Genomic DNA, 72,089 nt, shown 5'->3' with positions numbered 1-72,089 from the left:
CACAACAATGCTTCCACATCCTCATCCTTTCTTGAGAATGCATCTATCACCACATTTTTCTTCACTTTTTTGTAGATGATTTCAAAGTCATAACCCAACATCTTTGTGACCCATTTTTGCTGCTCTTCAGAGGATAATCTTTGTTCTAAAAAGTATTTAAGGCTATCATGATCCGTTTTTACCTTGAAGTGTCTTCCCATTAGGTAGGGTCGCCATTTCTTAAGTGCATGGAGTATTGCCAACATTTCCTTCTCATAAATAGCTTTGTTTAAAAACTTTCCCTTGATTAGACGACTTTCAAAAGAAATGGGTCTTTCATCTTGCATTAAAACAGCACCAATTCCATTTCCTGAAGCATCGCATTCCACAATAAAGGTTTTTGTGAAGTCCGGTGTAGCTAAGACCGGTGCTTGGCACATTTCCTCTTTAAGATGTTCGAAGGCCTTTGTTCCTTCTAGAGTCCATGAAAATGCATCTTTCTTCAATAATGTTGTTAGAGGTGTTGCTATTCTCCCATCATTCTTAACAAACTTGCGATAATACCCTGTCAACCTAAGAAATCCTCATAGATGCTTTATGGATGTGGGAATTTTCCATTCCTTAATGGCTTTAATTTTTCTAGGGTCTACCTTAACTCCTTCATGAGATACAATATGACCCAGATATTCCACCTCTTGTACTCCAAAGAAACATTTGGATCATTTTTCATATAATTGTTTCTCCTCCAATAGTTGTAGCACCCTGTCAACATGTTCAACATGATCCTTCCAATACTTGCTGTAGATTAGTATATCATCAAAAAATACTAACACAAATTTTCTAAGGAATGGTTTGAAAATGGAATTCATCAAACCTTGAAATGTTGAAGGTGCATTGGTAAGGCCAAAAGGCATGACCAAAAATTCATAATGACCCTCATGAGTTCTAAATATTGTTTTCGGAATGTCTTCAGTCTTCATTTTGATTTGATGATATCCTAAACGAAGATCCAACTTGGTGAAGTAAATTGAGCCATGCAATTCATCCAGTAATTCATCAATGACATGAATGGGAAACTTATCTTTAATAGTGAGCTAGTTGAGCTCCCTATAATCCGGACACATGCGCCATTATCCATCCTTCTTGTACACTAATACTACTGGAGCAAAGAAAGAACTTTGACTCGGTTGAATTATACCAGCCTCTAGCATTTATGCAACCATACGTTAAATTTCACTCTTTTGGGCATAGGGATATTTGTACGGCCTGATGTTTGGAGGAACACTTCTTGGAATCAAATGAATAGCATGATCATGATCACGAATAGGTAGGAGACCTTTGGGAGTCTCAAATACCTTGGAATGATTGTCCAAGACTTTTTGGAGATCTAGAGAAATAGATGATTGCAATGTGGAAACATCTAGCAAACATAATTGTGCAATTACACCCCTTTGTTCCTTTTTTAGAAGCTTTGTCATACCATTAGAGCTAATTATCTTTCCTGGTTTCCCTGCAATAACCCTTAATTCAACTTCCTTTCCTTCCATGGAAAATTTCATGAAAAGTTCTTGAAAATTGAAAGCTATTGTACCCAAGGATTGTAGCCATTGTACTCCTAATACAACATCAGCACCTCCCATTGGAATGGAAAGCATTGGGCTAGTCAATACATATTCTCCCATCGATAGCTTGATATTATGGCACTTTCCAGAGAAATTTATTATTCCTCCATTTGCAACCATCACTTGACACTCTGGTGCTGGGTATAAGAAGCGATTCAATTCTTTTGCTACCTTACAATGAATAAAACTGTGGGTACTTCCTGAATCAATCAACACTAGTACCTTTTTATTCTTGATTTGTCCTTCTATATTGATGGTTTGAGGAGTGGTAATTCCCGCCAATGCATTACAAGATATGGTCAGATTCATTTCTTCTTTATCTAGGATTTGTTCCTGGAGTATATCCTCTTCTTTTGACCTTTCTTGCTCCTTTTCTTCTTCCTCTTCACAATCTATGTAGAATAATTTCTTCTCAGCACAATTATGACCTTTAGTGTATTTTCTATCACAACTATAACAAAGCCCTTTTGCTCTTTTTTCTTCCAATTGTTGTGGTGTCAACCTTATAGGTTGTGGAAGACTAGGAGCAACCTCACTTGTATCTTTATAGTTGTGAGTGGTATGCTTCCTGGTTGCCATAATTTTTCTTTCCATTTTTCTTGCTAACCTGAATGCCTTCTCTAATGAATCATGTTCCCAAAGGCGAACATCATGTTGGATATTATCCATTAAAATCCCAATGAACACATCAATCCTATGCTCCTCTGGAATATCTTTTACCCTTATGTTCAATTTTTGAAACTCCTCAATGTGCTCCATTATTGAACCCTTTTGCTTGAGACTTATCGATTGGCTAAAAAAAGTGTTGCTTTTTGTATCCTCATAATGTGCTATCAATTCTTCCATAAAAATTTCCCAAGTGATAATTTATTTACGAGAGCAAAGCCATTGATACCATACAAACTGATTTGGTTCCAAATATAAAGTTGTAATACATACCTTTTGTGTGTTTTGCACATTATTGAGATCGAAAAATTGCTCCATTTGTAATATCCATGTTGCGGGATCCTTGCCATCAAACTTCCTCATATCGATTTTTAGAATATGGTGGATTAACATTTCTTTTGTTCGCATCATGAGTTTCCTTTACTACCTTTTCACCATTGGTAAGTATTTCTTGTAGAAAATTTGTCAAATCTATCTTCAAATCTGCCATTCCTGTCTTCAAATTTGTGTTCAAATCTATCTTCAAGTTGTCCATCTTAGCTTCCATGCCATTCATCTTAGCTTCCACGCCATTTATCTTAGCTTCTGTTAGCTTTTGTGATAGTGACATTTGTTGCACTTGTTCTTGTAATTTTGATATATCATGTAGCATTTCTTCCTCTTCTTCATGAGTCATGCTAGAGCTTTCAGGCTCCTTACTAGGTGTTTGCATTTTCTTTCCTCGGGGCATCAGTTACTGATACTAATTCTCTACTATGCCCTTTGAATTCCTTCAAAATAAATTTTCAAACCAAGCTTAAGCAAAAATTTAAGAAAATCTACACACCTTTTTTTAGTTTGTAGGAGCTTGATATTGCCTCTAATTTATCTCTTTACTTTCCAATCATCTAGTTCTAAATTTGTGACCTGAAGTAGCCCTCTATGTCCTCTTTCCAATGCCACAAGTCTGACCCAAATTGGATTCTCCAAGGAAGAATTATGCGAAATCTCCCACAGTGACTTGATTATAGACTAGTTCAGTAGAGCGAACTTGTATGACGTGCCACGAGTCACTGTTTTGACCTTTGGATCTGAAAAAATGCATACAAGAAACTACAGTCCGTCCTCTTTCTGTACCTTCTTATGAAATTTCAATCTGATCCCCCGAGAGAAAGTTATGATGATTTTCCCTAGGTCACTTGTTTGGAATGTAATTCAGGCATCTGCAAAAAGACCAACTTCCTCAGATCATATCTCCGCTAATATAGCGCGAAAAGCTCTGAAATTTGGACTCGAGGTTCAGCACGATTTCTTCTCAAATGAATTTTTTTTAAACTTCTGAAATGTCACCGAAAAAAAGTTATAGCGAAAATTCCACGATGACCTGTTTGGAGCAACGAAACCCTAGAATCCAAAGCTCTGATACCAAATGTTATGAAACCAGTTTAAGAAAAGATAGAAAAGATAGATCAACGCCTTATAATTTAGCCTCTTCGAGGGGGGAACCTCCTTTACATTACATAAATGAACAATTCTTGGATGATTCAAATGACAAAACCTCCTTTCTATATATAGGAGTCTAAGGAGTCACAATATAACCCAACCGACCTAACAATAATAATATAAAGCCACAAAAATAACAATAGAGGGATTCTATGGGGCACAGTAATAACAATATGGGAATAATAGGGGTACAAAAATATTAATAAGGGATGCAACTACAATAGTAATGGGGTAATTACTGGTATTATAGGGACCCAACATTGTATGGCTTAAAACAGGCTCCAAGGCAATGGTATCTAAAATTTGGCAGGTTTATGTCTGAACAAGGTTATACAAGATGTCACTTTGATCATTATGTTTATCTCAGAAGGAAAAATGATGGCATCTATATTATGTTTTTATTGTATGTAGATGACATGCTTGTTGCAGGTTCTAACATGCAGGAGATAAATGTTCTCAAAAGGAAATTGGCAAACTCATTTGCAATGAAGGATTTGGGTGCTGCAAAATAAATCCTTGGTATGAGAATAACTAGAGATAGGAAGAATCGAAAATTAACATTTTCTCAAAGTGAGTACATAGAAAAGGTGTTGAAAAGGTTTAATATGCAGAATTCAAAACCAGTTAGTATACCTTTGGCCAACCATTTGAAATTAAGTAAGGAGGCGTGTCCCAGGACTCAGGAAGAAATGTCTCATATGTCTAAAGTTCCATATGCATCAACAATTGGAAGCTTAATGTATGCAATGGTCTACACAAGGCCTGACATTTCACATGCATTGGGAGTTGTAAGTAGGTACATGAACAATCCAAGAAAAGAACATTGGATGGCAGTGAAGTGGATTCTCAAGTATTTGAGAGGTACCACAAATCAAGCATTATGCTTTGGTGGTTCAAACATTGATCTACAGGGATATGTTGATGCGGATATGGTAGGTGACAGAGATAACAGGAGGAGCACTATAGGATATGTGTTTGTTGTAGGTGGAATAGTTGTCAGTTGGGTTTCAAAACCAGAAAGTGTTGTTGCACTGTCAAGAACAGAAGCAAAGTATGTTGCTCCTACAGAGGCTATTAAAGAAATGATTTGGTTACAAATGTTTCTGGATGAATTGGGTAATAAGAAGGAGTTGGGCATGTTATACAGTGACAACCAAAGTGCAATACATCTTGCAAAGAACTCTGCATTTCATTCCAAGACTAAGTATATACAGCTCAAGTACCATTTCATACAGTCAGCGTTGGAAGATGGATAATTGAAGCTGGAAAAGATACACACTAGCCAGAATCCTGCAGATATGTTAACAAAAGTTGTAACCAGGGAGAAACAGGGAATCTGCTCAGTTTCAATTGGTCTTCAAGTATGATGAAGAAGATGAGAAACAACCAGGCCCAAAGTGGAGTCATTGTCTAGCAAATGATGCGGTGGTGGAGTTGCTATAATCAGTCTCCAAGTGGGAGATTATTGGGTGTGGAGCCTGACTATCTTCTGTATTCAAAGGTTTCAGTCGAATGTATACCCCAGGAATACTGTACACACCTCCATGTGGGGGGTGCAGGGGGACTTGTCCCCCCCACGGGGGTTCAGCGACAGCGCCCCCAAAGCTAAAATTAGATGTAAAATTTCCTTGTAACAGTATAGTAATTTCTAGTCAATCTGGGCCGTTCATTAGGCGAATGATATGATGGTAGAAGTTATGTTTAATTTAGGGTTTTTTCCCTAGAAAGCAACCCCTTGCTATACATGAGGGAATTGTATTGTGTCTATGTAGATCTATATTCTGAGTGAGGAAGAGAGAAGAGATTGAGAGTGAAGAGGGAGTTACAACAGATCTGTTGTAGGTTGTATCTCTTCAGTTTGCTGGATAATATAATAAAATAAGGACTGGCTGTTTCTCCGTGGACATAGCCCAAACTGAGTGAACCACATATATCTGTGTCTCTCTTGTTTTATGCATTTTCTGTGTTTATATTTCTGCAATATTTTATGAGTTCCATTGCTCTGTAATATATAATTTTCTAACAACTAGTATTAGAGCCGAAGGTCTATTTGGTTGATAAACTCACAGGAGAGAAGGGTTCCTGGTTCGAGTGGGAGCAATGGCAGAAGATGGTAGGCTTAGGGTCGAAAAATTCAACGACCAAAACTACAAGCTGTGGAAGATGCAGATGGAAGATTATCTATATCATAGAGATTTGTACCTACCATTGAGCAGAAAGAAAAAGAAGCTGATGAGTATGATAGACATCGAATGGAATATTCTTGACAGAAAGGCACTTGGAACAATACGGCTTTGCCTAGTGGCATCAGTAGCATTTAATATTTGAAAGGAAACAACAACACAGGGTTTAATGTCGGTGTTACTGGGAATAGTGTCTATGCAGAACTGTTAATCCCACTAAGGCTGGTAGCTACCTTAGAAACAAACAAACTAAAACTACTTTCATTTTCCTTTATGAAATATAGATGAGAGAAGAATAAAGGAGACCAACCTCTGTCTTGCGCTTGGTTCCTTGCTCGATTCCTCTCTCTTCTAATAGTCCTTTGCTACTTTCTTTCGTACCCAGCTTCACAGAGTACCTATAGAATAAAAGCAGCATAACACTATACGAGAACATGGATCTATTATCATAAGCAATATAGGATCAAATGTATATTAACCACACAAATGCATAAAACATCAATCACACAAGTGTATGGAGGAAAACTTGAATAGTTTTTTTGATAATCAAGAAAGAGCCAAGAGAATTACAACCGATTGTTCTGACCCAGCATCATCCTCTCAGCAAGTAAACCCTTCTTCACCTCATGAAAAGCTTAGATCACCCAACACTATGATGTTGTCTCAAGAAACCAACAACACTTCCTTACAAGATGCAAAATTCCAGCCTCTGGATCTCTGGGATGAGGGATCCATATATAGATGTATACAAGGGAGGTGAGTCAACTTGAGATTTTATTAGTGTCTTCCCTCTGATATTTCTTGATTCCACTTGGAGATTGATGATTTCTTACTCATCCCCGGTCGAATTCAGAGAGGCAAGTGTCAGAGGAGAAGTTTCTTGGAAGATTCCATGCTTCTCCACCTTGCGGATTGACCCTGCCATTTGTCCCTTCTTGCCCATCGCACCCCATAGAAGGGCTTTTTGAAATGCAACTCACCTACTGTGTGTATTTAGGTGGGATGCAATGCACTTTGCCTATGGAGCAAGTGAAATGGTCCAGCTTTGACCAGTTCTGAGTAGTTTTTCATGGAGAACTTCTGGGAGATGTTGTAATCTGTTGACCTTGTTATTATAGGGGTTGGAACAACACCTTTAGGGACTTAGGAGCCCTTGGTTTATGGACATTTATGCTTGGGGTTGCAGTGCCCAAAAATTTCTATAACAGTTGCCCCCTAAAGCATGAGGTTGTTAATCTTTTGATGTCGGGTGAAATGCTTTATCATGAGGATCCAAAGTTCTTTCAAGTTGGAAGGAGACCTGTAATAAGATACAATACAATACATTATCTTCTTAATATTTTCATGATCTAGCTGAGGCGAGCATTCCCATGCTTAGCTTTATAAATTCATTTTCATGTACATAGGACAGACAATCGTCTGAGTGTAGACTGATGATTCTGGTAGAGCCATCATCCCTTAGATTGGATGATTATCTGTGCAGCAATGATGTACATTTGATGTCTTTATTTTCCTGAATATATATCACATCCCGGATGGATGAAACTAGATCCGAGGTCTTCATTCTCGTTCGATCTTCACTCAAAGTACAAGTCGATCCATGTGAGAGAAGTTTCTGGAGTCGAACATGGAAAGACATCGCCTGATTACCAACCAATGATGTAAGTTGTTAACAGGCATGAGAGGAATCACCGATAATGATAATGATCCTCAAGGTACTGCAGTACAATTCACATGGTGTGAATAAGGGACTTGGCGTCAAACACCACGTAAAATCTTTCGGTCAAAGGCCATTGATGTAAACCTATTGCTGGAAGTGAGAAACTTGCCATTGAGGCATGCAAGCTTCAAAGTACTGAAAGGGTTGTTCCTAGATCGACTTCTTGGATAATGAGCTGATGTCGAAAAGAAGCGATCCATCATAGGAGGGCCTTAATGAATCCCACATCAATGACACGGAATGGAGCAAATGATTTAATGGAGGTGAAAACGATCTGGTGATATATGGTTCAGGGTGGCCGTCATGAAAGAATGGAGCGAAAATGTATTATAGTGGGTGAGACACAGGTGAATTCTCTGAGCGACTTCTCTTGAACATATTGACAACACTGACTTGATGGATTGGTAGCATTAACCCCAAATGTGGATGGTGTGATGGAACCATGGTGATGTGACCAGTGAATGGAACAACCCAACCGGACTTGGATGCGGAGTGAAAGTGTCATGTTCAAGAGCGACTTGCAACCAACAAAGTTTCTTCAAGTTTTCTTCCCAATTTTCCCCAGTCATTGTTGACCAGTACCTCTTTATTTTTTTCAAGCTTGAGGAGGATAACATATGCTTGTTCTATAAATTTCCCTTTGGGAAAACCCATCACTATGTTTTAACGAGCCTAGCAATAGTGAAACTCGCTCTTGTCTGTTATGGACAAGTTTGTCGCTATTAGGTTTCAACGCGTTTAATGAAAAAGATAACTTGGTCCTTTTCAATTTTAGAGAGACTGAAAAGGAATGTAAAGGAAACTCCAATATCCTTTTTCGTCATCTAATCCCTTAAGTCTGAAAAAGTATAAAATAATACGAAAGGGATGAATTTTTAGTAATTTTAATGAGCCGAACAAGACAATCACTCGATCGTTTTGTGTAATAATCCCTCAGGTCCAAAAAGATTAAAATCTAAAGGAGGGATAGCACTTCCGGTCGCTTTAACGAGCTAGAGAGGCCAATAGCTCGGCAATCTTTTCATATTTTACGAGTCAGTTGAAAAGAGCTTAAAGGAGACTCGTTTTTTGAGGAACGAGTGATAGGTTCGGGTAGCAGCTGATTCCAGGTAAGGTTTGGAATTTTCCAATCACGACAGTGTCACAAGGATGGCTAACAAGATCACTCTTCGCAGCAATTCCTCAAAAGGGGTAAACAATCAAGTGGAGGTGAATGATTAGCCAATACAGAGTGGAGGTGACGATGAGAACATGACCAACGCTTCAAAGGCTGAAGTACTACATTCACGATGGTTATTTACCGGAAATTGGTTCATTTTTTAATGAGCTTAAACGCTGGGGGAAACACTTGCTCATGGCTTATGTTTATTTTTTAATGAGCTTAAATTCTATAATAAAACTGATCGATTAATCTAGTCGCATAATAAGGATGTCTCATATATAAAAACACCATTATTTCAAAGCTTTGCCCCACATCCTTTCTTTTTGCAAGTTAGGAAACGACCAATTCAATAAAAAAAGGTAAATGGTTGCTCTTTGCTTGCATGCCAAAAGGTTTGCATGCCCCAAGGTATAGTGAAATAGAGTTTCAAGGTTACCCCTCAATTTGCAGACAAAACATTTTTTTATCGGGAAAGGCCTACCTTTTTAGGTTACCCCTCAATTTGCAGACAAAACATTTGTTTTATCGGGAAAGGCCTACCTTTTTCAGGTTACCAAAGATTATTCTATTTGTGTTACAAACAAAACATTTCTTCGGCGATGTCTACCGAAATAGACAAATGTGAGTGGCGCAGACGCCTCCACTCACATAACTTTGACGAGGGAATCTTATTCTAGTCGAGTCCCCTTTTCCTAAACGGACGAGAGTGTCAGACTAGTCAGATATCCTTCACAGAAACCTACCCTATACCTGAAGTTTTCCTGTCGAAACAGGCCAGGGTGCATGCCCGTTGGGTTTCAGTCATTCCCTTCGAATCACTCGCACTCATCAGGAGGATAGACTGGGGATTGATGAGACATTCCTTGCATCAAAAGACCATTCAGGGATCGTATATGACTATTTTCTATGCGTGAACCGGGGAATGAAAGCTGGTCTACGAGCTTGACCACTGTTCCTTCGTGCGGAAAACACATTACTCTAAAGAGTGAGGAGACAATGGATCCCATGCAATAAATATAGTCTCATCCAAGGAGTAGATTATAATCCAAGGGTACTTGGACTACCATTACGTTCATGTGAACGGTTTTCCCTCTCAATGTTATGGGCACATTGGGAAGGATCCCTAACGGTCGACTGGTTCCTTTGTCAAAGCCTGTTAGATTTCTCATTTCAGGAAAAAGCGATGGAGAACCAAGCGCTTTCTAAGAAGTTGAGGAAAGGATTCAGAATGGTACACTAGCCGGGAAACGGGGTCTGCTAGTAGATTCTAATCAAAGGAAACAACTAGGTTGCTTGGAGATGGGACCAAATAGACGACCGGGTATGAATCTGACAAACTTCCTTCCTACGGTAAAAGAATGGGTAGACTGCCCCCATGTTCATCGGAGTCTATGTTTACGAAGAGAATTTGAACGGTTTCGTTCTTGTTCTCTTCGGTGACTGTATCATCTAAAGATCGATCCTATGAAGGCACGACTGGGTCAACTGCCACCTCGACCTTTTGACTTTCGTCTGGTATGGATTCAGATGGTTTTTCTTCAATTATAGATACTTCGGCTGACCACAAGGGCGTGTCAGCCAGATTTTCAACTAGTGATAGACTTGGCAAGAGTTTCTTATATCCAGGAGGAAGTCGTAACAGTGAAACCGGACGGTCGTCCAAAACTATTTTAGCCTCATCTAAGAAGGGACAACGGTGGACAGTGTGATCGCCTTCACATAGTTTACAAGGAAATTTACATTTTCCTTTTTGTCCAGGGGCATCACTCTCACTAGTTGACAGTGTACTTTCAACATGATCACCAGAGGTTGACGACACCGGGTTGTGCAAACGAGGAGACCATTCCCTTAAGATTCGAGGGATGTAAGGACAATCTCGATGATAGTGGTATCCTTTGCAAATGACACATGGCGATTTAGGCCTGGTCGGTGCAGTGTGTGGATTTTCGCTAAACGATGTTTTGTTGCCCCTCTTTGCCTTTAGCTCCTTATTCTTCTTCTCTTTCTTCTTCTTTTCCTTCTTCTTCTTAGGTACTTGATTTTTGGCTTTACCAGCTTCATCGAGTGAAGAGGAAGGAGGAGAGGAAGAATTGGACGAAGTAGAGGGTTGGGGGGTAACTCTAGTATCGTTTAGTTTCTGACTCAATTGTTCAGGAATCGTGGTGTTCTGAACAACGAAGGTTGAGAAGAGCCATACGGGCAAGCCAATTGTCAATCCTGGAAGTGACAATGTGGCCATATGGGGTGCACCAACATCTCCCCAAGAGGAGAAGGGACTAGGATTTCCTCCAAGGGGAACTCCTTGGTTGGTGGACTCCATTTTCCTCAACCTAAGACCAACGTAGGAAAGGTGATAATTATTCCATTTAAAATAAATTTTAGACGCTTTGACACAACTTTCTTTTTCAATTTTTAAGAGTCGAGAAAAAACAAAAGATGACTCTAGTCGCCTTTGATTTTTAATGAGCCTGAAGTGACAAGTGCTCAGATGAACCTTTTTCGTTAAGGAGTCTGAAAAGGAACGAAAGGGACTGCTCTGGAAATCTAGACAGAGGGATTACCAAACTAATCGCAAAACTGCAGAATAATTTTTACGGTACGGCAGTGAATCTTCCCAAATGCTGTGTTCAGTGCATTGCGATCGATAGGGCGGCAGACATGGCTTCCTATGGATAAAGGATAAAGCCTATTGTGGTCTCCCAAAATATACTCGACGGTACGTGGGAGCACAAGTCCGTACTGGCACTTATCATCTCAAAGTGGAGGAATCACCCAACCAACAGTGAAAACAACAGTTACCAGGCTTTACGACGCCGGAATACGTCTCTAGCCTAGACTTCTAGATGTTGTGCCTTAGGTTCCAAAGCATTTTTAGATTCATTAAATTTATTTTATAGTTGATCTTGTTTAAAAAATTTGCCTTTCAGGTTCACCGCATGATGTAGATGTACAATTCATAAAATGCAATCTAAGATGATAAACAGTTGTTTAGTCTTCTTTTTGCAAATGAAAATCCTAGCTACGAAGGAAAGAGAGATGGCGTTCTTTCAACAAAGAGCAAAGAGCACACACTATATGCATTGTCCTAAATCAAACCAACAAACAGTCTAAATGCAAATGCACATGCATGTATTTGTTTTCAGCCTTCTTAATGTGTAAATGATAAAAAGAAAGCTAATGCACAAATCTAAATTATTTTTCAAAGTGACAATTACTAACAAGCTTCTTTGCAAAACAAAATGAGGACAATGACAACACTTTGCGATTTGGAATTGAAAACTTGCTTTCGACACTAGAAAAACTACTAATTCAGATCAAATACAATAGTAACAGGGTAATCAACTATCAGGAGCAATCAAATTCTCTTCTATGACTGAAAACGACACTTGTGACACTTTCAAATCAAGAAACGACAGTACAATTACGCTACTTCTTTGTAAAGGAGAACTGAAAATGACTCAAAAAATACATGAAAACATTTACAACTCTTTGCACAATGGAGGTGGAATAACATCAAGGAAAGGGGTTTCAAACAGAGGTGTACTGACTACAGGCAGCAAAACTCCTCAATAGAGCTGAAAAGAGTGAACACAGAAACCAAAATTCAGGAACAAGGCCTTGTCTGATTAGCGCACTTGTAACACAGTGAAATCGAAATGCAACGCACCTACTACACTCGGGAAGTGCGCTGCATTTGAAGTTCACAGAACAGACAGTGCACTGGACCAGGGACGAGATTGGATTCCGAGTCACAGTTTGCAATTCAGTACAGGGATTTAGGCCAAGCAAGTGGTAATCAGTAAATCAATCACAGGGGTAGATCTAAGGAGGTTACTAGAGCCACCACGAGGGCAATTAGAAAGCTTGTAAATCAATTTTTTAATTCATAAACAAAACCTGGAGATTGACTGAAGCAGCGTTGATCTACTTTGCACTTGCATAGCAAATGCAGTTCGAAGGCTAGCTGGCTTGACTTCAGGATCCGTCTGTAAGTTTATAAAGTAAACAAATGTAGATGAACAAACAATCTACTCGCTCCCCAGTGGAGTCGCCATTTTGTTACCAGGAATAGTGTCTATGTAGAACTGTTAATCCGCCTAAGGTTGGTAGCTACCTTAGAAACAAACAAACTAAAAAACTACTTTCGTTTTCCTTTATGAAAGATAGATGAGAGAAGAATAAAGGAGACCAACCTCTGTCTTGCGCTTGGTTCCTTGCTCGATTCCTCTCTCTTCTGATAGTCCTTTGCTACTTGCTTTCGTACCCAGCTTCACAGAGTACCTGTAGAATCAAAGCAGCATAACACTATACGAGAACATGGATCTATTATCATAAGCAATATAGAATCAAATGTATATTAACCACACAAATGCATAAAACATCAATCACACAAGTGTATGGAGGAAAACTTGAATAGTTTTATTGATAATCAAGAAAGAGCCAAGAGAATTACAACCGATTGTTCTGACCCAGCATCATCCTCTCAGCAAGTAACCCCTTCTTCACGTCATGAAAAGCTTAGATCACCCAACACTATGATGTTGTCTCAAGAAACCAACAACACTTCCTTACAAGATGCAAAATTCCAGCCTCTGGATCTCTGGGATGAGGGATCCATATATAGATGTCTACAAGGGAGGTGAGTCAACTTGAGATTTGATTTGTGTCTTCCCTCTGACAGTTCTTGATTCCACTTGGAGATTGATGATATCTTACTCATCCCTAGTTGAATTCAGAGAGGCAAGTGTCACAGGAGAAGTTTCTGGAAGATTCCATGCTTCTCCACCTTACGGATTGACCCTGCCATTTGTCCCTTCTCACCCATCGCACCCCATAGAAGGGCTTTTTGAAATGCAACGCACCTACTGTGTGTATTTAGGTGGGATGCAATGCACTTTGCCTATGGGGCAGGTGAAATGGTCCAGCTTTGACCAGTTCTGAGTAGTTTTTCATGGAGAACTTCTGGGAGATGATATAATTAGTTGACCTTGTTCTTTTAGGGGTTGGAACAACACCTTTAGGGACTTAGGAGCCCTTGGTTTATGGACATTTATGCTTGGGATTGCAGTGCCCAAAAATGTCTATAACAGTCGGCTTTGGCCAAGCTATATGAAAAACCCTCGGCCTCAAATAAGGTATTTCTTATTAAGTGTTTATTTAATATGAAGATGTCAAAAGGTGGATCTGTTGCAAACCATTTAAATGATTTTAATACAGTTACAAGTCAGTTAAGTTCTATAGGGGTAAATTTTGATGATGAAGTTAGGAATTTGTTATTTTTGTGCTCATTGCCAGAAAGTTGGAATGGCTTAGTTATGACCATTAGTAACTCTGTCTCTGGATCTATTACTTTAAATTTTGATGATGTTGTCGGTGCAATCCTTAGTGAGGAAATGTGGCGGAAAAGCTCCGGTGAGACATCAGGTAATGCTTTGACTGCAGAGACTAGGGGAAGAAAAATGGAAAGAGGAAAGAGCCTAGGATATCGTAGTAAGTCAAGAAAAGGTAGATCCATGTCTAGACCAGGAATAGTGTGCTAGAAATGCGGGAAGAAAGGACACCTGAAGAAAGACTGCAAGTCTCAGAAGGGAAAAGAAGGAGACACGCAACAAAAAAACAATCATGAAGCGAATGTAATAGGTGATGTGTTGCAAGATTCTTTGATTCTTTCTTTTGAAAATATTACTGATTCTTGTGTGGTAGATTCAGGGGCCTCATTCCATGCCACACCTGATAACAAATACTTTCATGACTATGTTAAAGGAGATTTTGGACAAGTCTGTTTGGGTGATGATAAACCCTGTAAAATTGTTGGAATGGGTAAGGTTCTTCTAAAATAGAAAAATGGAAACCAATGGCTACTAAAGGAGGTAAGGCATGTTCCAGATTTGAAGAAAAATATGATTTCAACAGGGCAGTTAGGTGGTGAAGGCTGTGTGACAACTTTCATAGATAAATCTTGGAAGGTCACCAAAGGAGCCTTGCTAATAGCAAAAGGAGAAAAGGTTGGTACATTGTATTTATGCAATGGTATTTCTAACACTGTTAATGCTTTAACTTCCAAAGGAGCAGATGCAGCATTATGGCATCATAGGCTTGGACACATGAGTGAGAAGGGGATGAAGATTCTTCACTTAAGGAATTTGTTTCTGGGTTTGAAGAATGTTGATTTGGACTTCTGTGAGAATTTCATTTATGGAAAACAGAAGAGAGTCAGATTTCTTAGAGTTGTGAAAGAAAATAAGAGCGAAAAATTAGAGCTTGTGCATACAGATGTATGGGGACATGCTCAGGTATCATCTCTCGGCGGCTTTTGTTATTATGTTACTTTTATTGATGATTCAACTAGAAAAACCTAGATTTATTGTATTCAAAATAAATCTGATGTATTTGATACTTTCAAGAAATGGAAAGATCTGGTTGAAAATGAGACAGGGAAAAGGTTGAAGTGTCATAGATCAGATAATGGAGGTGAATATTGCAAAAAAGAGTTTGATGGGTGTTGTTCAAAGAATGGAATTCGTGGAGAGAAGACAGTTCCAGGAACACCACAAGAAAATGGTGTGTCAGAAAGGATGAACAGGACAATCATGGAGCGTGCAAGGTGCATGAGATTGCATGCAGGATTGCCTTTACAATTTTGGGCAGATGTTGTAGACACTGTTGTTTATCTAATAAACAAAGGGCCTTCAAGTTCCTTGGATGGTGGTATTCCAGTTGAGGCATGGATAGGTAAAAAGGTAAACTACTCATTTTTAAAGACTTTTGGTTGTGAAGCCTTTGTCCACATTAATAAAGAAAATAGAACAAAGCTTGAGGCAAAATCAAAGAAATGTACCTTTATTGGATATGGTGCTAATGATTTTGGTTATCGCTTATATGATTATGAAAATCACAAAATCATTAGGAGCAGAGATGTAATATTCAATGAAAAGGTCTTGTATAAGATTTAGTTGTAGGAAAAGAAACAGGAAAAAGAAAATAGATAATACACAGTGCTTAACGATATCACAGGAAAAGTGACGGTGCCTAAAAATCATAATGATCAACAACTAGAACAACAACCATAATAGCAACAAGCACCTCAAACACCTGAAAGTGGTGTTAGAATATCTACCAGGATAAGTAGACCCAATGAACGATACTCTCCTTCATTATATTATGTATTGTTGACTGATTCTGGTGAACCAGAATGTTATGAAGAAGCAGTGCAGCTAGAAACCAAGAAGAAGTGGGAGCAAGGCATGAAAGAAGAGATGGAATCCTTAGCACATAACCAGACTTGGGACTTAGTCAGGTTGCCTGCAGGTAAAACAACATTGCAGAATAAATGGGTTTACAAGCTGAAGGAAGAAGATGGAGGAAAACAGAGGTACAAAGCTAGAGTTGTGGTGAAGGGGTTTGCATAGAAGAAAGGTATTTTTTTTGATGAAATATTTTATCCTGTTGATAAAATGACTTCAATTAGAACTATTTTAAGTCTAGTAGCAGTTGAAGATTTGCATCTTGAGCAGTTAGATGTAAAGACAACCTTTCTCCATGGGGATTTGGAGGAAGAGATATATATGCAGCAGCCACAAGGATATGAGGTAAAAGGGAAGGAGAAACTAGTGTGCTAGCTGAAGAAGAGCTTGTATGGCTTAAAACAGGCTCCAAGGTAGTGGTATCTAAAATTTGACAGGTTTATGTTTGAACAAGGTTATACTAGATGTCACTTTGATCATTGTTTTTATCTCAAAAGGCAAAATGATGGCAGCTATATTATATTGTTATTTTATGTAGATGACATGATTGTTGCAGGTTTTAACATGCAGGAAATAAATGTGCTCAAAAGGAAATTGGCAAACTCATTTGCAATGAAGGATTTGGGTCTGCAAAACAAATCCTTGGTATGGGAATAACTAGAGACAGGAAGAATCAAAAATTAATGTTGTCTCAAAGTGAGTACATAGAAAAGGTGTTGAAAAGGTTTAATATGCAGAATGCAAAACCAGTTAGTATACCTTTGGCCAACCATTTCAAATTAAGTAAGGAGGCGTGTCCCAAGACTCAGGAAGAAATGGCTCATATGTCTAAAGTTCCATATGCATTAGCAGTTGGAAGCTTAATGTATGCAATGGTCTGCACAAGGCCTGATATTGCACATGCAGTGGGATTTGTAATCAGGTACATGAACAATCCAGGAAAAGAATATTGGATGGCGGTGAGGTGGATTCTCAAGTATTTGAGAGGTACCACAAATCAAGCATTATGCTTTGGTGGTTCAAAAATTGCTCTATAGGGATATGTTGATGCAGATATGGAAAGTGATAGAGATAAAAGGAGGAGCACTACAGGATATGTGTTTACTGTAGGTGGAACAACAATCAGTTGGGTATCAAAACTACAAAGTGTTATTGCACTCTCAACAACAGAAGCAGAGTATGTTGCTACTATAGAGGCTAGTAAAGAAATGATTTGGTTACAAAGGTTTTTGGATGAATTGGGTAAGAAGTGTAGAAATTTTATTCATAGAGATTATCCCGATTATACACTATTGCGGAATACATGCATAATACATAACCTCCTCTACGTTGATCATCAATTTAGCAGCATCAAAAACAATGAAACATCAATCGCATGCACACATTAACACAGTATGTAACCCGGGGAAAGCATACAGCTGAAAACCCCACACTATCTGTATATTATAATGATTGAGAACCTGTAACAATACATAGTACAATACTCCTCACAATTACTCAGTACTATCTCCACCTGTTACACACAAAACTAGCTCAGATCCAAACAAGTTACAGGTTCAAATCTCCTCCGCTGCTTTGCCTGCCTCTATTGCACAATACCTGCTGAGAATCACTCACCTTGGAAATCATGTGAGCACAGGCAATAATACTGGGCATATAGTGGGCAATCATCATGGGCATACTCAATAATTGATTGTGCAAGATCTCATGCACAACTATAGTCACAACTGATAGAAATTTCAACCTCTAACACCTGTCTCCACTGAACTGTACATGCACTGAGTTAACTGATGTATTCTTCAATTGCATTATGAGTTAATAATTAGTGAATTAATTTAATCAACTAATTCACATCACTCATAACTAATCTATTTGCAGTTAGACTAATTACAACTAGTTTAACCAAGTCAAACTGAACACAACTCCATCAACTCCACATCCAACTCCACAGAACTCACATGCATGAGTTATAACTGATGTCATGCATGCAATAGCTCAACTGACTCACAAGAAAAGTGTATTTCCTTCTGATAGCTGCATGTGCCACATCTGTAGCTCAAGCTAAAGTGCTCCAAGAGAATAAGATAAAGTTTATAGTCTAAATATTATTATGAGACAATAATATTTGACTTTTCTATTTTTGACTAGCAGTCTAAAAATAGACTCTGATCACTCCTACTGTGATCCAAAAATAGAAGTCCATGTATTTTTCCCAACATGACCAATCATCCATAAACAGCATCCTGCAACTCATAGACCATGATCCATATGTCTAAAAATAGACATAGTCTAAAATAGACTTTGCGCCATAATTTTCTTGCGGGCCCACTTAGTGAAGGCAACTCCTTTCCACTAAGCTCCATCATCTCGTTGCATTCTCAACACTCCCTCTCAACAAGATATGTATTATCAACAACCCCTATCCTGCCTCGGTCGTATTCGAATTTTCTCCTGGTGAGCGCCTTTGTCAAGATATCAGCATCTTGATCCTCCGTTGGAATGTATGAAACTAACATGATTCTCCGCTACACACAATCTCTGATATGATGGTACCTGATGTCAATGTGCTTAGATCTATCATGAAATATAGGATTAGTTGAGAGTTTAATGCAACTATGGTTATCACAGTAAATCATAGTAGGCTCTAAGTAAGAATCGAACAAACCGACCAGGATCTTCCTCATCTATATAGCCTCGCATGCAGCCAAACTTGCTGCCATATACTCTGCCTCTGTTTAACTGAGTGCCATGGATCTCGGCTTCCTGCTGTACCAAGAAATTGTTGTCGATCCGATACTGAAGACCCCTCCTGATGTTCTCTTTCTGTCTGTTGGGCTCCCTGCCCAATCTGCATCCGTGAAGCCACATAACTTCACCTCATCCTCTTTTCTGTACCACAATCCATATCCCGATGTGCCTCTCAAATAATGCAATACATGCTTGCTTGCCTTCCAGAAGAGCTTGGTAGGCTTAACCATAGCTTGTGAAAGCTGGTTAACAACATAGCATATATTGGGTCGTGTATTGACCAGATACATAAGCGACCCCACCAACTATCGATAAACAGTGGCATCCACTTCTTCTGTTGAAGTGACATCCTCCTTCCTCCAACCTCCAGGAAGAGGAGTATCAATAGGCTTGCATCCATGCATGTTGAACTTCTCTAGTATCTCCCAAGCATACTTACCCTGAGAAACAAATAGTCCATCACTGCGCTGCCAAATTTCCAATTTCAGGAGATAATGAAGGAGGCCCAAGTCCTTCATCTCAAACTCCTTAGCAAGATCATCCTTGCATGAAAGTATCAACACCTCATCACCCGTTAGAATCAAATCATCTACATAAAGTACAATGATAAGCAACTTACCCTCCACCACAATCTGGTATAGGTCAGAATCTGCCTCACTCTTGGAGAATCCAAGTCTGGTGAAATAATTGTCTATCCTTGTGTACCAAGCACGTGGTGCTTGTTTCAACCCACTCAACGCTCTCTTGAGCCTGCACACATGCGACTTGCTGCTGAAGATCTCAAAACCTTCGGGCTGCTCAATGTATACCTCCTCCTCAATGACTTCATTGAGGAATGCAGTCTTCACATCCATCTGATGAATGTGCCATTCCATCTGTGCTAAGAGAGCAAGAATCGTCTGTATGGAAGAATACCTTGCGACAGGTGCAAAGGTCTCCTCATAATCAATCCCCTCTATCTGTGAAAAGCCTCGAGAAAAAAATCTTGCCTTGTACTTCTCCACACTCCCATCAGCTGCTTGCTTAACTTTGTAGATCCATCTCGAACCCACCACTGATTTCCCTTCCGGTCTAGGAACAATCTCCCATGCACTGTTTTGACAATCAAATCATACTCTTCCACTATGGCATCTACCCATGCGGGATCCTTCATATCTTCCTCGAGAGAGGATGGCTCAGTCACAACACATTTTCTCATAAGAGCCATGTATCCAGTGTACCGATCAGGTGACTGTCTCTGCCTGCGTTGGGCTGTAGGTGGTCGTACAACTTTCTCTGCATCTTGAGCCAGTCGCTCAGCTTCTGTCAAGCGCTTTCACCCTCTGATGGTTGGTGTTGCATGAGTGGTCTCTTCCACTCCATGAACTTCATCCTGTGGCTGATCCACATCCTGAAGCTCATATTTAGGAACTAATAGCTCCTCATCTGCATGCAAGTGTGGCTCCCTCTCAAGCAAACACTTCATGGCTTTCTCTTCCTGAAATTTTATATCCCGTTGCACAATAGTCTTACCACTGTCTAGAAAATACGCACGATAGTTGTGGGGTGTATCAGTGTACCCGTACCCCACAACTATCCCAACCTCTATGGTCAGCTCCAACTTCCTGCTGGCATCCTTCATCACATGCATGTAAACATTTGCACCAAAAATCCTCAAATGAGAAAGATCAGGCTTCTTACCAGAATAAGCCTCCTCGGGTGTACTCATGCCAAGTATCCTGTGAGGACAATGGTTTTGCACATATACTTCAGTATAACATGCTTCCGCCCACAAGTGAAGGGGTAGGCTCTGATCATGCAACATTGCCTGTGCAACACCCACGATCATTCTATTCTTCCACTCAGCAACCCTGTTCTGCTGTGGGTTATGGGGAGCTATGAGCTCTCTTCGAATCCCTTCTACACTGCAGAAATCCTTGAACTCGCCAAAGATGTATTCACCACCATTATCGCTCCTAAGAACCTTCACCTTCTTCCCTCACTCCTTCTCGACCAGTGCTTTGAACTCACAGAACTTTGAGTATGTCTCGCTCTTCTTATGTATGAAGAAGATCCAGCACTTACGAGAGAAATCATCAACAAAGATCACATAATACCTGTGTTTTTTTGTCGAAGCTACTGAGAAAGGTCCACACACGTCTGTGTGAATTCTCTCAAGGATCGTCGTGGCACCACTGTCCTTCTCGTGAAACATGTCTTTCACAAACTTTCCCAAAGTACACCCCTTGCACTGATCTGACTGCGCAAGAGTGCCTTTAGGAAGCCCTGTAGTGATCTGCTACAGTATCTTCAAGGCTCCATGGTGAAGGTGACCCAATCTCCTATGCCACAGCTCGCCGTCATCCCGGCTCACCAATCCTTCTGCCTTGCATGCCATTGTTGTGCATCCATCTACATGCAACTAATAAAGGTTCCTCACTTGAGCCCCTATCTTCCAGGTTTCTCCACTTGTCTTGCTGCGCAGGAAAGCCTTTTACCTCACTGAAAAAAACATCATATCCCTTGTCTTCTAACATCGCCATAGAGATAATATTCTTCTTCAATCCTGGAAAATGCATCACTTCCTTCAATATGAAGGGTTTACCAAACTCCCTCTCAAATTAAATTGTACCGATATCGGTCGCACTGTATCTACCATCATCGCCCATCTCGATGTGCACTCCAAGATCTTTGTCCTCCAGATCAGAAAAAGAAATCTCGATCTCCTGTCATGTGAAAAGACGCACCACTATCCAAGAACCACACCGATCCCATCACACTTGAAACCAAGCATGTGATCAATGAAAAATCAAGCTCAAACTATGAGGCTAGAGCCTCTCCTGCTGCAGATCCAGCAGCTTGCTTGTTCTTCTTCTTCTGCGGACAATTAGTGGCATAGTGTCCGTGCTGGTGACAGTGAAAACACTTCACCTTGGACATGTCCTGCTTCTTGCCTTTCGCACTAGACTGAGAAGCTTTATTGTTCTTCCCATTCTTTGCTTTAGCAGCCAAAGTGCAATTTTCTTCATTAGGTCCCTTTGATGAAGATTCGTCCCTGGTATTCTGCTTGATCTCCTCCTGCACAAGATCCAACCAAAGTCTCTCCCATCCTGGCAATTTCTCCCAACCATTGACAAAGTCCTGATAGGAATACCAACTCTTCGAAAGACCAAGGAGAGCCAAGCTCACCAAGTCCTCATCATCGATAGTCACCCCCACACTTCCCATCTCATCTCTGCACTGAGTGAACTTCGTGAGATACTTGGGCATACTGTCTCCCTTCTCACATTTGATGTTTCTGAGTTTATCTTTGAGCGCCAGCTTCCTCTGATCGCTCTTGCTTTGGAATAGATCTGTCAATGCTTTCCACATCAAGTATGGAGAAACCTTTCCATGCAGGCTGAACACAATGTGATCCTTCACGCCCTCCAACAGAATCCTTTGACACTTTGTTGTCTTCTTTTGCCAAGCATCAACCTGCGCAGCATCAGTAGGCTTTTGGACATCAGCCTCTATGAAATCCTTCAGCTCGTTATCATCCAACACTACCTCCATCATGTCCTTCCATGCAATATAGTTCAAGCTGCCCTCAAGATCATACTCCAATCGCAATCCATTGAAAGACATTGCCACGTTGATACCAAGAAAACGCTGCAGCAAATTTGAATTCCACTAGCTCCAAACTCAACCGCCTCTGATCTATAATTCGTGAGAACAAAGTATTTCTCATACAGAGATTGACTGTATGGGATTTTACCAGATATCTCACCTTCCAAAGGAAGGATAAATCCAGAGGCTACCTGGCCCGATTACAGACTCTGCCTAAAGAAATAAGATGTAAACACTTTCTGAATAGTAGATCTGATGATCAACAGCTTTGATACCATGTAGAAATTTTGAATAATAAACACTTATTCATAGAGATTATCTCGATTATACACTATTGTGGAATACATGCATAATACATAACCTCCTCTACGTTGATCATCAATTTAGCAGCATCAAAAACAATGAAACATCAATCACATGCACACATTAACACAGTATGTAACCCAGGGAAAGCATACAGTTGAAAACCCCACACTATCTGTATATTATAATGATTGAGAACATGTAACAATACATTAGTACAATACTCCTCACAAGTACTCAGTACTATCTCCACCTGTTACACACAAAACTAGCTCAGATCCGAACAAGTCACAAGCTCAAATCTCCTCCGCTGTTTTGCCTGCCTCTATTGCACAATACCTGCTGAGAATCACTCACCCTGGAAATCACGTGAGAACAAGCTATAATACTGGGCATATACTAGGAAATCATCATGGGCATACTCAATACATTGATTGTGCAAGATCTTATGCACAACTATAGTCACAACTGATAGCAATCTCAACCTCTAACACCTGTCTCCACTGAACTGTACATGCACTCAGTTAACTGATGTATTCCTCAGTTGCATTATGAGTTAATAATTAGTGAATTAATTTAATCAATTAATTCACATCACTCATCACTAGTCTATTTGCAGTTATACAAATTACAACTAGTTTAACCAAGTCAAACTGAACACAACTCCATCAACTCCACATCCAACTCCACAGAGCTCACATGCATGAGTTGTAACTGATGTCATGCATGCAATAGCTCAACTGACTCACAAGAAAAGCATATTTCCTTTTGACAACTGCATGTGCCACATCTGTAGCTCAAACTGAAGTGCTCCAAGAGAATAAGATAAAGTTTATAGTCTAAATATTATTACGAGACAATAATATTTGACTTTTCTATTTTTTACTAGCAGTCTAAAAATAGACTCTGATCACTCCTGCTATGATCCAAATATAGAAGTCCATGTATTTTTCCCAACATGACCAATCATCCATAAACATCATCCTGCAACTCATAGACCATAATCCATATGTCTAAAAATAGACATAGTCTAAAAATAGACTTTGCGCCATAATTTGCCTGCGGGCCCACTTAGTGAAGGCGACTCCTTTCCACTAAGCTCCATCATCTTGTTGCATTCTCAACAAGAAGTAGGAGTTGGGCAGGTTATACAGTGACAACCAGAGTGCCATACATCTTGCAAAGAACTCTGCATTTCATTCCAAGACTAAGCATATACAACTCAAGTACCATTTCATATGGTGAGCATTGGAAGATGGACTATTGAAGCTGGAAAAGATACACACTAGCCAGAATCCTGTAGATATGTTAACAAAAGTTGTAACCAAGGAGAAACTAAGAATCTGATCAGTTTCAATTGTTCTTCAAGTGTGATGAAGAAGATGAGAAACAACCAAGTCCAAAGTGGAGTCATTGTCTAGCAAATGAAGTAGCGGTGGAGTTTCTATAATTAGTCTCCAAGTGGGAGATTGTTGGGTGTGGAGCCTCATTATCTTCTGTATTCAAAGGTTTCAGCCGAATGTAAACCCCAAGAAGACTGTACACCCCTCCACGCGGGGGGGAGGGGGGGGGGTGTGGGGGGGACTGGCTGTTTCTCTGTGGGCATAGCCCAAACTGGGTGAACCACGTATATCTATGTCTCTCTTGTTTTATGTGTTTTCTGTGTTTATATTTCTGCAATATTTTATGTGTTCCATTGCTCTGTAATATATAATTTTCTTACAGGAGATATTGTCTCTCCTTGAATCCTAAGAAATCCCAATTCGCCCTAAGTGAAGAGAAGTTGTTAGTACATGTAGTATCATAGGAGGGTGTGAATATTGATCCTAAACAAGTTGAAGCCATCAGCCACATTCCTCTACCCAGGAATAAGAAAGAACTCCAAGCCTTCTTGGGAAGAATAAATTTCTCGAGGTGATTTATACCCAACTATGTAGATATTATCAAAGGTATTATGTTAGGTCCCTATACGACTAGTGTAACCCCTTATTGTTATTAGTACAACCCCCTTATTATATTGTTGTGCCCATATAGTCCCCATATTGTTATTATTTTGCCCCATAGAAGCCCACTATTGTTATTATTGTGCCCTCACATTATTATTGTTATGTCGGCTCTAATTATATTATGACCCCTTAGACTCCTATATATAGAAAGGAGGTCTTGTCATTTGTATCATCTAAGAATTGTTCATTTGTGTAATGTGAAGGAGATTGCCCCCTCAAAGAGGCTTATTTCTAAGGCATTGATCTATCTTTTCTATCTTTTTGTGAGCTGGTTTCATAACATTTGGTATCAAAGCTTTCGATTCTAGGGTTTCACTGCTCCAAACAGGCCATTGTGGAAGTTTCGCTATAACTTTTTTTTCTGCAATGTTTCAGAAGCGAAAAAGAAAATCCATTTGAGACACAATCTTTCTAAACATCGAGTATGAATTTTATATCTTGTCTCGCTATATTTTTGGAGATATGATCTGAGGAAGTTAGGGTTTTTCCAAGCTCCATAATTTCAATTAAAACAGGTCATCGTGGAATGTTCGCTATAACACTTCCTCTACAAAGTTTCAAAAGCTAAAGAAAAAACCCATTTGATAAGAAATCGGTCTAAACCTCGGCTCTGAATTTCAGATCCTGTATCATTATATTTTCAGAGATATAATATGAGGAAGTTAGGGTTTTTGCAGACCCCTGAATTACATTCCAAACAGGTCACCTTGGGAAAATCTTCATAACTTTCTCTCTGAGCATCAGATTGAATTTTTATAAGAATTTTCAGAAAGAGGACGGATTATAGTTTTTTGGGTACTCGTTTTAGAGCCTAAGGTTGAAATAATGACCCACGGAATATCATACAAGTTCACTCCACTGAACAAGTCTATACTCAGGTAATCGTGGGAGATTGAGCATAACTCTTTCTTGGAGAATCCAATTTCGATAAGACTGGTGGCATTGGAAAGAGGACGTAGAGGGATACTGTAGGTCATGATTTAAAAACTGTAAAATCCAAAGTTACAACATTACAGTCATTTCAAGATCGAGCTCCTAAAGCCAAGAAAAATCGATATGAGGAAGTTTGATGGCAAGGATCTCAGAACATGGATATTATAGATGGAGCAATTTTCGATCTCCATAATGTGCAAAACACACAAAAGGTACGTATTGCAACTTTATATTTGGAACCAAATCATTTTGTATGGTATCGATGGCTTTGCTCTCTTAAACAAATTGTCACTTGGACAATTTTATGGAAGAAATGATAACACATTATGAGGATACAAAAAGAAACACTTTTTTTAGCCAATTGATAAATCTCAAACAAAAGGGTTCAATGATGGAGCACATTGAGGACTTCCAAAAATTGAACAAAATGGTAAAAGATATTCCAGAGGAGAATAAGATTGATGTGTTCATAGGGACTTTAAAGGATAATATTCAACATGATGTTCGCCTTTAGGAACCTAATTCATTGGAGAAGGCATTCAGTTAGCAAGAAAAATGGAAAGAAAAATTATGGCAACCAGGAAGCCTACCACTCACAACTATAAAGATGGAAGTGTTGCTTCCCCTAGCCTTCCACAACCTACAAGGTTGACACCACAACAATTGGAAGAAAAAAGAGCAAAAGATCTTTGTTACAGTTGTGATAGCAAATACACTAAAGGTCATAAGTGTACTGAGAAGAAATTATTCTACATAGATTGTGAAGAGGAGGAAGAAAAGGTACAAGAAATGTCAAAAGAAGAGGATATACTCCAGGAACAAACCCTAGATAAAGAATAAATGAATCCGACCATATCTTGTAATGCATTGGATGGAATTACCATCCTCAAACTATCAAGATAGAAGGACATATCAAGAAGAAAAATGTAAGAGTGTTTATTGATTCAAGAAGTACCCATAATTTTATTCATTGTAAGATAGCAAAGGAATTGAATTGCTTCCTATATCCAACACCAGAGTGTCAAGTGATGGTTGCAAGTGGAGGAACCATAAATTGCTCTAGAAAGTGCCATAATATCAAGTTATCCATGGGAGAATATGTATTGAATAGCCCAATGCTTTCCATTCCAATGGGTGGTGCTGATGTTGTACTAGGAGTCCAATGGCTACAATCCTTGGGTACAATAGCTTTTAATTTTCAAGAACGTTTCATGAAATTTTCTGTGGAAGGAAAGGAAGTTGAATTAAGGGGTATTGCATGGAAAGCGGGAAAGATAATCAGCTCTAACAGTATCACAAAGCTTCTAAAGAAGGAACAATGAGGTGTAATTGCACAAATATGTTTGCTAGAGGTTCCCACATCGGAGAATTGTTCATTTGTGTAATGTAAAGGAGGTTTCCCCCTCGAAGAGGCTTATTTCTAAGGCGTTGATCTATCTTTTCTATCTTTTTGTGAGTTGGTTTCATAACATTTGGTATTAGAGCAAATACACTAAAGGTCATACTTATCATGGTGGCAGTGGACAGACTTACCAAGTATGCACACTTTTGTGCATTATCTCATCCATCTAAAGCGAGTACAGTTTCTACTGCATTTATGGAAAAAATTCAAATGCTACATGGAAACCCAAAGATTATTGTAAGTGAGAGAGATCCCATTTTCACTAGAAATTTTTGGACAGAATTATTTTCCTGTCTTGGTACTCAGTTAGCTCATAGCTAATCTTCTCATCCTCAATCTGATGGGCAAACTGAGATAGTAAACAAATGTTTGGAAGGATATCTTTGTTGCTTTGTATCTGATATACAGACACAATGGGTCAAATGGTTGCCTATGGCTGAATGGTGGTATAACACTTCCTTCCATACTGCAACAAAAATGACCCCATTTATGGCACTTTATGGATATCATCCACCATCCATCACATCATATTTAAAAGAGGAAAAAGGTTCAAGAAGTGAAATATCACATCGAGAAAGAAGAAATGAATCTGACCATATCTTGTAATGCATTGGCCGGAATTACCCCTCCTCAAACTATCAAGATAGGGCATATCAAGAAGAAAACGATTCAAGTAGGGAAATATCACATCGAGCATCAACAAAAGGTTCTCCAACTTTTAAAGGATAATGCCACTTTGGTGCATAATCGAATGAAACAATAGGCATATCAACATTGCAGTGAAAGAAGTTTTGATGTATGTGATTGGTTATTTTTACGACTACATCTCAAGCAAGCTATTTATGAGAAGGAAATGTTGGCAATACTACATGAACTTAAGAAATGGCGACCTTACCTAATGGGAAGACACTTCAAGGTAAAAATGGATCATGATAGTCTTAAATAATTTTTAGAACAAAGATTATCCTTATAAGAACAGAAAAAATGGGTCACAAATATGTTGGGTTATGACTTTGAAATCATCTACAAAAAAGGGAAGAAAAATGTTGTTGTAGATGCACTCTCAAGAAAGGATGAGGATGTGGAAGCATTGTTTTATGCTATTTCTATTATCCAACCAAATTGGATAAATGAAGCAAGGGATGAATGGAAGAAGGATGAAGAAGTGTGACTACTCATTCAAAAGTTGTAGAAGATCCCAATTCAAACAATATTGCCAGAACTTGACGAGGAAGGAAAAATCATATTGGAACCTGGAGCAGTCACAGAAACAAGAATCCAAAAGCTACAAAATTGATCAATTTCAGAGTATCTCATCAAGTGGAAGAACTTACTTGTTGAAGATTCCACATGGGAGGACAAAAATTTTATACAAAAGCATCAAGAACTACTCAAGCATTGAGGACAACACTTTTTGAAGGAGAGGGGCTTGTTAGGTCCCTATACTACTAGTGTAACCCCTTATTGTTATTATTACAACCCCCTTATTATATTTTTGTGCCCATGTAGTCCCCATATTGTTATTATTGTGCCCCATAGAAGCCCACTATTGTTATTATTGTGCCCTCACATTATTATTGTTATGTCAGCTCCTGTGATGGAGGAAAGTGTTCCCTCTGCAGACAGAGGCAACCCCTCTAGCCCTAGAGTGGGTCTAGTCACAAACAAGGACAGATCAACAATATCTTTCCTTAAACAGTCATAGTTGGAGGCCTACCTCAACCGGTGGTCGATGGAGTTCCGTTGTGCTGCTCCAGCTTCCGCTTCCTTCTCCTAATGAGTAATCAACCTGAAACAATGCAAAGGAAATACAAAAAACACGTAACCAGAACAACAACGATCTATTTACTCACAAAGTCAAGAAGTCATGAGCTATCAAGTACATTACATACAAGACATAGGAAAACATCATTGATTGCATTAATAATGAAATAAGAGTAAGCTTACAACCAAAGTCTTGACGTCACAAGCCTTCTCAGAGGGGATCCAGCCAGCATGTTCCTCAAGCATTCACTCTTGAAGATGGATCTCCCAATACAAAAGTTTCTCTCACTCACAAGTTTTACACAAGATTAAGGGCACTTCAAAACCTTCCTCAAGCTATCAACACTCCCACACTTGTCACACTCACACTAGCTATCTACCAAACTCACAAGTACTCTCAGCAACCACTTCAAAGACTAAGAACTCCAAAAAAACTAACAGCACATAGCAATGGTGAGAGTTTAAATAGGAGAAGGAGTCTCCATGAAAGGTGGGAAGATGAGCTTATCTCCAAGGAAGGTAGCACAAATGATGGAACAACCACGCCAGAGAAAGGAGGGCAACATAAACTAGGCCAACTACTAGGTCTGGAGTCATCTGGAAGGCCGACTGTTGGAACAAATTCTCCCAATCTGGATCATCGCGGGCACATAACTGGTCTGCCACACTGACATCGCTATTGAATAATGTAGCTAGTCATGACATTGCTCAGGATTACAAGCGACAGTTGTGCTGGAACATAAAATCTGACCATCGTGGGAATCACATGTACTTCCGTGATAGCAGCGCTTGTGGACTATTTTGGAGTGCCCATCAGTGCGTTTATTTAGGCAACAGACATGATGAGGTAGAAACCTTTGGAAAAGTGGGTCATTTGGCAACATCAGAGAGCATTTGTCTAATATTAGCATGTACAACTTGGACACATGACATAGTAAGAAGACCGCAGTGAAGACAGTGACAAATTACTGTGTAACAGATGCCCCCTAAAGTATGAAGCCTGAGAGAGGGAGGGGTGAAATGCTTTACGAAACTGACTGAGCTGGAACACCATCTGGAAGAACCTGCACTCAAGTACAACTGATATATCTGATGAAAAATTACATGTAGTCTAGGCATGGGTGAAGCCATCCAAAAGACATATGAAATAGGTCTGTGCTATGGACACAACCATCCAGCTAATGAGACCATGATGATGATAAAGGTATGGTCGCAGCCATCCATGAAGACTCAGGTATGGTCACACCAATCCATCAATGCGTCATGTAGTCATAAAACCAATCCACGTAGCTCGAACATGTGTAATCTGAGTTCGGGTTCTTGAACCCATCCGATCGTAGTACAAATCCTAACATGCGAATAGATGTGCTGAAGTCGAGCATGATAGAACATCGCTTGATTACCAGTCAATGATGAAAACCATTAACAAGCGCGATAGAAACCACCAATAATGCCAATGGCTTCAAGGTACTGTCTAGCACAATCCACGAAGTGTGAAGAAGGAGCTGAAGTCGAACACTTGTGGAATCACCTAATCGATGACCAATGATGAGAATCGATTATCAAGTGCGAAGAACTTGCCATTGAGGCATGCAAGCTCTAAGGTACCAAAGGGGATCTCTAGATAAATCTCCTGGATAATGAGCTGATGTCGACAGGAGACAACCTGTAGTAGGAGGGCCATAATATTTCCCCCATCAACAACACGAGATAAGGGACAAGAGGCAGATGGTGAAACAGAGTACCGAAGGAGAAAACAAGGGTGTAAACTACAGAAGGATTATACTCTTGAACATGTTGGCGACACGACTTTGGAGGGGAGGGCGGCAACATTCAGGCACCAAGGTATCAGAGGCTCAATGGAGACAGCATGAATCGAATGGAATGAGGCTATAATGATAACCCAAACCCACGGAAGGCCAAATGACGTCGTATGGATATCCCAACCCGACAAGAAGCAAAAGTGTCAATGTTCAAGGGTGACTAGCTGTCATAGACAATCAATGATAAACTTGTTGTTGAGTCCAACCTAGTAATGATTTAACGAGCCCTAGGAAGGAGAAGCTCGACTCTCGTCATGGTTATGAGTCCAATGTCGTCAAGGTTTAATGAGTCCGACATAGGTAAAACTCGGAGTCTTTTTCATGTTTAGAGAGTTTGAAAAAGACACGGAAAAGAAAACTCCAGGGGGGTCCTTTTTTGTAGAGTTGTGTCTCTCGAGCCCGAAAAAGTACAAAACGATACTCAAAATAACTACCCAACCATGATGATCGAGGAGTACTTTTCTTAGGTAGTAACTTCGACCCGAAAAAGTAGAAAAGTGATCGGAAGCACATCATTTCGCAACCAATAACGAGCCTGAAACGACAAAAACCCGGCAATCTTTTGTGTTTGAACGGTCGAAAAAAGAGATTAAAGGCGACCGCCTCTCATTTATTTTAACGAGTCAAGAGGAAAACTCGGCCATCCTTTCATTTTTTAAGTTGGAAAAGAGCTTAAAGATGACTTTTCAGGATCAAGTGCTCATTAAACTATCATAATTCCACTACCTGAAGCTCTGCACAAAAACACATCACACGTAAACTTGTTCAAGATAATATGAAAAATACACATAAAAACATAGGTAAAAATTATATTTCAACTATCCATATGGAAAAACAATGAGAAAAACCCACATTCATAAAGTGTAATTTTTTAATTTGCAAAAATCACTATAAAAAAAGATTAACCCATTCATTTTTACCATAGTACTGTTCAATTCACCGTGGAGCAACTTGGAGCACTGAAGTTGGCGAGCGAAATTCGGCCCCGTTCGTGCATCATTCGTCCTGAAAGTTGTTCCAGGTAGACACATGTTGCCCTGCGCTTCAATTTAATACTTTTTTCATGCGTTTTGAATGTTCCAAGTGTTAGTTTAGGTGGATTTTCAAACCGGGCTCCGCCGCTCGATCATCGCAGGTTTACCCTATCGGGTCCGCGATGGCCGAAAACGTTTTACACAAGACACGCTCTGATCATCACGAAAAAGTGGTGTACTTCCGTGATGATCATGAAAAGTCTGAACTAGTGACCTTGCGCCATGGCGTCTGTTTAAAAACAGACGCGATGGTGACACAAACTCATGTTTTAATGCAAATTCCGTGGTGAAATCTCCAAATGAAGTGCTAATCCAACTTTTCTCGTCCTACAAGCTATAATGGGATTCGTCTGGCAAGAACGCACACATGATAACAACAATATAGAAGCTTTTACCGATGTGGGGTGCCGAAACGCATTACGGGCATGCGGATTGCTCAAATTCTTCCTAACTCCACACCTGCGGTCACAACCTGACTTGTTGGAGCTACTGATTAGGGCCTGGAATCCCACAAATTGGAAATTTATCATCCGAGGCCGGGATATCGAGTTTGACTCTACAGACATATATTTTTTGACCGAGCTGTCCCATTGAGGTGAGAGGCCCATTCTGGAGGGACAGCGACCCGAGGGTGATTCCTTAGATATGCTGATAGCTCAAATGTGCCCACGAGCATGCAAGATGAGGAGTGGGAAGGTGGAAATCCTAATAGTGGACGACGTAGTCCTTCGTGCTATGATTTTCATGGTGACACGGGTAGTGGGCTCCCAAGCCTAACATGAGGCTTCGAAGACCCAGCTTCGGCTGGCTCTCGAGTGTCTCAATCCCACCATGTTTAATTGGGCAGAGACGGTGACGACGAACATAAAGAGGCAACTCACCAACTGCTGTCGAGGAGAGACAAAGCAGTTTGGTTATGGACCCATCTTAGTCCCTCTCATGCTGGAGCAGGTGCCGGCACTGCAGTTACAGGACATGGATTTGGATTTACCCAGGCCACGTGAGACGAGGGCCACACGATGGGCCCACGTCATGCCATGAGGAGGTGGCGGATGACCAATGGCGTGGGGGACATTTTTCTGAGAGTGGCTGGAGCGACAGATGATCTTTGTGGAGGATTGGCCATATGCCAGCATGGACTTCCGTGGAGATCCTGACATGCAGCTGCCCACTGGAGAGCAGTGGGATGACGGTGGTAAGACACTTGATCACATTTTTTTCATTTTTATTTTTGTAATGTTTTTTTTTTGTCGTGTACATGTCCTAATGATGAATGCTATGGTATGCAGATGTAGGACCAGTGAGACCCATCGAGCTAGCTCAAGAGGCGCGGAGGGATGCGCAGGGCATTGCAGCACTAATCCTGGCTCCTCCAAAAGATGATACGATGGAGACAGTGATCCAGAACCTTGAGGGCCTGCTAGCAGGGATTCCAGATTACATGGGGATCGAAGAGGTCCCCAAAGTGTCCCAGATCCACACAGTAGGAGTGGAACCTAGGATGCACTGCCTGTTGAGGCGGGTGACATAAGCGGCAATGTACTATAGGGAGCACAACCCACTGCAGTAGACACCTAGGTTTTTATTTCCTGCTAGTGATTTTTGAGAGACATGTGTCTCATATGTACAGATAACACAGACTCTATTTGGACATGTACACTTATTTTTGAGTGCCTCAGTGTGCCACACGATATATGAAAATGTCTGTCCAATACATGATTAGCCTATGCATCAGATAATGTGTTTATTCGTCGTGGAATATGTTGATATGTAATGAAATCAAAATTCCTCTCTAACAATTTAACACGTAAATACAACCTTAAAATCTGTTGATCTCTGACGAAACATCGCCCATTGAGCTGTTGGACGACAAGCTGAGAGTCCAGGTTCACAACCAATGCATGAATACCGAGATTAATCATCTCAGCCAGTAACTCAATCACAACACTATACTCAGCGACATTGTTTGTGGTACAACCTAAACACACACCTTGAAGGTCTATCAACTCACCATGAGGATTGTAGAGGACAAGTTGTCGGTACTGCGGCAGGCACCATCGGTGAAACCAATGTAAGGTGCACCAGACATCTGCAAAAGAAGCAAAAGACACAATATGTGGCAATCACGCCTTCACACCAAGCCAAAAACATGAAAACACACACACAACACACTTACTAAAAACACACATATGTACAAACCAAAGTGCATGGGATTCACGCATAGTACTTTTTCAAGTACAGCCCGTTTCGGCACTTATCAAGAGGATTCCCTTCATAATCAATTAGCTCGTAGGCCCCTTTCTGCAAAACTCTCTTTACAATATAAGGCCCAAGCCACATGGGCTAGAGTTTGCCTGCCCCCAGCTTATCATTCGCTTGATCGTAGAGTAGGACTAAATCTCCCTCAACAAAAGAACGAGGATGGACAGTATGATCGAAGTGAGTTTTCACTCTCTTCTTCTGTCCTTCGATAGCTAGAGAGGCTAACCGACGGGTCTCGTCCAGACGTTTTAGGTAAAGAAGGCGTTCTTCTACCGGAGTAGTGTTGGGAAGTAATACGACAGCCAACTTCAAAGAAGGGATCTCGCACTCGATTGGAAGGATAGCCTCTAGTCCATAAACTAATTGAGATGGAGTGAAACCGGTGGCATCCTTCACAGAGGTTCGGTAGGTCCACAAGGCGGAGAACAACATCAAGTTCCAGTTAGACTTGTGCATGCCAACGATACATTGAAGCATCGTAACTAGAACCTTGTTAATGGCTTCTACTTGGCCATTGGCCTGAGGATAATATGGAGTCGAACTATCATGCCGTAAGCCTAGCTAGGTTGTTAGCTCGGTCATCATGTGATTACGGAAATGCTTCCCGTGGTCAGTGACGATAGCCTGGGGGACTCTAAACCGTGAAATAACATGATTAAACAAAAATTGTGCCATTGTGTGACCGTCTTCAGATAATGTGGGCATCGCCTCGACCCATTTTGTGAAGTAATCAATGACAATGATAATATACCCATGCCCCCCAGCCGAGTGAGGGTTACAGGTCGTATAATCAATGCCCCATTTTGCAAAAGGGCTGACCGTAACAACAGGGTGCAATTGAGCGGGAGGTGCACGCATCTTCCGTTGGTAGATCTGGCACTCGTGACAGGAGTGGATAGTAAGAATGAAATCCTTAAAGATGGAGGGCCAGAAATAACCGGCGCGGAGGATCTTTTGAGCAATAGCATATCCGGACATGTGACCACCACAGGCGCCAGAATGGAAATCATTCAAAACTCACTTAGCTTCCTCAAATGTTAGGCATCGGTGGAGAACGGAGTTGGCACCGAGATGGTACAGGGTGTCTCCATTGATACGATAGGGCTTAGACTGATGACGAATCCATCGCTGAGCATCCTTAGACACATCGAGACGAAATGAGGACGTCTGCAGATATACAATGATATCCCCATACCAGGGATCGAGGGTGATAATTAGGAACAGAGTTTCGTCCGGGATATGGTCTTCTGACTAAGAGGGCGCGGTAGGAGATGGCAAAGAGCAAAGTAACTCAACAAAGACAAGGGATTTCTTAGACTTGGCAGTGGTAAATTCCAAGTCGAACTCTTGGAGGATGATGATCCACTTTGAGTACTTGCCCCCCAACAACTGATGTGACAGAATGTACGTCATCGAGTTGCAATTAGAAACCACAGTCGTAGTGCACAACAAGATATAATGGCGGAAATGTTGGATGGCACAAACGGCGGCCAATGCCAACTTCTCGACATAAGCGTATCGAGTTTACGTATCTTGAATATTGCGACTGAGATAATATATGACATGCTCAGTGTCATCATCATCATCTTGAATGAGAACCATGCCAATAGTGGTATTGGCAGCGGCCAAATATAGAGTATAGTCGCGATGATAATTCAGAGGACACAACAATGGAGCGGAAACAAGGAGACCCTTGAGACGCTCGAAGGACTCCTGAGCATCGGCATCCCAATGAAAAGGGGTATCTCGCTTTAATAACCGCGTGAAACCTTTAGCCACTTCGGCATAGTTCAGAATGAATCATCTTAAAAAATTTGCTTTTCCCTACAAGCTCTGCAATTGCTACAAAGAAGCAGGGGGAGGAAGATTCAGAATAGCCTCGAATTTAAGGGGATCCAAACGGATGCCCTCTCGGGAGACAATAAACTCGAGCAGTCTGCATGACTCAACGCAGAAGACACACTTATGAGGATTAAGCCTGATGCGGTAGTGTCGACAGTGGAGAAATATTTTGTGAAGATGAGCAGGATGGTCCTGACATTTTACTGAATGAGCTGGTAAATCATCCAGGTACGGCTGTACAATATGTCGAATATCATGGAATGCGTAGGACATTCCACGTTGGAAGGTAGCATCGACGTTCTTCAAACCGAAAGGGAGCTTTTTGTAGGCGAAAGTGCCCCATGGACAGATAAAGGCAGTCTTGTGCTGATCTGCGGGTGCAATATTGATCTGGTTATACCCAGAAAAACCGTCCATAAATGAATACATTTCGCTCCCAGCACACTCATCAATGAGCTGGTCAATGAAGGGTGTGGGGAAGTTATCTTTGGGACAGGCCCGGTTAATATCACGATAATCAACACAAACTCGAATGGTACCCTATTTTTTAGTCATAGGGACGATATTGGAAACCCAATCTGTGAGTGGGATGGGGTAAATAAAACCAGCCTTAAGAAGCTTTTCAACTTCCACTTTAATAGTCGTAGCCTTTCGGGGGTGCACGGGGCGTAGACATTGGTGAACAGGCTTAGCACCCAGATACGTAGGTATCTCATGCACCACTATACTAGGATCAATGCCGGGCATTTCTTTGTAGGACCAAGCAAAGACGTCACGAAATTTGCGAAAAAGATCAGTATAGAGCTGAATTTCTTCCGCAGTACAAGTGACTCCGACATGGATATGCTCGACAATCCCTGGTTTCACAGAGATGTCGATGGGCTGGGTCTGCGTTATTATTCCCATATTTCCTTCAGAATACACTTTATAAACTCGAATGGGTGTCTGAAGGGCTTGAGATGGGAGACAAGGAGCAAACCGCTCGAGACAGGTAAGCATTTCCCAGTGGGCAGGGAGGAACGAGGAACGATGGTGATGATCAGACCAAGGGGGTTCCTCGAGAGACATGGTCTTGATAATGGCTTCATCAGAAGGAAATATTTCCTTTAAAGGGTCCAAAGAAGCGTCATCTCCAAGCCAAGGGGAATGAGCATACGAGTCGAGAGCCCTGCTTGAAGGAGCAGGTATAGAAGGTGGAGCCGATGCAGAAATAATTTCGATGTAGTTGATCTTGGCAAGACTCAACAGTATCTCATCGCCGGAAGATTCTACCTGATCAGTGGGGGGAAGAACCCACGGATCAGAGCGAATGGAAATCATATTGATAGGAGCGACGTTAGGAGGTGGGAGTGAAAAACACCCATTAGGGCAGGATCTTTAAAAAGTCCAGCTCCCACACTCTCATATGGAATGGAGGTATGCACCACAAATGGCACGTTTCCTTCGGAAGAGGAGGCGAAGAAGGACAACTGGTCTACGGTGACAATCTTCCTTTGATGAGGGAAACAAATGACACAGAATAGAGATGAAGCCATGGCTCGCATGGCGTATGTCCAGCTACATCTGAGAAGGAGGTTGTAGGTAAGATTACCATCAACAACTTCAACTTCCACTTCGACCGCCTTCCCTTCCAAAGTGATGGGCAAACGTTGGAGTATACCATAAGGGCGAGACTCTCTCCCATCAAAGGCTTCCAAGGTCGTAGGAGACTGGCTCAGAGTCGGAGAACCAATAGCCTTCCAACAAGCAACAGACAAGATGCAAGTTGAAGCGCCTTCATCAACGACTATACGATGAATCATTTTGGAATTGTTGATGACCTGTATGAGGAAGGCAATTTGGTGAGGCAGTCTCGGTATATGGCTTTCTATGAGATCCGAGTCAGCCAGTTCTATGCCACCGATGGCCGATAGCAAGGACTTCCTCTGAGAGGGGTAGCTTGTAGAGCTGTAACAAGGGTCTCTTTCACCTCTAGTTATCCCACATTAATAAGTCAATCCGGGAATGCTTTGTTATTGCAAAGAGTATCTCAATCCGAGGCTATTCGTCAGAGTAATGCTTAGTAGTACAGTGTTAAGAAAATACAAGAGTAAACAGATGCTAAACTATGACTAAATTAATTTAAAAGAATAAAATCACACAAGGCATCTTATCAGTCAAGGGTGCGGAAGCGATAACCCATCCCTCTAGAAACTGATAGAAAGGAAATTAGAGCATGGACCATAGGTCTCGGAGCTAGGCAGCAATTGTTGAGGCTCACTACAGCCTTAGACCTTCTCTCACACCAAATCAGCAAATGCAAGTAAATGGAATGGCAGAAAGTAAAATGGAACAACAAATATGAAATGGAACGGCAAGTCTAAAATGGAACAACAGTAAATGGAACAGCAGTCAAATAAACTAAGTCTCGCGAGTCATAACCAAACTTGCTCTATTGAACCAAACTCACAATCTTCTCTCTTAAGGCAAATCGGATGAAATGTACTTTATGGAACAACACTCACTGATGAATTATGGAACAGCAAGAATCAACCATATATACATACAACACGCTAATATAGTAATCTGACGATTAAGGTGAATACGACTATGTTTCCAAATAGAATAACATTACTTTTCGGATTCCAATAATCGGGATTTCAAAAGAATCCAATAACAGTAATATTCAGTACAAACGCTCTGTAACAGAAATAGTTGGTTTAGACTAATAACATGCAATCAACTCCGAAAGGATTCACTCATACAATACAGAGTCAGTACATGAATTTCCTGAAGAAACCATTAATGAATTAATCGTAGCAGAGCATGGAATAGCACATGAAAAGCATATCAGATTACCGAGCAATAAAGATAAGCAAACCACGTAGAAATCAAGTTATAATGATACAAAAGCAAGTGTCCTTCAGAGCCGGGCCCTTAGCTTCCAATGGTACACCACCTTAGATTACTCCAGATGCAAAGATGAAATAAACACCAAGTCTTTTATTTTAACGCATCAACAAACGTACAGTAAACTAAGTCTCAGTGAGAGTCGATGATCAAAGTTTAGTCTGAAACTGAAAATTACATAAAAGTCCCTTTGCTTAATGATGTTGTTCCTTTTTATAAAAGTAACGGCGGAGGTATCTAGGTAACAAAAATAAGTAAAACAGCGATCCCTCAGGATCAAAGATCCTGAGGGATTCGCCAAGCCGTTAATCCTTTACTTTTCTTTCCCTGTTCCGCCGAATTGGTATCCCTTCTTTATTTCCTGGATCATTCTGCTTTGATCTGTTCGATCTTGTTTGCATCTGGTTCCCTTCTAGAGGGACAACAGTTATTCCTCTTTTGTCTTTCCCTTTTGAACGACAGCTCTTTGTTTCCACCTTTCCCTGCATAAAAAAATGACAATTATCAGCGATTAAGTTTTCCATACTAATTCTCACACGTTCTATTAGAATTCTTTATTTCTTTGAGTTCATGATGCAGAAAAGGTTACAATTGTTACTGAAAAGTCACTGAATTGTTTATCAAAAACATACCTTTCAAGTGCTCCACACCCCCCCCTGCTTACCCTGTTTCATGCCCTCATGAAAACATTATAGTTGACATGCAAGGCGGTAAGAGAATAGGCCAGAGAGGGAACCTCGTGTGGAGGCCTACAACCGTGATGAGCAACTAGATCATCAAAGAACTGATTTGTTTGACCTTCAGGCATTTCATACAAGGCCTGATATCCAGGTGTAGGGTGCCAAATGATTGGACTACGAAATCGATACCCTAACCAGGATGGCCCTACTTGCAAAATACGCTCGCCATAAAGGTTCAATCAGCTGGCAGCCAGCTCAAAATTTTCGTATTTGAACGGTTCCCTGAGCTCGATGTTTGGGTTAGAAATCCGGTATCGGAATTTTGCAGCATCGATGGCAAGGTCTTTAATAGTCAGAAAATATTCCAGACTGTGTCGGATTAGGTCCTCGTGCATGGGTCCTAATGTCTCCATAACACCCGGGGTTCTCATAAGGTTCCTATGTGCTCTCCATAATAGCACTGGGTCTCTAGGCTCGGCTCTCACCCACAAGTCTAGGCTATTCTCCTGTCTCTGAAAAGTGTTATAAGCTCTGAGCCATTTCAGCTGATTAACCCTGAATGAAACGAAGGCTTGCAATTGTATGTCCCCAACAAAAGGGCCAGGATTTAAATCAGTTTCCTGGTCTAGCACGAGGTTATGCAAGTAAAATTCACACAATAATCTTTGAACCTTAATTCCATAATGCTTGCAACAATCTATGAAATCATTAACAGTATTGATTTGTATAGGGGCACCCGCCCTAACAACTTTTATCTTTAATCGTAAATATCGTTCAAGCAAAAATAAAGCATAGTTTTTAGCAGGGGCCCTACAGGCCAGAACGTCATTATACAAAGAACACACAGTGTCCATCTGCCTAACAACAATATCTAATCGACGAGTTACCTTGGTAACCTTTTCTTGCTCCTTTTGCCATCCTTCGAAGGCCTGGCTCTCGGACTGACTAATATCCTGAAGTTGTTGTTGTAACTCTTCATATTTCTCCCGGGGGACTGTTTGTTCTCTCAGTTGTTCAACTTCTTGCTGAGCTTGCTTCATCATCTTGTGCAAGGTTCTTGTTTTCGGATCCTTTTTCCATAGAGCCGTAGAGGCCGGGAGTTTTACCTGAACCTTTTTGTTATGTTGTTTGGAGTTCAGAACCCGAATTACCCCTGAGGGTGGCGCCTCTGTTTGGATCTCCTTATTCTCCTTTTCTTTCTTAACATGAATGAAAGGTTGTTGTGGTTCCCCTGTTAATGGAACATCATCCTGTCCCTCTGCCTCAATTGGAACGGCAGTCCGTTCTTCAGTGTCAATTGGAACAACAGTCTGTTCTTCAACGTCATTTGGAACAACAGTCTGTTCTTCAATGTCATTTGGAACAGCAGTCTGTTCTTCAATGTCATTTGGAATGGTAGTAGGTCTTCCAGCAAGGTTTTGACCAACAGGGCGGCTATAAGTCCTTCGTCTTCTTGTCCTACGAGATTTTGCTGCAGTGGCCCTTTTTCTTTTCCTTGTGGTCCTTCGTATCCTCAGGTTGGCTTTCAGAATCCGAATTTGCTATTGGAGCTGGGCTATAGTGTTCAGCAACCTCTGCTGTTTCCTCCTTAATTTCTTGATTTCTATTGCCTCAGTAGAGGGTTCATGACTGGCCCTTAAATCGGCTCCTACTCCGTCTAGAATTTCTTCTGGTGTCTTGGGAACAGATTGTTCTCGATTGGTGTCTCTTATTTCCTCATCATAAATGGGCAGGTTTTCCTCTCCTGCCTTTTCTGCATGTGATTTCTCAGGTATGTCTTCCTCCGGAGGTCCGTCAAGGAGGCCTGCTGGGTTGGAGGGTTGGCCATACTCCCCCATATTGGCCAGGATTGCGGCCAATTCGTCTTCACCCACAGGGTCCCGCGGCGGGCTGCCCTCTGGCTGTACTACTTCCTCCTCTTGATTGGCCTACTCAGTGACTGCCTTGGAGTGTTCAGCTTCTGTTTCTGTTTCAGAGTGCTCGTCTCCCTCCTCGACTCCTTCTCCAGCTTGCTCAGCCTCGCCCCCAGATTGTTCAGCATTTTCTTCGGAAGGTCCTCCTTCTGGTTCTGGAGGTTCATCTGTAATCTCGATTGGCTGGCTGGTGCTCTCCTGGATCTTTTCCAGCCTCCCTCGTATCCGAGCTAGCCGGGCTGATTTTCTTGGTCTCTCAGGTTGTTCAGGTGTACTAGCAACAGTTTTTTCTGCTACCAATTCTCTGTGTTTTTCTAGTCGTTCCGGTGTACTTGAAGAATGTTTTTGTTTTGGAGCAACATGTTTTTCTGCTGCCAATTATCTGCATTTCTTTGATCGTTCTGGTGTGCTAGAGGAATGTTTAGGTTTTGGGGATGGTGCAGCCAATCCCCCCTCGATCAATGCAATGAGGTCCTCCCAGCTGCTCTGCTGTTGAGTGAGACTATGGCTCACTATCAATCGAATCAATCCATGGTGGCTAACAACTATTTCTACGTGCTGTGCCTTTTTCAGGCTTCGGGCTGCATCATGCAATAATGAATTTAAAAGTGCAGGCAGATTTACAGAACATTTTTGTTTCAAAACAACTAGGAGTTTAAGATGACGTGTTCTTACCACGTCTTTCCTTCCTTCACAAGTGATGTAGCTCTGCACTATCTTTGCTAATTCGGTCCAGGGTTCTCCTAACGTCGCTGGAAGAACTCCCTTCCCCTTTACTGTCAAGTTTTGGCCTTCATCCTGGAAAATCTCCATAATCTTTTGTAATCTTTCTTTCTTCAGCGTCCATACAGGTCCGACGGCTGGTAGTCCGGAGACTTCTGCAATTATATCATCAGTGACCGCTATCCGCCTCTCTCTTAGTATGGAGTAGTTCTCCTGCAGGTTTTGCAGAAACTCCAACACCACTGTTTCGTTTGATTATTGTAGGCGGTGAAATAATTCAGCCATCCTGCCTTTTCCAGGATCTCCCGGGCAGCAGCGGAGACTGTCAACTCCTAAGGTTCGCTTCGGATTGCCTTTCCCCCCATGGTTCCACTAAGAATATCTAATGGAACAGCAACTGCCTGTGCTGTTTGAGACGCAGAGAGGGTGATTGTCGCAAGAAAAAAAACAGAGTATGCAACAAAAATGGATTGTGGATGGAAACTTTCGTAAAAATAGAATTATCATATCGTTAAACCATTCCATACCTTCGTACACTATCTTCCCCGAATGGTGTGCTGACACGTAATTCGTGGAGTAATGAGGTTACCTTCCCCCCCGCGATGTGATAGGCTGTCCCAGTCATCAAATAGAGGAGCAGCAGCCATTCTGTAACCAAGTCATAAAGGAACAACATATGAAATTATGCCATGTTTTAGATGGACAACGAAATACCGAAATCGAGGCAAAAAGGTGGATCGCATTTTACATAAGAGCCTGCGTGATATGATGCGAGGCCGGGGGATGGGATGTCTATCAATCGTACGAAATCTCTAGAGGTCATTGTCAGTTCCTTTGCCATGATTGGTGGTAATGAGTGTTCATGCGATGTATACATCGGGACATAAAATATGACTTATCCATAGGATATAAGAGACAAAGAAGTATTGATATCATACCTATTGGTGTAACCATTATGACTTCGATACCATTAACAGAGCTCTACTGCCGACAGGTGTTCATAACCTTGGCAGAGTTGTTTATTTCACCCCCGGAACCATGATCCTTTGTGTATATTTTGAAGATTATTTTGTCAAAATGCAGGCCATTATGCTGGCTTGGTAACCAGGTAGCCATAATTCCATTCACAAGGAAGGTGCAAAACGTGGGCAGGCCGGCTCGTGATGAGACCCCCTGTTCCAAGGTCTGTTTATTTAGTGTACCTTTTGGACCATATCCCTGGTGTGGTGGCCATAATGGGAATGCCACTTCGCTTCCATCCTTATGATCATGGTAGGCTGGCTCTTGATGAGACCTCCTATCCTGCATTTGAAAATTGATAATCCATATTTACTTTTTCTTTTTGCGAAGCACTTTTTCTTATTTATTTACACATAAGGGTGGTTCAGCACTCCTTAAGAGTGGGAATGGTGGAAGAAGTCTTATCATCCCAACAGGAAGATATAAATCCTCTGCTCTTATCCCTAAGTAATAATCAAAGAAAAATTTTAGGGAAATCGTCATGATAAAGATAACCAACCACAGCAACGATAATAAGACAATGACAACGAAGATGAGAAGTAAGTCTGTCCCTCTCTTGTCCTCTTATCAATACTAGGCCTTATAAAGATAACGATCTATGATCTGCTGGCTTCGGTATGTCGTGATTTATGTTCATTGCATAAGTGCATAGCTGTATCTTAAAGACTGGAGAGAACATGGGCGAAAAGCATCCTCAATATAAATCATTACAGAGAGCAAAAACATGGCGATGGTGTTCCTTTTGAAAAAGGAACAGCAGAGAAGAATCCATGCAAACAAATACTTAAGATGACGTTTCCTTAGAAGGAATAGCCAAAGATCACGAATGTTGTCCCTTTTGAAAAGGAACAGCAGAAAATCACAAATGTTGTTCCTTTTGAAAAGGAACAGCAGAAACTCACAAATGCTGTTCCTTTTGAAAAGGAACAGCAAAAACTCACAAATGTTGTTCCTTTTGAAAAGGAACAGCAAAAACTCACAAATGCTGTTCCTTTTGAAAAGGAACAGCAGAACATCACAAATGCTGTTCCTTTTGAAAAGGAATAGCAAAAACTCACAAATGTTGTTCCTTTTGAAAAGGAACAGCAGAACATCACAAATGTTGTTCCTTTTGAAAAGGAACAACAGAACATCACAAATGCTTTTCCTTTTGAAAAGGAACAGCAAAAACTCACAAATGCTGTTCCTTTTGAAAAGGAATAGCAGAACATCACAAATGTTGTTCCTTTTGAAAAGGAACAACAAAAACTCGCAAATGCTGTTCCTTTTTGAAAAGGAACAGTAGAAAATCACAAATGTTGTTCCTTTTGAAAAGGAACAGCAAAAACTTGCAAATGTTGTTCCTTTTGAAAAGGAACAGTAGAAAATCACAAATGATGTTCCTTTTGAAAAGGAACAGTAGAAATTCGCAAATGTTGTTCCTTTTGAAAAGGAACAGCAGAAAATCACAAATGTTGTTCCTTTTGAAAAGGAACAACAGAAACACAGAAACAAGCAAATGTTGTTCCTTTTGGAAAAGAAACAGCAAAGACACGCAGAATGAAAAAATCAAAATTAAAAAAAAGAGAAAGATCAATGAAAATGTTAAGAAAACGTATATACAAAAACTTATGTACAAGTTATAGAAAAAAAATGCATTCCTTACTGAATTATAGGTGAGGAAGATTTTGTTTCCTCTCCTAAAATTTCCATATCATTGTCTCGACGTAGCTACTGACAGAAGGATTCCCGAGTGAGTGGCTTGCGATAGAGACGAACTCAGTGGCCATTTACCTTGAATGCATATCCAGAACCGTCGATTGTGATTAGAGTGAGGGTCCCATTATCATGTACTTTCTGGATTTTGTATGGTCCCAACCAACGAGTCTACAGTTTCCCCGGGAAGTCTAGAAACTAAGAGTCATATAACAGAGCCCGGTCCCCTTCGTGAAAGACTTTGTTCTTGATAAGTGCATCATGCCATTTAGCTCGCTGCTGTTGAATAAGTGCTGTATTCTGTAATGCAGAGAGCCTGATTTCTTCCAATTCATTAATCTGCTGTAATCGACTAATTTGTGCCTCACTTAATTCTAGGCCAACTTCCTGTGCAGTTCGTAACGTTTGGATTTCGAATTCTATGGGGAAAATAGGTTGTTTTCCAAACACTAATTGATAGGGTGAATAACCGGTGGTACTTCTCCATGTGGTTCTATAAGCCCACAGTGCTTCAAGTAATCGGGCGGCCCAATCACGCCTATGTGAAGCAATGGTTTTTGTTAAAATTGATTCTATTACCTTATTGCTACTTTCTACTTGCCCATTCGCCTGCAGGTGATATGGGGTAGTAATTTTATGCTGGACGTGATAATTATTAAGTGTTGTAGCTAATTTGTTTTCGGCAAATTGTGGTCCTCCATCTGTAATTATTTCTCTCGGAAGTCCATAACGTACAAACAAGTGGAACAGGAACTGTATTACAGAATCTTCTGTAGCTCTAGGCAACGCTTCGGCCTCAATCCATTTGGTGACATATTCTGTCGCCACCAAGATATATGTTCTCTGATTTGATGATGGGCTGATGGGTTCAACGAAATCAAGAGCCCATCGTTCAAATGGTTCAATGACTAATTGTGGCCTCAGAGGCATTTCGTCGGCTTGACCAGGTCGTCCTGCTCACTGGCAGCTATCACAGGCTTGGACGAATTTCTTCACATCCTTGAAAATTGTAGGCCAGTAGTATCCTGTCTGCAATACTTTATGTGTTGTTCTTTTTTCAGCAAAGTGTCCCCCACATGGTCCGTCATGACAGGCTTTTAAGATGTCGAAAATTTCATCTTCTCGAATACATCTCCTAATTTGCATGTCTGCCCCTTTGTGGAACAAATAGCCCCCAATCCACGAAAATCGAGTACTCTTCTGAACAATATGCTTACGTTCATTAGGGGTTAAGTGTTTTGGTAGCTTACCTACTGCAAGGTAATTGGCAACATCAGCATACCAGGGTGTTTGAACAGCAACAGCAAACAGGTGCTCATCCAGAAATTGATCTTCCACTACTGCTACTTCAATTGATTTTGGTATTCGTGAGATAAAATCAGCTACAGGGTTTTCCTTGCCAGGTCGATCCTTGATTGTGATATCAAACTCCTGCAATAAAATCAACCATCTAGTTATTCTAGCATTTGTGACAGGCTTATTTGCTAAATATTTGATAGCAGAATGATCTGTATATAAAATAACAGGATATCCTGTGATATAATGTCTAAACTTATTAACAGCATGTATTACAGCCAGGAATTCTTTTTCAGTGACAGTGTAATTTAATTCAGCAGGGGATAAATTTTTGCTGATATAATAAATAGCATATGGTTTTTTATCCTCTTCCTGCCCAAGGACTGCACCGATTGTTGTATCTGAGGCATCAGATGAGATTTGGAATGGTAAATTCCAGTTTGGTCCTCGAAGGACTGGAGCTGTTGATACAAGCTTCTTTAATTCCTGGAAAGCACGGTCACATTTTTCTGTCCACAAGAAATCAACATTACCAGTTAGTGCATATAGAGGTGCAGCAATGTGTGAATAATGTTCTATAAATCGTCTATAATACCCAGAAAATCCAAGAAAGCTGCATACCTCTGTTTGAGTAGTGGGGGTGGGGATAAGCAAAAGTATTTGAATTTTAGCTGGATCTACCTGAATGCCAGCTGCTGAAACATAGTGTCCTAGAATAAGCCCTTCATTCATCATCATATAACATTTTTCGTGGCTGAAGCAAAGCCTGGTAGCAATGCAACGTTGTAGGACTTTTTCTAGAGTGTCTAAAGCTAGATCAAAATCATCTCCATATGGTGTAAAGTCATCCATGTACACTTCAAGTCCATCATTTATTAAATCTGCAAAGATGCTAAGGACAGCCCTTTGGAATGTAGCAGGAGCATTACATAGGCCAAAGGGTAGAACTCGATAGGCAAACGTTCCCCAAGGATAAGTAAAAGTAGTTTTATCCTGGTCTTCAGGGGCAATCTGAATCTGATTGTATCCACTAAAGCCATCCAGGAAAGAAAAGAATTTCTTTCCTGCTAAAGTGTCCAATACTTGGTCTATGAATGGGAGAGGGAAGTGATCTTTTTGTGTGGCTTTATTTAACTCCCTGTAATCCACACAAATCCTCCATTTCCCATTCTTCTTGGGTACCACCACAAGCGAAGAGACCCATTTACTATCAGAAATAGGATAGATAAAATTAAAATCTAAAAGTTTCTGAAGTTCAGCTTTTACGACATCTTTTATATGAGGGTTTAGTCTTCTTTGCGGTTGACGAACAGATCTTGCATCTTTTTCTATATAAATATGGTGGGTGCACAATTGGGGATCAATCCCTTTCATATCAGGGTAATCCCACGCAAATGCTTCTTGATACTTCCGTAATAGATGGATGAGTTTTATTTCTTGGTCCGGTTTGAGGTTGGCATTGATATTTAGAGTTTTTCCCGGTTCAATTTCCACTGCTTTACTATTGGCAACAGAAGTCACAGATATTGTTTGGTCATGCGCATCTTTCAAAGGATCTTCTTCTAGTTCGCTATCGAATGCAGCTTCTATCATGAAACACTATGTGTGAGATCTAGATTCAGTTTGACTAATGAAATTATTGATGGCATCGTCTTCTATTTGATCTTTAAAGTCTAGAGCCTTCTGTACAGTCAATGGGGATCTGATATTGTCAGTAAGGTATGACACAGGGTGCTGGTTAGTTTTTATCATTGTAAGACTTGGCTGTGCTGGAGGGTATAGAACTAGATTTTTAATATCTGGTCCTTTGGTTATAGTCATATTTCCCTGCCGGCAACCAATGTAAGCATCGGTGGTAGCAAGCCAAGGTCTACCTAGAATTAGCGGGTGTCCATCCAGTCGGGTTTTTGGATTAATTACCAGGAAATCGGTTGGGTATTCCCAGGAATCTACAGAGACCATGACATCGTATAGAGTACCTTCTGGTCGAACTACAGATCAGTTGGCCAATTCTAACAAAGTAGAAGTAGGTTCTATCGATGTAATGCCGAGCTTTTAGCAAGTAGAAGTTGTCAAAATATTAATTGGAGCTCCTAGATCAACTAAAGCATTAGTCAGGGTCTGACCATAGATTTGAACAGTTACGATTGGATTTCCCGGATCTTCATATTTAATGGATGTTCCTGATAACAGGTCAGATAAAGTACCGACTACTTGGACTCTTGGGTTAGTGGTTGCATTCCTCCTTGATTTCTTTATGCACAATTCTTTTATAGTTTTTGCGTATATAGGAATGTCTTGAATGGCTTGGAGGAATGGAATTCTTATGTACAGATTTTGTAACTCTCCCAAAATGTCAAAGTCTGGATATTGTACAGGTCGTGGCATGACTAATCATTCTGGGAAGGGATGAGAGGATGTACTTGCTTGATGATGAGTCTGCTCCTTATTTACACCCTCTTGTTGTAACGGTTGTTCTTTTGGTAACTGATCTTCAATGTGAACTGTTTTATCTCCCTTCGTTTCTATTATACGTCCAGATCTTAACTGAAGATCATTGCACTCCCTCAGGTCAGGTCCGATTTATGATGATTCCATGATTTGGAGGGATTGGAACGATCTATTATTTGGATTAGGATTGGGTTGGGCTGGGAGTTGCGGCCTCAGATTAGACTGGGGGTTTTGTTGTAAAGCTGGCAGAGTCGGTTGAGGGAGCGGAATAGTTCCTACTGGCTGATATGTTGATTTTGGCCAGTTTGTCTGCCAGGGTGAACCTTGTGAAGTAGGAGGAGTCCATTATGGAGGATATGGGTTATTTTGCCAATATGGTGGGGCGTAAGGAAAATTCGGCCAACCAAATTGGCTTGTCTGATTCATCCACGGATTTGGAGAAGGAAACGGCTGTGATGACCAGTTCGAAAATGGGGGTTGAGATTGGTTTTGCCACATACCATATTGCTGAGCATTATACTGCGGAGGCTGGAAAGAAGAAGTTGGGTCTGAAAACATACCAGATTGCCTTGGTTGCCATTGGCGATGCTGGTTAATGAAGTATGCTGATTCTGGCTCTTCTTCCGCTTCCTTATATACTGCCTTCAATCCAGGAAGTGAGGGGCAGCTCTCAGTAAGGTGATCTTTTGTACAGATAGCACATGTTTGAACTGCATCCAGTGGACATTCCTTGTGGCTATGTTTTCTTCTACATCGGGGGCAGAAGATCGCCAAATTCTGTTCTGCCTCCATCTGCTTCTGTTTAGCCTGCACAATATCAAGTTGTGTAGTTAATGTCCCCAGAATATCAGTTTTAAAATTTTCTAATAAATTTCCAAGTTCTACATGTGTTAATCCTTTTGTTGATATTTTGTTATCTCTAAAAAACCGATCATATTCTGCTGGTTTTATCCTTGTGCTGCCTCTCAAACTCCTGATACATAAATCAATGATGTCAGCAAAATTCTCTTGATAAATATCCCCTTTTCCCATGATATTTAATGTTTCAATCCACTGTTCCTTCATGCCTCTGATCAATGCAGTTTTTAACACATTATCAGGCAGAGGTAGTGATGCATAGGGAGATCTTTGTAAATTGTACTGAAAACGTTCTATGTATTCTTCTAATGTTTCATTTGGTCTAGCTATCATCTGAAATATTTCATCTTTCAGTTCTCTAGACCTACAGTAATCTTGATATTTCTTTAGGAAAGATTCTTTCATTTGCTCCCAATTATTTATAACTCCACCACCTAAACCCATAAACCATCTTAAAGCCGCCCCTTTCAAAGTGGAGGGGAACAATTTTAATTTTTGGGGGTTAGTGGTGTAATCATATCCCCTGCATGGCACATCAAATTCAAACAAGAATGCATCAGGGCCCTCTGATGTAAGTCTGTGAAATGTAGGAATGTGTTGAAGGGGAATTGCTTTCATAGGAGCATTTTCTTCGGAATCCAATATAGGATATTGTAATGTATAAGTTTGAGTATTTGGCTGATTCTACGCCATGGGATCGAATATATGCCAGTAACCTTCCGGGATTTCTAGGAGGGTATTCCTAGGCTAAGAAGGAATGGCCTTGACAGGGATTGTTTTAATAGCACTTCCTTTGTCTGCAATAATGAAAGTCCCTGTTGTTTGAGGAGATTGAATTCCCCCAATAATGATTTTTGCAGCGCTCCCTTTATCTAGGCTATTTAATGGATGAATTATCCTAGGAGGAGATCTTGGCTCCCCAACTTCTCCTGTTTCCCCTTCTCCTTCACAAAGATTGCTTAGATTCCCTTCCTGCAGTCGTTCTGGAATAGAATTTTCAATTTCTTGAAAGTCCTGTTCATCAGTCTGACTATGCACCTCAGCGAAGGCTACAGATGGTGATCCTGCGGCCTGAAGGGAGCTAGTAGGTTGTTTAGAAGTGGTTTTCCTGGGCCCTACTGATGGCTGAGATTCAGTTTTCTTATATATTTCGTCTATGAAGGTTGTTCGGCCAAGGGTCACCGGCCCTTTGGCTTTTTTGGGTTTGAATGGAGGTTTGATATTCTTTTTTGGCTTTTTCTGCTTAGTCATGCACTCTATAAACTACTAGATCCTATTCAACCCAAAATTCTGCTAGGAAAGCGGATGGTGGAGCAGGGCTTTTACATGCTCCGTACGCAGGTTCTTACCTTCCGTTTTTAAAATCCAACTCTCCCCTAGCAGATTCGTACACTACTCTGTAAAAGACAAATGGCTATACTCTTTCCCCGGCAACGACGTCAAAATGTAGAGCTGTAACAAGGGTCTCTTTCACCTCTAGTTATCCCACATTAATAAGTCAATCCGGGAACGCTTTGTTATTGCAAAGAGTATCTCAATCCGAGGCTATTCGTCAGAGTAATTCTTAGTAGTACAGCTTTCAGAAAATACAAGAGTAAACGGATGCTAAACTATGACTAAATTACTTTAAAAGAATAAAATCACACAAGGCATCTTATCAGTCAAGGGTGCGGAAGCGATAACCCATCCCTCTAGAAACTGATGGAAAGGAAATTAGAGCATGGACCATAAGTCTGGGAGTTAGGCAGCGACTGCTGAGGCTCACTACAACCTTAAACCTTCTCTCACACCAAAGCAGCAAATGCAAGTAAATGGAACGGTAGAAAGTAAAATGGAACAACAAATAGGAAATGGAATGGCAAGTCTAAAATGGAACAATAGTAAATGGAACAGTAGTCAAATAAACTAAGTCTCGCGAGTCAGAACCAAACTTGCTCTATTGAACCAAACTCACAATCTTCTCTCTTAAGGCAAATTGGATGAAATGTACTTTATGGAACAGCACTCACTGATGAATTATGGAACAGCAAGAATCAACCCTGTTAACACCCAGGTTGTTCCCTATGACTCCCAAGGGAATACGGCCGGGGTAACCACTAACCAATCTTTGGATCACTGCTTCTAGCCAAACAGTGATCAGAGAGGGCTCTCTCTTTATGATTTATATCTACAGTGATGGTGTTTTAGGCTAGGTATTGAGTACAGGTCATGTTTGTGTTTCGGTTGATGGAATTCCCTTAGACTTCAGTGATGTAGTTTTTAGATATGTTGAATATCATTGGGCAATGGAGTCTGTGGCTTAATGTGTTTGAATCTGTGAGATGAAAGATGGAACCTACAGGGCCATTTGGGTGTTTAATAGAACAGATTTTTGATTAAAAGACTGGTAACAGGTAGCACAAACAGTGAAAGCATTTAAGAATTTTCACTATTTATCTATATGTTCCCAACAGATAGCTTTAAGAAGAGAAAACAGAAGTCTTAGGGGCAAAAGTTGAATCCCTGAGAATGACTGTTACAATAAAAACACAGTTTTGAATTGCAGCAATTAAGAATTACAATTCTGTTACTGTATATGAGGAAAACATATATAATAGCTCAGTTTGAGTCCAGGGTAAACATGGTTAAATCCTGGTACTATCCTTTCACCTTGCTATCAAGTGTACAACATTAGAACGACAAAGAGAACAAAAGACTCAAAACAGACACAACAAGAGATTTGAGAATACTTATAGTTTTATGCAACACCCATGGAATCCTGTAACATGCATCCTTCACCACAAGACATCAAATACACCAAACTTCTGGAAGTTCCATTCCTCCTTTGTATTAATTCTCTGAAAATATTACAGCAGATGGAAGTTATCCAAGAGAAAATTCCAGCAACCCCTTCAGCATCTGTGAAGGGTCTATATATACTAGCGGTGGTCTACAGAAATATCTGAGTTCTGCGTTATCTCAGTCTTTACATTCTCACCAACTCTTTAAGATATTATGTCGAAAATTTATTACACATTTAATACACAGTACAGGCATTTTAATGCTCTGTCAGAAGATATTTAGCTTTATAAGAATAGCTAAGTCGGTCTGAATATTTGGAGTTAATGCATAGAAAACCCGACTGTAGGCTGGTACACTATGTCTCGGACCTGTCAGCTGTATCTTTGACTGGTCTGGCTGAGTTGGCTCAGCCTCTGCTTTTTCCTGTAAATTTTAATTCCCAAAATTGTCACTGCGCGTGTCTGCTTTTTTCCCTTTGCGCTATTGGTTCTGTCCCGTCAAAATTGTCTGGGTCAAATGCCTCCAGACATCCTGTGTGGGCAGTTGATGTGCCAAAATTGCCCCTAGAGTCTCATCTGCTTCTGTGAACTTGAAGAAATTGGGTGGTGTATCAAACAGATGCTCTATCTCATTCATGAGAAAAAACAGGTTCTCCACTCTGTCATACATCATTTGCCCTGTGGCTGGCCCTGTGTCCTTTGAAGTGCTGGGAGGTTTTGCAATCTCTGCTACTGCATGTGCATCAATTCTCTTGTTATAGTTGTCCAGGGTGAGCAGTCTTCCCACGCTGCTCAAAATGTTGGGGAGGCCTCTGTTCTGCAGTGTTACAAACTTCTCCAGGAACCTGTTAATTTCTGTCTGCATGTCCTGTGTCCTTCTTTCCAAGGTTCCAATCAAGTTTCTCAATGTAACAACTCTCTTGGCTATGGCAATTGTTTCTGTCCTGTTGTTGATTCCCATGCTAGCCAATTGAGTGCTGGTTTTGTAATTCAGGATATTGATCATCCTGGTAGCTGCTTCTGGCATGTGCCCAAGGCTTGCCCTTGCTCTCTGTATTTCCTTGTTTGCTTTGGTGATGAGCACCATTTGTTCATCCATGGTTTCAATGTATTGCCACTGTTTGGCAATGGATCTCCCAATGTTGCTCCACAACACTGCTTTCATATCAGCTGTCACCCTTTCCAGTGCAAGCTCTTTTTCCAGCTCAGCAATCCTTCTCTTAAGGGTTTTCACCTCTCTCTCCTTGGCTGCCTCATTTTGTTTGCTTTTATCAAATTTCTCATTAACATTAGCCAAGTTCTGTTTGAGCCCATCCAGCTCTTTCATTTGAGCTTCCATAGCTCGGATCTCTGCTTGTAGCTTCTGCATATCTAAGCTAGCAGCTTGCTCTGATGTTGTTGTGGGGGCTGTGGATGGTGCTGTAGCTCCTGTTTGCTGAGGAGGAGGAGTGATGATCGGAGGTGCTTCCTCAAGATTTATTATTAATGGAGGAGGCTGGGAGGATTGACCTTCCCCTTTCTGTTTCATGGCTTCTTGTAGTGCTGCCTTTGCAGCCTCAGTTTGTCCTAGCTGGTCTTGAGTCCTAACCAGCTCTTTGTATAAGGATATCAGCAGGTCTGTGGTATCTTTTTCTTGCCGTTGCTGGGCAACTTCATCTGTTTGTGGATGGATGGTAGCCGGGAGTTTGATTTTCTTTCTTAGGGCTGCCATGTCTGCATCCCTTATTTTCAGCAGTTCTTGGATGCCTTTGACATCCTTGGGATCATGTCCTATCTCAATGATTACCTCCTCCAAGGATTTGATCCTGTTGTCCTTGGCTTGTGAGGATGCTCGTTCCAATTCTAGCTGGGATGATGTATTGTCTAGGCTGCTCTTTAACTTGTAATTTTCCAGTGTCTCATCTGCCAGGGAGGCATACACCATTTCACCCGTTTGTTTGTGTAACTCTATCTTATCCATGGGGTGAATGTCTTTAGCCAGAACCTCCATGTTGGTTCTTAAATAGTCTGAGGTGGACTGGGGATGTAGAGTTGTGGGCATGAAATGGCTCATTATCATTTTTCCCTCACTCACATCAAAAGCAGACATTAGTCTCTGCTGGTTGCTGGGAGCTAGTTTTAACAAGTGATCATAGAGTTGCACTTTTATGGGATCACTCCTTCTCTTGATTTCTATGAACTGCTGCTTTATACTTGAGTGCCCCTCTCTATGCTGGCCAGAAGAGCTGACCTCTCCTCCCATTGTCATATCTGGTCCTCTTTGAGATGAGCTGGCCGAGAGTTCTCCACTGGGTGGGCCCATGCCCATGGCCTGCCTTACTGCTATGTCCTCCTCTTGGGAGTCATTCAATCTTTGTCTCTTCTCTCCTCTGATAAAGGATGAAGTCTGGGGAGTCTCTCCTTCTCTCTTTCTGGTTAAGTCCTCCTTCTGAGGTGTTTGGAGGACTGAGCTGTCCACATTGATGTCTGTCCTTGGAGACAACTCTGTTTGGGGCTGCTGTTCTGTAGATCCGGGCAAATCTGTCTCTTTATTTTGCTGTAATGGCTGCTGCCCACTAGTTTGTGGTTTATCTTGTTGCTGCCCCAATTCCCGCTCTTCCATTTCTTCTTGCTGCTGTAGCAAGGTGTCAACCTGTTCTTCTGTTAATATAGGTGGTTGTTCCACCTGTTTGCCTTTGTCCTTGCTTGCTGCTTGGGTTGTCTGCTCGGCAGTTCGCTGTTGTGTTGCTGGTGTTGTGGTGGCTGCCCCAATTTGCCTCCTGTAGGAAATAGGCACCTGTCCACAAGTTTCCAAGTCAGCTTGTTTTTGGACATTTCTAGCCTCTTGCTCAAGTATTTCTTCATTAGTCATTTGCTCTACTAATGTGCCCTCTTCCCAATCTGGTGCATTTGCATATTTTTCAATTTCAGGTAATCTTGCATGTGCATAGTTGCCTAACTTATACCTGATCCTCCTGAGGGAAATAGAGTGGTTAGGGTCATATGGAATCCACTCAAAACTAGTTTTCAACTGGAGTCCTTCCAGAATCCTGTCTGCCTCTTTCCAGCCTTCCTCCTTTCTGTTGTATAAGAAAGGACCTAGCTGATTTCTCACTTTCAACTGTGATTTCTTGTTTTTACTCTGAAAGTGTAGGTAATCTGAGTTCCCAAATTGCCTGAAATATTCTAAGGCAAACAGTCTCATGGGAACGTACCTTGGCAGCCTAAATGGATTTAATTCACATCCATACACCCTAATGACTGTGTGATTCTGGTAGAAGTACCAGTTTCCGATGTTGTAAAGCTTGTTCAAATGAAGAATTCTTTTCATATCATCGGTCAGTCTAGGAGGAGGGGCACCTTGCAGCACTGTTAGGGCTGGATGAACAAATAAATCAATAAACTCACAGTATGTATAAGGTGATAGTGAGGTACGATGGAACACAGGGGTCCAAAAAACAACTGATCTTGGGGTTCCTTGGGCGTTGAGTGACCTCAAAGGGACAGAGAAGGCAGCTGGCTGGTTGAACAAGAACAGATGATATATGTAGGAGGTATATCTGAACAGCCTCTCCCTCTTCAAGTTCATGAACTGGTCATGAATCTTCTCAGCTATATAAGTTGCATAATCATAGTGGATAGCTGGAGGCTTACCCGGGGCAAATATGGACAGCATTGCCAATATGCAGTCATCTACATCTTCTAGTCCTCTGAATCCTAGGACATAGCCAATCAAGTCCACCATCATCCTGCCCAACTCATTCAGGTATTGGTAACCAATGGGAGGGGTTCTGACTGCTTCAGAGCTAGGTGTAACAAATAGCTGGTTAATCTTCACAATCTGGTCATTAGACAGGTTGTTTCCTCTCTTTATCAAATCTTGCATGGAAAGAGGGGTCAATTTCTTGGCTGTATGAAAATGCAGCATCTGATTTATACTCTCTGGAGTGATCTGAAACAGGACTAGGCCTGTGGGGCTAATGACTGCCCTTTGGCTGGGGTCATAGCGCTCTTGGCAACTGTAGATGAGCTCTGGCATTGGATTGACTTGGGGAAGGTTGTATATGGGCAAATTTGATTCCCAAATTCCCAGGATATCTGCTCCACTCATGTGCTGGGCTCTTAGTTCATTTAACATCTGGATATTATACTTAGTTCCCATAGGAAACCAGTCCAACATCTGGTAATCCATGTCTCCCAGGGGTTTCCATGCTAATTCTTGGTGGGGGGCATTGATAGGCTTAATATTGAGAGCAATGGGAGTTTCCATAGCTTGTGAAGGGATAAACTAATGCAATTTGACAAGTGAGTTGGCAAAGACAGACTGCAGATTGCCCTCTGTGGTAAAAACTTGATTTTCTGAACTGTCAGAGGGGAATTTACCAGCTAGAAATTGAAATACTGCTGGTAATTGGTTACAGAGACTCTTTTGGTGCCCAATTTAGCTTCTGGTAGTAGTTCGGAGGTATTTTAGCAATGAATTTGCCGGGGAAACGTAGAGCTGAGGGGTTTTTAGGTGAATTGCAGCTTATTATGGCTCTGCAGGGAATTTTTGGACTTCACAGAGATAATGGTGGAGGTATAACCCGGTTCTAGCGGTGAAAAAATCTGTTTTACGGTCCTATTATGCCTGTGAGCAGTTTAGAGCAGAATGCAGGTCGAATGGAGGGCAGGGTAGGGTAAATACCTGTAACTTGACATGCAGAAGTCGTGATAAGGTGTACTGCAGTTGCTGGAGTGGTCGCCTTTGTTGAATTTACAGGTTGGCGGAAATCCGGGCAGAAACGGTTAAACAGAGAGTTCAGCAGACAATAACAGTGAAATGGTAAAAAATGCGTGAAATTTGGTTAATATGAGATTTTTACCCATTTGGCGCTTTTTTTATGATGACGTCAGCATGACGTCATTGGTGGGTCACGGTGATGTGACGTCAGCTGACGTCATCGGGGTAGACGTGGCAGCAGACGACCGGTCAAAGGGCGGTGAGGTGGCAGCCCAGTCAGCGGTGAGCTGGACGTGGCAGAACGGTCAATAGCGGACGGGCGGAGGTTAAGCCGTGAAGGTTACGGTTAAGGCTCTAGCCGTCACGGTCTCTCGGGGCGGTTAGAGTACGGCGCCCAGGGTGTCAGAGGGAGCTCCGAGACGGTCTAACGGGCGACGCGTGGCAGAGGCATGACGAGGCGCAACGTCATGTTCTCGGGAGTTAACGCGCGGACGTGGACGGCGTTCCGATATTGTGGTGGGCCGTCGGATCTGGAAGGCTTGATCCGACGGCTGGCGGGGAAGTAAGGTGCACGGCGGATAGTGCGGCGGAAGTATTAACAGTTTGTGGGTTTTGGTATAGTTTTTCAAATGTTTTTTCTGCCCACCCGCGCTTGCCTTTGGGAATGTGCCGAAAGCGGGATTTGATTTTTGTAAGGTTTGCAGAGGGTTTGAGGGCTAGAGGGGTTTAGAGAGGGGTTTATACCCATGCAAAGGTATTTTTTGAGGGGAAATGATCTGCAGCAAAGGGAGAAATGGTGGAGATAGGTTCACCATGGTGGCCAGGGGCCACTATGATCCCTCTTTGCAGATTTCTCGGCTATTATGCCTAGGGGAGGGAATATATAACATTTAGGGCTTTATACACCTTAGTGTTATTACTATTAGGGCAAGGGATAGAATAAGGGAGTTAAATAATAGAGTTAGGAGTTAGTATGAGGGAAGGAGAGGAATCTTTGAGAAAGGGGATGTTAATAATGGAGTAAGGGGGAAAAAGTGAAGTTAGTGATGTTTTCTGCTGTGAATCCATGAAATTCACCACCTTTTTTGCTGATATGTCCATTGCCTTGGCAAAATATCTTTGACAACTATGTAATGGTGAACCTGTCCTTTCTGCAACCACAACTGCCTACCCAACTATTTCACCTAACATTTTTTAGTTTCTTCTTGGAGGGGCACTTAGACTTGCAACCCTCAATTGCCTTTTCTTTTCTTTGGCTTTTTCCTTTTTTACTCTATCTGCTTCTACCCTTATCTCTTCCAAGGTCCCAGATTAGGCTTTTGGGAACCTTTGTTTCTCTACCTGAACTACTTGTCTGCCAAGATTAAGCTGTTTGGACAGACTTCTTTCTCTATTCTACAACTAAAAATTGAAACATGGCATGATCCAGATTAGACTGTTGAATCATTCACAAAAATGTAATAAGGTCCTCAATATCTGAAGAAATTTCACACACCTCTGATTACCTGGAAATATGGGATCTTTGTAGTAACAAAGCAGAGCATATTTGGATTTTCAATAATCAATCATGAAATATGAAACCTATTACTATAGGTATCCAACAGTGGCTCCACATGGGGATGGTTTTTCTTTTGAAAGACCAAGAACAGCAGGTCAGATTGCCTTGTTGCTCGATTGTCCATCTTAATCTTTGAGCTCTGATACATGTAACCTGTCAAAATTGTGTGCTTTTTGATGGGAACCTCTGGTTCTATGTGCCTGTTGCTGCTAGGTGCAGCACTTGGAAAACCTCTTCTTACAAACTAAAAATAGAAAACATATATAGGCCTGAATATATACAATGAACCTTTGGATCCTTATCATAGTGGACCATCATAATAGTGCTTCAGCATCCTGCCATTGACAGGACCTTCATCCAGTTCAGTTACAGTCAAACTTTTAAGGAAATAAGTGTTATTACCTTGCACTGCTTGGACAGCAAATGGTCCTTTCCACAAAGAATCAAATTTCCCATGTTTCCCTTTCTCTTCTCTTCTTGCATCCCACTTTAGAACTTTGTCTCCCATATTGAAATCTTCTGCTTTGGTTCTTCTGTCAAAGGCCTTTTTAAGTTTTTCCTGTAGTATCTGCACTCTGCTGAAAACTTGTTCTCTGGTTTGCTGTAAACAGATTATCTGGTTGATCCTTCTTTGCATGTCATTTGGCTCTGCTTGACTTTCTTGTAGAAGTTTCATAACTGGCACCCCTAGTGATGAAGGAAATCTGGCCTCTAATCCGTAGACTAACTCATATGGGCTGGTCCCAATTGATCTTTTGGTGGTTAATCTGTCTGCCCATAAAGCATTTACTAGTTTCTTGTGCCAGTTCTTTTTGTTCTCTTCCAGCACTTTCTTAATGATGTTTATCAGGCTTTTGTTTGATGATTCAGCAAGACCATTTCCCTGAGGATAGTAAGCTGTAGAATGGCCCAAAGTGATATGAAATTTATGGCAAAAGTTTACCATTTTCTTGGATCTGAAGGCAGCAGCATTGTCTGTTATTATCTTGTCTGGGCAGCCAAATCTGGCCAGTATATTGTTCTCTAAGAATTGAATGATCACTGAGTCATTTGCTTGTCTGCATGGGGCAGCTTCAATCCACTTGGTAAAATAGTCTGTTGCTGTTAGAATCCATCTGTGTTGTCCTGAAGATGAGGGGTGAATTTCTCCAATGAAATCTAAGCCCCATTGTTGAAAAGGTCTCTCTGTTGCAATGGGCCTCAAAGGAAGTGGCAGCAGCTGTCTTTTGCCTTCAAACAGCTGGCACTTGTGGCATGATGTTGTGAATTTCTTCACATCTGAGAACATGGTGGGCCAGTAATAACCGGCCCTTAATATTTTGTCCACAGTGGACTTCCAGTACAAATGTCCACCACAGTCTCCAGCATGGAATTCTTGCATAATTTTATCAGTTTCATTCTCAAGAAGACAGTGCAGCAAAATACCTTCATGGTTTTTCCAGAGTAGATTCTCATCTAACACACAAAATTTGGATGTTTTCATTTTTAGGAACCTAGACTTAGTTCTGGACAGTCCTGGGGGAGCACACAGGTTTTGTAACACATAACAGATATCAGAGTACCATGGAGATTGTTCAAAGGCTACGTTGATCTTTGGAGTCGCCAGCTCTGTTTCACTGTCCAGTTGGTTTATATCTAAGGCTTGGAAATTTGATTCTGTCATTAACTTAGCCAAACCTTGCCCTTTTATCAACTTTGTAGGCTTTATTTCAATGTCAAATTCAAGTATGTTTGCAATCCATTTTCCTCTTCTACCCTCTAAGTTTTCTTGGGTGAGAATGTCTTTGACAATAGGACTTGGTACATAAGCCACAACATGAGAGTAAAGGATATAGATCCTAAAATCTTTGATAGCTTTGATTAATGCATAGGCTTGTTTTTCCATTATTTGGTATTTCAAAGGAGCATCTCTAAGAGCTCTGCTGAAGAAGGCAATGGGCTTTTCATTCCCTTGATCATTTTTCTGCAATAAAACAGCAGCAATAGTATGCTGGGAGGCAAAAGAAAAAATAATAAAGTCTTTGTCAAACTGAGGATTAGTTAATACCGGGGTTTGGGTTAAAGCCAGTTTTATGCTTTCAAAGGCTTGCTTTGCTTCCACAGACCACTTAACCTTTGAATCTTTCTTTAGCATATTGTTTAGCAGTCTGATCAATTCTGCTAAATTTGGGATGAACCTTCTTTAAAAATTGAGTTTTCCTAAGAATCCTTGCAACTCTTTGACATTCCTAGGGTGAGGCATTTTTAGGATCGCTTGTATCCTATCTGGATCAATTCTTATGCCATCTTTTGAAATGATGTGTCCTAAAAGTTTCCCTTCTTCCAAACCAAATAAAGACTTCTTGGGGTTTAAGGAAATGCCATATTTTCTGCATGTTATGAAAATCTGTCTTAAATGTTTCAAATGTTCTTGGTCAGATTTTGAGAAGGGTGTAAGATCATCTAAGTAAATGACCAAGAAATCATGAATTTCTTTTGCAAAAGCAATGTCCATTGCTCTTTGAAATGTTGCCCCTGCATTCTTCAATCCAAAGGGCATTTTCACATACTTGAAAGTACCCCATGGGGTAGTAAATGCAGTTTTGTCTTGATCGTCAGGGTGTACCAGGATTTGATTGAAACCTGAGAAGCCATCCAACAATGATATTCTTGAGGCTCCCACTACTCTTTGAAGGATGTGGTCCATTTTGGGTAAGGGATAGTTGTCTTTGAGTGATACTAGGTTCAAATTCCTTAAGTCTACACAAAGTCTAATCTCACCAGTTTTCTTTCTTGTAGGGACCAAATTTGAAATCCACTCAGAAAACCTGATTGGTGCTATGATCCCAGCTTTGAACATTTTTTGTAATTCCTTTTCAATGGAAGGAAGAAGCACAGGATTGATTCTTCTCAATTTTTGTTTGAATGGTTTTTGATTAGGCTTGAGGGGAATGGTGTGCTGTATAACAGAGGTATCATAAGACTTCAAGTCTTCATATCCCCAGGCAAAGACATCTTGGAATTCTTTAAAGAGATCAACATATTTGGGCTTTTGATCGGGGGGCAAAGAGGCGGACAGCTTGACTATCTTAGGCTTTTCCATAGTGCCAATATTACATTCTTCAACTCTTGCATCTAATGGCTGCATCTTTGGTTTCCTGGGGACATCATTTGAGTCAAAAATGTCCTCTAGTGGGGTAAGGCCTGCTGGGAGGAAGTTGTCTTTGAGTTGTATGATTTCAGTTTCAATGTTACTCATCTCTTCACAGTCCATTTGTTTAATTTGTTGAATGTTTTCATTGTTGAAAATGGTTGGGCTGAGTAGTTGTTTTGCTGTCCTAAGTGACATTGGGTGAGCAGATTGTTGAAACTGTAATTGTGATTGACTTGCTCCATCAACAATTTGAGATTGACTTGCTGTCTCAAGGTCAATATTTAATCCTGTAAACTCTTGTTGCAAAGTTAAAAAGTTGTTTATTTGCCTATCATTCTCAAATACTTGCCATTCTTTGACATTGTTTGGAATAGAAGGCCTATATTTGACTTCTGCTGTGAAACAATTGTTGGGTTGTAGTGGGAATTTGAAGGTGCTGGCAAATGTTGCCAAGCTGTGAGCATGGAGATTGTGGCCCCTTGGAATCTTTGTGAGAACAAACTCGGAGAAAGTTTCTAGTATTTCAATTACAGCAGACCTGTAGGACCTTAATCTTTTGTCATTGGTGACAAAATCCCCTTTTACTTGTTGAATTACTAGATCAGAGTCCCCCATGATTGAGAGGCTATGTGCTTGTAATGATTTTGCAATCTTGAGACCTAGTAGCAGAGCTTCATATTCTGCCATGTTATTAGTGCATTTAAAGTTCAGTCTATATGCTCTGCCTTGTGCACAGGCTTTCTCTTTGTTATGTATCCATACTCCAGCTCCTGCCCCTAACTTGTTAACTGAGCCATCAAACTCTAGGACCCACAGACTATCTTGCTGGTCAGGGAATCTTAAATTCTTCTCATGGGATGGCCATGTGAGCATGAGTTGAGGTTTCTTTTCCCATTTGTCTCCTAGGATAATTTCATCATTTGTTTGACAATTTTTTACAACTGAAGGAGGGTGAATGGGTATTGTTGGGCTGATTAAATTTTGGCAGGTGCCACTTGTTTGATGGATGTTTTGTTTTTGTATGGGTGTCTCGGTCTTGATGTCATCGTTTAAAGAGCTTGTGCTGTTATTGAAGAGAATGAAGGAGTCTATGTCTGAATGGACAGCATATATTGGAAAGTTTTGAGGTTTTTCTTCACTGCTGACCATGTATTTCATGAGTGTTTCCCTATAAAGTCTCTTGGGTTGCCCAAAGACAGAGATGGTTGCATATGACATGTCTAATTGCAGGGAGCCTTGGAGTTTGGCTCCCCATGATCTTGATAAGAGCATTCCATATTTGGGTGGGATATCAGCAACAACAACATCCATTAAAATGGTTTTGTTGGGAAATTGAACCAGGGACACACATAAATCCTTAATCAGGCCCAAGCATTTTACTTGACTAGAATCAAAAGAAAACAGGTCTTTGTATGGTCTTGTTATATCCAAATTTAATCTTTCCATGACTGCTTTTGGCATGAGGTTGTGAGATGCACCTGAGTCAAACATTGCATTGTGCAGTATTTTATCATGAACGTGTAAGCTGACATAAAAAGGTAAAACCCCTGTGACTACTGTTTTTCCATCTACCTCTGGACCAAACAGTAATTCTGGAGTGTCATCTAGCACATTTACATCATCTTTGTTGTTGGTGAGTTGAAGGGATTTCTTGATCTGTTGCTTATATATGTCATGCTTGGCTAGCTCTAAAAGGGGAATTGCTATCTTTAACTTGCCAATCTCTGTTCCTAGGTCAAAGGGTTTATCCACCTGAATTTTAGGGTCACGGACAGCAGTCCTTTCCTTGTTCAATGAATCTCCTTGTTGGATTTCATCTTGATTTTGGAACCTGCCCCCCATGTCCATGTCTTGAGGGGTGATGTTCGGATTTGGGTGAGAGGATGATGTTGCTGTGGGCTCTTGTGGTGTGGACAGAAATTCAGTGACCTCCTCAACCACTACTTCCTTTGCAGGCAAGTTTGTTTTGTCATTAGGTTCAGTGACTGAGGCTTCTTTAGATTGTTGTTTATCCTTTACCTTTTCAGGCTGATTTGCATTTATAGTCCGACTTCTTAGTTTGTACTGCTTATGGACTTCATAGACAGCAGTATCATATCCTTGCTTGAAGTCAAAGGATTCTCCTGATTGTGTTTGGAATGTTTTGTTCTCATCCTCATCATGGTCTTCTTGTGTTAGGAAAACATGGCTTTTACCATCCAGACCTATTAAATTGATCTCTGGATCTTCATTGAGCTGATTAGCCGAGGAAGTTTCTGCATAATTTTCTTGAAAAGGTGGTCTGATATCTTGGTCAGCACCTGTTTTTCCTATATTGGGGTTCTGTGTTCTCCTAAAATTTGGGTTTCTAGGAGTATTGTTTTGTGGTGCTTCCCATGATGACTTTCTTTCTACTGATTCCACTCTCTCACCTAGTCTTTTCATGCTGTTTAGTATTGCATCCAACTTCTGATCAAAGCCCGAGGGCTCTTCCTTGAAACCAACCTTCTTTTCCAGCTTTGCCCTGTTTCTTTTGGCAATTAGGTTGGCCTCTACAGTGACTGCAACTCTTTGGGCTTCTGCAAGGGTTGGAGGGTCTCTTTCTCTCAACTGATAGGCCATATCAGAGTCAAAACCATCAGGGAAGTTATAAAGGGCCAAATCAGGAGGGGGCCTTAAGTTCTGGGGAATAGCATTGTATATGTTGTTAAACCTAGCACAATATTCCAACACCGTTTCTTGGGGACCTCTTTTAATAGTGTTATATTCACCCAGTATATGGTGTGGATCTCTCTTTTTCTCCCATCTGTTGGTAAATTCCTGGTATAGAACTTCAGAGGTTGCAATGGAATTTGCATTCAAGGATCTAAACCAAGTTCTGACATCCCCAGTTAGGCTTTGGACAAAAATTCTCATCCTGACACTATCATCATCAATTTCATAGGTCTCAAAGTGGTCTTGCATCTTTTTAGCATGCTGGATAGCTGTCAAAGGGCCATGGGAATCAAAAAATGATAGTCTGGTTTGATAATCTTGGGGTAGGGCTGGCGCATTGGCTGGAATCTGCAATGGTGCATATCTGTTAGCCATGTTTATAGGGTTAATAGGGTTGATAGGAACAAATGGGACAACTGGGATAACAGGTGTACTGGGGTTAATAGGATGGGTAACAAGTGGAGAACTGGTTGAGTGAGTATGTGCAGATGGTGAAGATGGAACGGTAGCACTTTGAGGGGTTGAGGATGAACTAGGGGAGTTGGGTGTGGAACGGAAAAGGACTTTGCAAGGAGTGGGAATTTGAAGGGGTTGGTCTGACCTTATATCTGAATCAGCAGGTTTATCCTGCTTGTGCTGTTTCCTTATGTTCTTTGGGATGATATTTGGGTTATCAACAATGATGGGTTGGTCAGGGTCAGGGTGTGCCCTAGTGTGCCTTGGGTTTCTTTTAGGAGCCAGCTTCTAAGTGTTCTTTCAGAATTTTATACAGAACTTTTGTATTTACAAGGGCAAAATAAGAACTCTGGAATGACTATATATGTTTCAAGGCTAGGATAAGTTTTCCCTAGTTAGCTCTTCCCTAAGACTGCCCCTGTATTAGAGAAACAGTCCTAAGATGTCTTGGCTAGCTTCAGGCTTGATGAAAGCTTTGGAAGATAGATAGTGATTGAATAGTCTTGTCCCCAGTGGAGTCGCCAATTATGTTAACACCCAGGTTGTTCCCTATGACTCCCAAGGGAATACGGCCGGGGTAACCACTAACCAATCTTTGGATCACTGCTTCTAGCCAAACAGTGATCAGAGAGGGCTCTCTCTTTATGATTTATATCTACAGTGATGGTGTTTTAGGCTAGGTATTGAGTACAGGTCATGTTTGTGTTTCGGTTGATGAAATTCCCTTAGACTTCAGTGATGTAGTTTTTAGATATGTTGAATATCATTGGGCAATGGAGTCTGTGGCTTAATGTGTTTGAATCTGTGAGATGAAAGATGGAACCTACAGGGCCATTTGGGTGTTTAATAGAACAGATTTTTGATTAAAAGACTGGTAACAGGTAGCACAAACAGTGAAAGCATTTAAGAATTTTCACTATTTATCTATATGTTCCCAACAGATAGCTTTAAGAAGAGAAAACAGAAGTCTTAGGGGCAAAAGTTGAATCCCTGAGAATGACTGTTACAATAAAAACACAGTTTTGAATTGCAGCAATTAAGAATTACAATTCTGTTACTGTATATGAGGAAAACATATATAATAGCTCAGTTTGAGTCCAGGGTAAACATGGTTAAATCCTGGTACTATCCTTTCACCTTGCTATCAAGTGTACAACATTAGAACGACAAAGAGAACAAAAGACTCAAAACAGACACAACAAGAGATTTGAGAATACTTATAGTTTTATGCAACACCCATGGAATCCTGTAACATGCATCCTTCACCACAAGACATCAAATACACCAAACTTCTGGAAGTTCCATTCCTCCTTTGTATTAATTCTCTGAAAATATTACAGCAGATGGAAGTTATCCAAGAGAAAATTCCAGCAACCCCTTCAGCATCTGTGAAGGGTCTATATATACTAGCGGTGGTCTACAGAAATATCTGAGTTCTGCGTTATCTCAGTCTTTACATTCTCACCAACTCTTTAAGATATTATGTCGAAAATTTATTACACATTTAATACACAGTACAGGCATTTTAATGCTCTGTCAGAAGATATTTAGCTTTATAAGAATAGCTAAGTCGGTCTGAATATTTGGAGTTAATGCATAGAAAACCCGACTGTAGGCTGGTACACTATGTCTCGGACCTGTCAGCTGTATCTTTGACTGGTCTGGCTGAGTTGGCTCAGCCTCTGCTTTTTCCTGTAAATTTTAATTCCCAAAATTGTCATTGCGCGTGTCTGCTTTTTTCCCTTTGCGCTATTGGTTCTGTCCCGTCAAAATTGTCTGGGTCAAATGCCTCCAGACATCCTGTGTGGGCAGTTGATGTGCCAAAATTGCCCCTAGAGTCTCATCTGCTTCTGTGAACTTGAAGAAATTGGGTGGTGTATCAAACAGATGCTCTATCTCATTCATGAGAAAAAACAGGTTCTCCACTCTGTCATACATCATTTGCCCTGTGGCTGGCCCTGTGTCCTTTGAAGTGCTGGGAGGTTTTGCAATCTCTGCTACTGCATGTGCATCAATTCTCTTGTTATAGTTGTCCAGGGTGAGCAGTCTTCCCACGCTGCTCAAAATGTTGGGGAGGCCTCTGTTCTGCAGTGTTACAAACTTCTCCAGGAACCTGTTAATTTCTGTCTGCATGTCCTGTGTCCTTCTTTCCAAGGTTCCAATCAAGTTTCTCAATGTAACAACTCTCTTGGCTATGGCAATTGTTTCTGTCCTGTTGTTGATTCCCATGCTAGCCAATTGAGTGCTGGTTTTGTAATTCAGGATATTGATCATCCTGGTAGCTGCTTCTGGCATGTGCCCAAGGCTTGCCCTTGCTCTCTGTATTTCCTTGTTTGCTTTGGTGATGAGCACCATTTGTTCATCCATGGTTTCAATGTATTGCCACTGTTTGGCAATGGATCTCCCAATGTTGCTCCACAACACTGCTTTCATATCAGCTGTCACCCTTTCCAGTGCAAGCTCTTTTTCCAGCTCAGCAATCCTTCTCTTAAGGGTTTTCACCTCTCTCTCCTTGGCTGCCTCATTTTGTTTGCTTTTATCAAATTTCTCATTAACATTAGCCAAGTTCTGTTTGAGCCCATCCAGCTCTTTCATTTGAGCTTCCATAGCTCGGATCTCTGCTTGTAGCTTCTGCATATCTAAGCTAGCAGCTTGCTCTGATGTTGTTGTGGGGGCTGTGGATGGTGCTGTAGCTCCTGTTTGCTGAGGAGGAGGAGTGATGATCGGAGGTGCTTCCTCAAGATTTATTATTAATGGAGGAGGCTGGGAGGATTGACCTTCCCCTTTCTGTTTCATGGCTTCTTGTAGTGCTGCCTTTGCAGCCTCAGTTTGTCCTAGCTGGTCTTGAGTCCTAACCAGCTCTTTGTATAAGGATATCAGCAGGTCTGTGGTATCTTTTTCTTGCCGTTGCTGGGCAACTTCATCTGTTTGTGGATGGATGGTAGCCGGGAGTTTGATTTTCTTTCTTAGGGCTGCCATGTCTGCATCCCTTATTTTCAGCAGTTCTTGGATGCCTTTGACATCCTTGGGATCATGTCCTATCTCAATGATTACCTCCTCCAAGGATTTGATCCTGTTGTCCTTGGCTTGTGAGGATGCTCGTTCCAATTCTAGCTGGGATGATGTATTGTCTAGGCTGCTCTTTAACTTGTAATTTTCCAGTGTCTCATCTGCCAGGGAGGCATACACCATTTCACCCGTTTGTTTGTGTAACTCTATCTTATCCATGGGGTGAATGTCTTTAGCCAGAACCTCCATGTTGGTTCTTAAATAGTCTGAGGTGGACTGGGGATGTAGAGTTGTGGGCATGAAATGGCTCATTATCATTTTTCCCTCACTCACATCAAAAGCAGACATTAGTCTCTGCTGGTTGCTGGGAGCTAGTTTTAACAAGTGATCATAGAGTTGCACTTTTATGGGATCACTCCTTCTCTTGATTTCTATGAACTGCTGCTTTATACTTGAGTGCCCCTCTCTATGCTGGCCAGAAGAGCTGACCTCTCCTCCCATTGTCATATCTGGTCCTCTTTGAGATGAGCTGGCCGAGAGTTCTCCACTGGGTGGGCCCATGCCCATGGCCTGCCTTACTGCTATGTCCTCCTCTTGGGAGTCATTCAATCTTTGTCTCTTCTCTCCTCTGATAAAGGATGAAGTCTGGGGAGTCTCTCCTTCTCTCTTTCTGGTTAAGTCCTCCTTCTGAGGTGTTTGGAGGACTGAGCTGTCCACATTGATGTCTGTCCTTGGAGACAACTCTGTTTGGGGCTGCTGTTCTGTAGATCCGGGCAAATCTGTCTCTTTATTTTGCTGTAATGGCTGCTGCCCACTAGTTTGTGGTTTATCTTGTTGCTGCCCCAATTCCCGCTCTTCCATTTCTTCTTGCTGCTGTAGCAAGGTGTCAACCTGTTCTTCTGTTAATATAGGTGGTTGTTCCACCTGTTTGCCTTTGTCCTTGCTTGCTGCTTGGGTTGTCTGCTCGGCAGTTCGCTGTTGTGTTGCTGGTGTTGTGGTGGCTGCCCCAATTTGCCTCCTGTAGGAAATAGGCACCTGTCCACAAGTTTCCAAGTCAGCTTGTTTTTGGACATTTCTAGCCTCTTGCTCAAGTATTTCTTCATTAGTCATTTGCTCTACTAATGTGCCCTCTTCCCAATCTGGTGCATTTGCATATTTTTCAATTTCAGGTAATCTTGCATGTGCATAGTTGCCTAACTTATACCTGATCCTCCTGAGGGAAATAGAGTGGTTAGGGTCATATGGAATCCACTCAAAACTAGTTTTCAACTGGAGTCCTTCCAGAATCCTGTCTGCCTCTTTCCAGCCTTCCTCCTTTCTGTTGTATAAGAAAGGACCTAGCTGATTTCTCACTTTCAACTGTGATTTCTTGTTTTTACTCTGAAAGTGTAGGTAATCTGAGTTCCCAAATTGCCTGAAATATTCTAAGGCAAACAGTCTCATGGGAACGTACCTTGGCAGCCTAAATGGATTTAATTCACATCCATACACCCTAATGACTGTGTGATTCTGGTAGAAGTACCAGTTTCCGATGTTGTAAAGCTTGTTCAAATGAAGAATTCTTTTCATATCATCGGTCAGTCTAGGAGGAGGGGCACCTTGCAGCACTGTTAGGGCTGGATGAACAAATAAATCAATAAACTCACAGTATGTATAAGGTGATAGTGAGGTACGATGGAACACAGGGGTCCAAAAAACAACTGATCTTGGGGTTCCTTGGGCGTTGAGTGACCTCAAAGGGACAGAGAAGGCAGCTGGCTGGTTGAACAAGAACAGATGATATATGTAGGAGGTATATCTGAACAGCCTCTCCCTCTTCAAGTTCATGAACTGGTCATGAATCTTCTCAGCTATATAAGTTGCATAATCATAGTGGATAGCTGGAGGCTTACCCGGGGCAAATATGGACAGCATTGCCAATATGCAGTCATCTACATCTTCTAGTCCTCTGAATCCTAGGACATAGCCAATCAAGTCCACCATCATCCTGCCCAACTCATTCAGGTATTGGTAACCAATGGGAGGGGTTCTGACTGCTTCAGAGCTAGGTGTAACAAATAGCTGGTTAATCTTCACAATCTGGTCATTAGACAGGTTGTTTCCTCTCTTTATCAAATCTTGCATGGAAAGAGGGGTCAATTTCTTGGCTGTATGAAAATGCAGCATCTGATTTATACTCTCTGGAGTGATCTGAAACAGGACTAGGCCTGTGGGGCTAATGACTGCCCTTTGGCTGGGGTCATAGCGCTCTTGGCAACTGTAGATGAGCTCTGGCATTGGATTGACTTGGGGAAGGTTGTATATGGGCAAATTTGATTCCCAAATTCCCAGGATATCTGCTCCACTCATGTGCTGGGCTCTTAGTTCATTTAACATCTGGATATTATACTTAGTTCCCATAGGAAACCAGTCCAACATCTGGTAATCCATGTCTCCCAGGGGTTTCCATGCTAATTCTTGGTGGGGGGCATTGATAGGCTTAATATTGAGAGCAATGGGAGTTTCCATAGCTTGTGAAGGGATAAACTAATGCAATTTGACAAGTGAGTTGGCAAAGACAGACTGCAGATTGCCCTCTGTGGTAAAAACTTGATTTTCTGAACTGTCAGAGGGGAATTTACCAGCTAGAAATTGAAATACTGCTGGTAATTGGTTACAGAGACTCTTTTGGTGCCCAATTTAGCTTCTGGTAGTAGTTCGGAGGTATTTTAGCAATGAATTTGCCGGGGAAACGCAGAGCTGAGGGGTTTTTAGGTGAATTGCAGCTTATTATGGCTCTGCAGGGAATTTTTGGACTTCACAGAGATAATGGTGGAGGTATAACCCGGTTCTAGCGGTGAAAAAATCTGTTTTACGGTCCTATTATGCCTGTGAGCAGTTTAGAGCAGAATGCAGGTCGAATGGAGGGCAGGGTAGGGTAAATACCTGTAACTTGACGTGCAGAAGTCGTGATAAGGTGTACTGCAGTTGCTGGAGTGGTCGCCTTTGTTGAATTTACAGGTTGGCGGAAATCCGGGCAGAAACGGTTAAACAGAGAGTTCAGCAGACAATAACAGTGAAATGGTAAAAAATGCGTGAAATTTGGTTAATATGAGATTTTTACCCATTTGGCGCTTTTTTTTTTTATGATGACGTCAGCATGACGTCATTGGTGGGTCACGGTGATGTGACGTCAGCTGACGTCATCGGGGTAGACGTGACAGCAGACGACCGGTCAAAGGGCGGTGAGGTGGCAGCCCAGTCAGCGGTGAGCTGGACGTGGCAGAACGGTCAATAGCGGACGGGCGGAGGTTAAGCCGTGAAGGTTACGGTTAAGGCTCTAGCTGTCACGGTCTCTCGGGGCGGTTAGAGTACGGCGCCCAGGGTGTCAGAGGGAGCTCCGAGACGGTCTAACGGGCGACGCGTGGCAGAGGCATGACGAGGCGCAACGTCATGTTCTCGGGAGTTAACGCGCGGACGTGGACGGCGTTCCGATATTGTGGTGGGCCGTCGGATCTGGAGGGCTTGATCCGACGGCTGGCGGAGGTGTAAGGTGCACGGCGGATAGTGCGGCGGAAAATATTAACGTTTATGGGTTTTGGCATAGTTTTTCAAATGTTTTTTCTGCCCACCCGCGCTTGCCTTTGGGAATGTGCCGAAAGCGGGATTTGATTTTTGTAAGGTTTGCAGAGGGTTTTGTGGGCTAGAGGGGTTTAGAGAGGGGTTTTTACCCATGCAAAGGTATTTTTTGAGGGGAAATGATCTGCAGCAAAGGGAGAGTATCGGAGATAGGTTCACCATGGTGGCCAGATGCCACTATGATCCCTCTTTGCAGATTTCTCGGCTATTTATGCCTAGGGGAGGGAATATATAACATTTAGGGCTTTATACACCTTAGTGTTATTACTATTAGGGCAAGGGATAGAATAAGGGAGTTAAATAATAGAGTTAGGAGTTAGTATGAGGGAAGGAGAGGAATCTTTGAGAAAGGGGATGTTAATAATGGAGTAAGGGGGAAAAAGTGAAGTTAGTGATGTTTTCTGCTGTGAATCCATGAAATTCACCACCTTTTTTGCTGATATGTCCATTGCCTTGGCAAAATATCTTTGACAACTATGTAATGGTGAACCTGTCCTTTCTGCAACCACAACTGCCTACCCAACTATTTCACCTAACATTTTTTAGTTTCTTCTTGGAGGGGCACTTAGACTTGCAACCCTCAATTGCCTTTTCTTTTCTTTGGCTTTTTCCTTTTTTACTCTATCTGCTTCTACCCTTATCTCTTCCAAGGTCCCAGATTAGGCTTTTGGGAACCTTTGTTTCTCTACCTGAACTACTTGTCTGCCAAGATTAAGCTGTTTGGACAGACTTCTTTCTCTATTCTACAACTAAAAATTGAAACATGGCATGATCCAGATTAGACTGTTGAATCATTCACAAAAATGTAATAAGGTCCTCAATATCTGAAGAAATTTCACACACCTCTGATT

Source organism: Pinus tabuliformis, chromosome 8, assembly GCF_031772625.1.
Source record: "Pinus tabuliformis cultivar Carrire ecotype Pingquan chromosome 8, CPIR1, whole genome shotgun sequence".
In the NCBI taxonomy this organism is placed as follows: Eukaryota; Viridiplantae; Streptophyta; class Pinopsida; order Pinales; family Pinaceae; genus Pinus; species Pinus tabuliformis.
The sequence above is the reverse complement of the archived record's forward strand: the minus strand, read 5'-3'. Positions refer to the sequence as shown.